Genomic DNA, 72,089 nt, shown 5'->3' on the forward strand with positions numbered 1-72,089 from the left:
AGATAGACCTGATACCTGGATCTACTCCTCCTTGTAGTAGAATTTATGCCCTCACCGAGCCTGAGAACCTTCACCTTCGACAATACCTGGATCAATATCTGGCAAATGGGTTTATTCGTCCTTCCAAGTCCCCTGCTTCTTCAGCTTTGTTCTTCGTTCCAAAAAAGGAAGGAGACCTTAGAACTTGTATAGATTATCGCTCCCTGAACCAGATCACCGTTAAGAATAGATATCTGTTACCTTTGATCCCTGAACTCCTGGACCAAGTCAGAAAAGCATGCATATATACAAAGCTGGATCTTAGAGGAGCTTACCACTTGGTACGAGTAAAAGAGGGCGATGAATGGAAGACGGCCTTCCGCACCAAGTATGGGCTATTTGAATATCAGGTCATGCCCTTCGGACTTTGCAATGCCCCGGCCGCCTTTCAATATTTTATGAACGATGTCCTCAGAGAGCTCATAGATGTGTGTGTTGTTGTTTACATTGACGACATCCTCGTTTATTCTTCATCGGAATCTGAACATCGGAAACACGTGAAAATGGTCCTCAAAAGATTGCGTCAACACAAACTTTTCGCTAAGTTGGAAAAATGTGTTTTCAACGTGACTGAAGTTGAATTCTTGGGATTCATATTATCACCTGGCGGAGTGCTTATGGATTCAAAGAAGGTCGATGCAGTTCTCAAATGGCCATCACCATCCTCCGTAAAAGGTGTGCAAAGCATGTTAGGCTTCGCTAACTTTTACCGCAGGTTTATCCCTGAATTCTCTCGAATAGTCCAGCCCATCACTGCCTTGTTAAAGAAAAACAAACGTTTTGAATGGTCTACCGAGGCGGAACAAGCTTTCCAGGATTTGAAGACTAAATTGATCTCTGCACCAATCTTAAAACACCCTCGCCCCGAACTCCCCTACATCGTGGAAACTGATGCTTCAAGCCTTGCCATGGGGGCAGTTCTATCACAAAAGGACCCGGTAACCAATCAGTTGCATCCCGTGGCATTTTGGTCCCGCAAATTCTCGCCTCCTGAAATCAATTACACGATTACTGACAAGGAACTTCTGGCTATCAAGTCTGCCTTTAAGGCTTGGCGGCATTATCTGCTGGGGGCCCGACACACCGTTACTGTGATTACGGATCACCGAAACCTGCAATATTTGAAAACCGCAAAAGCCCAATCCTCTAGACAACTCCATTGGGCATTATTCTTTGCCGAGTTTGACTTCATAATTACCTATCGACCTGGTACAAAGAACGGTAAAGCTGATGCCCTTTCTCGGAAGGGAGTGGAAGAACACTTGATCAACCCTACACCTGTACCAATCATTCCCGAACAAAGAATTCTGGGTGTAATCGCCACAGAATCCATAGAGGAAGTTAAGGATAAAGCCAGGCAACTTGTAACTCCAGCAGACATACAGAATTGGCATCTGCAGGGAAAGGACTTTGCAGTAAAGGACAACTTATTGTATTTCCAAGAATGATTATACCTACCCAGCACAGATTTACAGAAAAAAGTAATCTCTTGTTATCACGATTCTTTAATGGAAGGACATCCCGGTATGGCCAAGACCTCAGAAAAGATCAAGCGCTACTTCTGGTGGCCGTCTTGGAAAAAAGATATCAGAGACTTTATAATGTCCTGTGGAGTATGCGCCCAAAACAAGAGTCAAAAGGAAAGACCAGCAGGCCTCTTACGCCCTATTGACATCCCACCTCGCCTTTGGCATACGCTTTCTATGGACTTCATCACCGATCTACCTCCATGCTCCGGATATGATACGATTCTAGTAATCGTGGATTTATTCTCCAAGATGGCGCATTTCATTCCGCTCAAAGGCTTGCCAACAGCAGCAACTCTGGCCCGAGAATTTCTCGAAAACATCGTCCGACTGCACGGTTTTCCTTCGGTTCTAATTTCGGATCGAGGTAGTCAATTTATTTCTCATTTTTGGCGAAGTTGCTGTCGGTCGGCTCAAATTGATGTGAGACTATCGACCAGTCACCACCCTCAGACCGACGGACAAACCGAGAGGACCAATCAAACTCTGGAACAGTATTTACGCTGCATGCTGCAACAAACTGAAAAAACTTTGAAAGATATCCTTTGGATAGCCGAATATGCCTACAATAACTCTGTCCATTCGGGAACTGGGAAAACCCCGTTTTTTCTTTTGTACGGCAGTCACCCTCGAACCTCAGAGTTGGATCCCCTCCAAGATCTTGAAACACCAGCAGTAGACTACCTGCATTCTACAATCACCCAAGCCTTTAAGGAAGCTGTTTCTCACCTTCAAAGGGCTAAAGAACAATACAAGAAAGGAGCAGATCCACATCGGAAGGAAGCCCCTCAATATCAAGTAGGGGATCAAGTCTGGTTATCCACCAAATATCTACCTCTAAAAGGGCCACGCACATTCAACCCAAGATACCTTGGTCCCTATTCCATCACTACCATAGTAAACCCAGTAGCGGTCAAGTTGGACTTGCCCCCGCACATGAAGATACATCCGGTCTTCCACGTCTCTCTCTTAAAACCCGTGCAACCTCAAACCCGACTAACTAAATCTCCAAAACCTATCCTAGTTGATGGAGAACTCGAGTTTGAAGTCAAAAGCATTCTGGACTCCAAGATCTCCAAATCTAAACTATTTTACCTAATTGACTGGAAAGGCTACGGCCCCCAAGAGAGATCCTGGGAACCTGCTGAATATGTCCACGCTCCTCGCCTAATCAAAAGATTTCACCGAACATTTCCTGACAAGCCAAAACCCCCGGAGAAGCCCAGTTTGGGAGGGGCCTTGAGGGGGGGTACTGTCATGATCTCTGCTTCCAAAAGGTCAGGGTTTTCCCAACTCCCTTGGAAGCAGATCCATAACCCAGGTTCCGAGTGCCAACCAGTCCCAATTGGGACCTTTTGGACCCAGTCCTGGCGCAGTGGCACCAGGCTCATAAAACATGCCCAGTCCCAGCGCTGGAAGCGCCGGGCTCATAATGCTTGGGTGGACTTACCTGCAGCAGACCATGCTGCTTACTTGCCTGCCAGTTGAGCCTCTGATCCTCTTCTGTTTGGAACTACTTTTCCTGTTGGGTGGGGCAGGAGCCACTCCCTAGATTCAGAACACTGGAACTCTTCTGGAAAGCAGGAACTCTTTTCTTACCTAGGCGTGGCTGTGGAAGGAGACACCTAAGCACCACAGGAGGCTATTTAAACCACACCCGATGGATGAATCTTGCTTTGCGTTATTCTGCATCCTCTGCAGCAGAACGCTCATCGTGTCTTCTGCATCTGATCCTGGGCCTAAGGAAAAAGGCTTACCATCCTGAATCCAGTCTTCAGCAACACCTATAAAGACAAGAAAGAACAGGTTAGCATTACGGTCTTCAGTGACAGCTCTTCACTTACCTGGTCCATCGGCTGTCACCAACGCCTCGCGCTGCATTCCGGCATCTGAAAGACAAAGGCTTACCTACTCTTCGTGCGCTCCGGAGGTCTTCACACTGCATTCCGGCATCTGAAAGACAAAAGCTTACCAACTCTTCGCACACTCCGGAGGCCTTCGGCGCTGCATCCCACATCTGAAAGACAAAACAAGGTGCGTTTAAAGACATTGGGGAACTTTAATACTCACGTGCCATTACTCCTTTCACATCTAACCCAGTGGGTATTCCGGCACCCTGCAGCCGCTCCGAACTTGTACCTGCAAAATAAAAAGACAGTTAGAGCGCATCGTGAAGCAGGCAACTAGCGCTTACTTACGTGCTTCCAGGCGCTTCTATTCATCACACGGGCTCCATCTTCAACTCACTTCAGCCCGTCATCCGCCATCGCCGGAACCCTGCAAAACAAGAAACAACATTACTAAAGACTTTAAAGACATTAGAATTACTCGAAACTTACCGTTCGTGCAGTAAACGACGGACAGCAGTCCTCTGAAGTCAAGAGGCCTGCTCCCCTGGTTACAGCACCCTGCCCCGAGGCAGATGGAGAGCACGGCGTTCACTTACCTAAGGTGAGAGCGTTAACCTTTGGGGTTCTACAGGAGAAGAGAAAGGGAAGAAGAGAGAGAGATTCAATAACCCAGTTCCTTAATCCCATATTTTCTATCTGCAGACATCTTACCCTTCGAGTCAAACATACAGTGCACAGAGGTCCAGCCCAAAGAGCCAGCCGTGTGTTACACATCACCTTTGAAGATACGGTATACGCCCAGTCAAGACCGGCGCCTCTACGGGAATCAGGTGAGCGTTACACGCTGGTTGGCCTCATCCCAAAGATTGTCTATCTCTGTGGAATAAACCCCTGAAACAGGCAGGCAATTTCCCAGGCATGTTAGATTACTAGTGTTACCTGGCGTTATTTGTGCTCATGAGTACAAAACTGCAACCAATATCAGGATTCTTAGGAATCGGGGCACGACTCACCTGATCTCAAACAAAGGAGGTTGGATCAGATTACAAAGGATCCTCGTGGTTGGCGATTTCGGCAAAGAGCCCACTTGATATGGGGACCGTCGTCAAGATGCCCTCTCGAACCGCTTGCTCAACGTCCAGGGATCGGATCGTGCAGTACTGTCGAGGTGTCGCTTCTCATACAAAAGGGACCCCCTTTTTTCACTCTCCGATCCCGGTCCGATAGCCGTGTCTTCTTTTCAGCGAGGTGACATAAATCTTGAGAGTCCCTATTCGGCGCCATCTGAAAGACCAAAGAAATATCGAGGCTTAGTACCACAAAATGAAATACGACAATCATGGGCCGAAAGATACAAGTATCTTTATTTCTGTACAGATTCAAAGCAAAACAGATAGCTATCTGGCTCCCAACACCTCACAGGCTTAGGCCAATATTCATAACAAAAACGGTTTTATAAGGATATGATTTAATATTGCGCATTGTCAACACTTTCTGTGAATGACTGACAAAAATTAAAGCATGCAGTGCATATTAAAAACATATCAACCTCTCAAACAGACAAACATTTTATATGATTTAATAGCAGTGGACAGTCATCCTAGCTATGAAAAGCCTCACTTTTCTCATCACAATGCATCACCCTAGCTCCGGAGGGATCCATTTTAGCTATAGATACAGAAGATGGACTCCATGTACAATCCTAAAACCTGTATAAAGATGGAAGAAGCATTTCCGCTCACATTCAAACTGATAACTGTCCCAACAAATTGCATCTCCCTGTGTGGAACATGGAAAACATCCTCAGTTTTCTCATGGTACTCCTAATACTCAAGCTTCATCTGCATCGACAACTTATTATGCATGAACATGTCTAAATGCATTTTGCATTATAGATATTTCACAACAAGCAGTCCTCAGTCAGACATATTAGTGAATACAGTTCAAAATTATACGTTGCATGCACACTCATGATGAGCGTGCAGGTTGATACGCTGAATAAATCTTCATAACAGTGAAAAACCTAGGTAAGATCATCATGTTTACTATGTGAGCTCTGCCAAAAGGTTTTACATTCAAATCAGCCTTCAGCTTTCATCAATAATTTTATTAAAGTTGAATTTAAAGCTTTGGACTAGTAATCTCAATATCTAAGTAGGTAGGGTCTCTCCAAAGACCCAACTGTGTTTATATGCTCCCCTGCATTTGACATTTGTGCATTCATACTCTATCATGATTTCTCATGTTTTCTTTGCCAATTCTGCTGCATTTTCAGTAATCATGGGCTATACCTTTTCAGGGTTCTGGTTAATTATCATTAGTATAGGAGTTAAACTTTGTAATAATATCGGCATCAATAGAAAATCATGATAGATCAGTTGATATTACTAGACTTTTGGGAAATGGCTTGCAATGAATCCGATGGAGTCATCACTGAATTCCCAGCAGTGACTTCTTCCCATCTGGCCAGGTGACAGCAGCCGCTACCTGATCCTGACCCTGGGGGCGGCTATTTGACAGAGGATCATATGGGGGAAACAACCTCTGGGGAGATGTGATGGCTTCATCAGATTAGACATGGTATCCCCCATTTGCTTTGAAAATAGCCCTCCCATATCCAACACCCTCATGGCTTATACAGTCCTTCTCCCAAGAAGGAAAGGGAAACCACCCTCTTCAATGCCACTCATCAATCATCCAGAACTCATTCACCATCTAAAACTACTAGAAATTGTTATTTAAGTTTTTCAAATCAATTCTCAAAAGTGGACTTCATCTCTCAGAATGACCGAAACACTGGAGAGTATACCGGGCAATTGCAAGTGTATACATACAAAAAGCCCTGGCAGGAGAGGATACCAGGCAATCACAAGTGTGTGTAAAACAAGAAGCCCTGGCAAGAAAGTATACCAGGCAATCACAAGTGTGCAAAAGCAAGAAATCCTGGGAAAAGAATACACCAGGCAAATAAAGCTGTATATAATAAAGAGGTCCTGAGACAAAACATCAGGACTGAAGAAAGGATGGAGTTTACTAAAAAAATCAAAGAGATCCTGAGAGGAAATATCAGGACTTGAAAAGAGATATGTGAACCAGGAGAAGAGATATAGAAGCCTCTTAGAAATGCATGCAAGTGTTCTGGAAATACAATTGTAAAGTCAAATAAGTGTGCGCGTCAATTGGTGTGAGCCTAGAAAGGCACAAAGAACTGTTGTATGTGAAATTTCAGAGAGCCAAGAGAAATCCAGGGGAGGGGAACTACCCTCTGGGACAATAATCTTGATCCTGGAAGAACATTTACGTTGGAACCATTTATTCCTTTTTTGTGAACACTTTTCTAAACCTCCCAAGATTAAAGACATTTTCCATTTAACCGTAGAGATTAGTTTTAGTGTGAGGGTCAGAATAGAACTTTGAACACAGGACATCATTGGCTTTGAGATCATGACACAGACAGCTCCTTAGTTCTGGTTTAGGTAGGCAAATTCCTCATAGAGAAGTGTCAGAGAGGCATTTCCCCAACTCTTTTATTTTCAATAAAAGTATTTAACCAAAAACATGACTAACTTGTGTCCGAGTTTCATTCTCAACTCCTCAAAGGCTCCAATTACAAAAGGGAATAAATGGAGGGGCAATGGGTCAGCACTAACACGTTCCTCTGCTACATGTCCAGATCTCCAGCTATTACTTCGGCCTTTGACTACACAAAGCTTGGGAATTATAGCATTTTTGTGTTGAGTAAAACATTGTTGCAAGTGTAGCCCACAAATATTCCCTGATGGCACTGTCATATGCTTTTTCTTCATTAAGACAATGCAGGGGCAGCTGTGATTGTCTACAAATAGTCACGCAAATGAGTATAGTTATTTATTGTGTAGGCTCAGTGATGTATTGTACTGCATAAAGAAGCCATGTGGCTAGTTTATATCTTGGCAAACAATGTACTATCCACATTGATCAAGAAAATGAGTCCTTACTAAGAGGTGCACTGTGACATCTTATTATTTGTAATAAATATTACACTATTAGTTTCAATACATAAGTCTAGTATAGTCCCAATAAGTGAATGGTACCAGCAATACATGGGAAAAGCCTGACCAAATATTCTTGTATAACTCCACTGGCACTCTGTAAACTCCTGCTGCCTTCCTATCTGTTAGACTCTTAAGAGCACCCAGTAGTCCTACTTTAGTGATGTTCATCTTAGTATTGTCAAAAGTATTTACTATTCATTTGAGAAAATCTGCCGTCCTCATATAAATCTCAAGTCTTTAAGGTTCATTATCCAAATCCTGAGTGTTTAAGTCCTAGTAATATCTGTATAAATATCTGTTTTGTTTGTGTTCATTGCAGTTGGTGTTTAAATGAGTTTTTGATTCTGGGTTGTTTTGTCAATTTTCAAGCCTGCAACAGACATAAATTCCCTGCCTTTTCCCCTTCTCTTTAATACACTGAGTTCCTGGCCACCCAGTTTTAAGAATCAACCATAGTGTTGGTCCACATTGGCGCCCTTCAGATTACGTCTATAGTTGCAGGGGCATTTATCAGATGGTATTTAGTATTGTCATTGGAGCACCATCTTGACCATGCATTCATCTTTTCCTAGAGCTGCAGAATGACCATAGCTATCAGACACCCAGACCACTTCACAATCACAGTTCAATAACCTAATTATCTTTGTTCATAGCCCTCTAATCTGCCTCATGTTTCATAAATCAAATTAACCAAAATCTTCAGAAATCACTAAATGTGTCCTCCTGAGAGCCCGCATCCCAAAACTGCCAAAGACCGCAGCCAGGATGCCCCAATGCAGTGGGTTGCCACAAATACCCCAGATCCTGACAGTACACCTCCTCAACCTCCTCCCAAATGCCTGGTTTGTCAGTAAAATGTTGATGAATACATTAAACCACCAAAGGTGCAAACAAATATGATCAGCCGGCTCCAAAAAACCTATCACTAGCAGGATTACCTTTCCATCCAACCAAAAACTGACATTTCTCAGACACCTCAAATTCCTCATTCCTAACCACCTTAACCGATGGTGGAGATCTTAACATATGTCTAAAAGAGGCTGCCTTGAATGGTTTTACCTAAGAGATGTAGACGGTCAGATGGTTCCTATGGTTGATCCTAACAGCTCTGGTCAGTTTTAAATAAATGGCCACGTGGTTGATAATCACCACAAAAAGGGACCATAAACACAAGCTAAAAGATGCACAGACATACAATTCAGGTAAAACTCTGCACAGCAAACAAACTTCAGCACCCACAGCATATGTCTCCTTTCTCCAAAACGGATCGGCGGACACCCTTGTTGCCCCTTAAACACTCAAAGCTACTTCAGACATCTTCGCACTTCTTGCTTTATCCATATCTTTACCATGGTCTCTCCTTCTTTTCTCATACTTCGTTCCCGACTCTTTTGACTTTATCCATACTTTTTCCAAGGTCTCACTATTTCTCTCAACACTTCACTTTTTCTGTGTCAAGGGACTGGCTCCTTTCCCTGCCTTGGGTTTTGGGTTAGTGGCTTCTTTTCCATCTATACTGCAGATTAGACTTCTCCCACCTCAATCTGGATTCTTGACAGTGGTCTCTACTTCTTAGACCTCCCATGGCTCAGAATTTTCTGGGAAGGGCACTTTCCTCAGGGTTTCCCTCTATGTTTCTGTGGTATTAACTGTATGTTTGTTCCACTAGCTTTACACCACTGGTCCTTCCAATGTGCTCTCTGTCCTGTATCTGGCAGAGCTTCTCCTTAATAACCCACAGCAGATAGTCTACACCAGTCCAAGTAGTGTTCTCCCTATACCCCAAGGGAGCTGCACATCTTCTTCCTCCTGGCTTGCACCCCTCGATGGCTTCAACAGCCCCAATTATACAACTAGGATGGTGGGTGTCTTTGTAAGCCAGTCGAGGATTGGCCGTTGATTGACCCCCTTCTTGACCGGTTCCTTTACAGAGTCTTAATACCAGCACAATTATAGACTAAAGCGTCGGAAGTGGCTGCATACGGACGCTTTGCGTAAACTCAGCAGTGAGGCTTGACGTGTGTCCTGTTCCTGCTGTTGTGCTTCGCAAGCTCTTGGGTCCTTTACTCGAGCTCTAGCAGTAGAATCGGCACCCAGTCACGGGGAGGAGCGGTTACCAGATCGGAGCCAGAGTTGGGGCCTGTGCGGTCGCCTTCCCGTGCCCTTCGTGCCCTTCGTCCTGTGTGGACTTCTAGGTGCGTGGGGGGGTCACTGCGCTGTGCTAGAGGGTGCGGGGCCAGCACCGTTTATATCCGGCCATATCCTTCGAGCCGGTGAAGCAGGAGCAATCGCAGGGAGAGGACAGGGGTGAGTGATCCTTTGCCCAAGGCGGGCTGCTGAGTGAGTTTGCTCCTCCTCCTTGCTCCTCGCTCGTTGGGGCGCTTTAGAGCAATACGTGGACTGGGCTCCCAAAAAAGGGGATAAGGTCTAGTGCTGTGGGGGGTGTGCCTTCCTGACCGTCGACCTATCCAGGCAGTGATTGATTTTATGGACTCTGGATGTCCGATTGAATTTGTGCGCTTTGGCTGCACATTGCTTCCCTTGTTTGGTGCACTGTCAGAGTACACTGTGAGCGACGGTGCATCATTCTATGCCCTCTATTTGAAGGAGATATAAGACTAAGTTCTCCACTGCTTTAAAACCAGTCATTTAGGTGGGGACTGCGGGCTGTGCCTTTGACCCTCGTGGCTGAGAGTGGAGTTTTACTAGATAGAATATCTCTACCTCATTGAGCTACTGTTTATGCTGATTCCACATCCGAGCAGGCAAGAGCGTGGATAGGATTTTTGCCTCTTGTGTCCCTTTTTTGAAAGTTCAACATGCCCCCTAAAAGAAGAACATCGCATACCAATTATAACCTGCGCAAGTGTAATGCTGAGACAGCCATAGATGGCAATTCAGGTGCAGGGGCTAATAACAAATAAAAGCAACAAAAACAGATTAGTAAAGGTACTATACCTACTTTCTCTCCTCCTAACGCCATAGTGGAGCCGATCCCAAATACCTCGGGACAGGAGGCTGTGAATAATCCGTGTTCTAGTAATATATTAGATAGCACTACTGGGATTATGATTGACAACAACTCCTTACTGGAGTTATGCCTTTCAGTACAAAGATCTCTGACCCCGGCTATAACAAATCCGGTGATGGATAAAGGAAAAGGATATACAGCAAAGGAAGCCGCACAACCAACGGCCTGTCAAGAACGATTATCAATGTCACCGAACCTCATGATACATTCTGACATCTCAGAGCCAGAGCGAAATGAAGGTTCACCTGCTGAAAGAACTACTATGGTAGAACTTCAATCTTCAATGGCATCCTTACAATTTGCCCTAAACATTTTGTTAAAGATGTGTGGCCGTATCCTTGAAAATACAATCGACTTGGCCAACGAAGGAAGAGACAAAGAAAGTGATCATAATCTGTCTGAAGCCATACTGATGATTAATGAGCCGACTGTGTCTAATGAAGCAGACTTAAGTGCAGTAAACGACTCAGAGGTCTACTTCTTTCGTAAACAACGAAGAATGGCTAAAAGGGCCCAAACAAAAAAAGAACAAATACGGCTACCCTGCTTCCTGTCTCAGCTAAAACCACAAAAAAACGAAATAAATGAGTAAAAAGGCTGCGAGGGCAAGGAAGAGAAACATGGAAAGAGAAGGACGCCTAACTAGCTGGCTCATCACGGACAAAGATAAAGAAGTATCGGAGGTTGAAGAAGAAGGGTCTCCACCTAGAATTTTACCGAAGGAACAGGCGGTTGGAAATTCTTCATCGACACCAAACAGTGCCAGACAAATGGATCATCTGGAGATGACAAAGATGTCCGTATACAAGGATACTGATCAGCAGCTGGTAATTAATACAAATAAGATTTGTCTAATTAAGAATCTCTACCAAAAGCATGATCAAGATTGGCTACCACGATCAGAATTTTTGATCCAACTGCACTCAATTCCACAGTTAAGAGTCCCTACATCTGACGATTTTGAATATATTGAGCCATTAAAGGTACAAAATACTAATGTCTCAGCTGTCCACTGTAAGTTCCAGGCGACGGCGTACTTGCTTTGTGCACACAAATTAAATCTGTTAGAGGCTGACGTGGAAATTGATGTGGATCCTGGGAAAACAGATTTAGAGTGTCCTAAGAAAGTGGTGGTTAAAGCAGTAAGCAAGATTCACATCCCTCAAATACCGACAAGTAATGTGGTTCAAATGGCCGACGTAGAGAACATTTTAAAATGGTTGGTTGAAGCATTACCTATAGTTCTTAAGAAAGAATGAGGGACATCGATTCTCTCATGGAATAGCAGGGGCTTCAGCCACTTAATTAATCAGAATGGATCACTACCTTACATAAATAATTTTATGTGCATTGGTTTGCAAGAGATGTGGCTGACTACCCCTGTGTTGATAGAGGGATATACAGCGTACCAATCAATGGCCAAAAAGGGGGAACGGGGAAGACCGTTCGGTGGTTTAATAATTGGCATACAACATAACATTAAGTCTTGTCACATCACAGTTAAAAACGAAGACTTTGTGATTGCTATTGAACTTACGTTATATATTAAGAACAAAGCAGAGAATATACTGTTGATCAACCTCTACAACCCCCCGGTGTGGACCCAAACTGAATCTATTCAAGAGGCCTTAGATGACATTATGATCAAATGGACTATGAAGAAGGGAAATAGATCGATCATGATTTTGGGGGATTTTAACTGTCATATGACTGGTGGGGAGGGCATTACGAGTAATCCACATCTAAAACCCGTGAGCATAATGTCCCATAAGAAAGTTGAGTCGGAGGGCCTATACTGGTTGAGTTTCTCTGAACTATGGGACATGAAAATGGTGAATGGAAGAACTAAGAGTGACTGTCCGGGTCAACATACCTGGGAGGGCTGTGGGGCAAAGAGTACACTTGACTATATTTTTGTAACTGAAGACATTGCAACTTGAGTTAGTGACATGAAAGTGACCAATAATACTTGGAGTGATCATGCTGCGCTTGAGCTAACTATATCTGCTGACACTGTTAGCTGTGGTATAAAATGTATGGGAGATTTAAGGATCAATCATGCTGCAACTCGTATCTCCTGGTCTGAACGTAATATAGCAAAGGCGATTACTACCTTATCAACAGATCCCCACAGGGACCTAGATGCATTTCAGACTATGTCAATTGAGGAGATCGAGCAGTGGATTTCCTCCTTTGCATTAACTCATACCTCTACTAGGTCTGGAGGGGTGGTGACCAGTCAGGGCCTGAGAAATCCATACGATTGGGAGGTGAGAGACGCCAAAAGACGATTGAGAGCTGATATTAGGCCACCCAGCTCGCACATGTCATCCAGTCCCTGGTATTCTCCCACGTGGATGGTGGCAATGCCCTGCTGGCAGGTGTCCCAACCACTACCCAGACACCTATTTAAGCTGTACAACAGGCTGAAGCCTGCCTCATCACACACTGAAAAAATGTGGCACATTTCCCCCCCACTCTCAAGGAACCACACCCATTACCCCTTCAAGCTCACATCACCAGCAGGACAGCCTGCCCCGCCTACAAAGCTCTAATATCCAAGATGCAACCATACCAAGCTGAAAGGATCACCATGTCATCAAGCCAACACAGCACCAGTAACGAGGATATTACCAGACTGGAATCCAAGAAGCACAAGAGAAAACAAGAAGACACACATTCTCCTGCTTTCCTCCCAAGCTCTGGAACAAACTTCCTGCTAAAATCAGGCTGCTCCCTCCCTCTTGTGAGTCAGGAACGATGTGAAGACCCTCTGTGTTCCACTTCCTTTATTGTCTAGTGCTCTGTTACTCCCGTCTAGGATCATGCTATATAAATCACCTTCAGACATACATGTTTTCATGAATGCTGATGCCCTCGTTGCATGGACATGACTGGCAAACTAGTTCTGGGTCTTCATATGGTACACAAGTAATCTTTCTGCAAACAATCCTGTGTATCTTTATTCCATTGTAGAGTGGTACAGTCATACTTTTTGACCCTGCAGTCAATGGATTGTTTGGAGCAGCTTTTCTGTTGTACATCATTTACAGCCAGGGTAATTGCGACTTACAGGTATGCTCAAACATTGATGATGCCATGTCAGATGGCATAGAGAGAAACATCATTTCATGGCCTCTTGTAGCAGGCTGTGTAGGCTGCAGGCTTTGTGCTGCAGATTTAAAATGTTAGAAGTATTTAATCAGCTGGTTCGTGGTCTAAAGGGCCTTGACAAAACACCACCCTTGCGGATTTCCGGCAAAGGAAGCTGCACCCACAGAGACAGCCTTTTGTTGCTCGTCTCTTTTTGGGGTTGGGGTGCCCCAACCCCTTTGCCCTGCACCCACCAACCCCTGCTTACCTGTTGTGCTCCAGCACACTCTTCCTGGCTTCTCTTTAGGCCACACCCCGTTCAGATCTACGTATGGGAAGCAGCCTTATTAATGCAGCCTTTCAAGTAGACCTTCAGAATACCGCCAGCAGAGCCTAACAGCTCACCTAATTTAAAAAATAAATAAAAAGAATCGCACGATCTACTTCAGCTTGCATGTTCTTTGAGCTGGGCCCTGTTTTAAGGCCAAAACAAGAGAATTCCTATAAATGTACAATGCAATAGACATCTAACAGTTTAAACTATTGTTTCTGCCAATGCTTGTTTAGTTTATAGGTGGTACAGTGCAGTAGGTTCTAAGAAAGCAACTGTAGCTAATAAGACACGATTGATTAATTACGAATGGTGCATGATAGCAGGTTCTATACCACCATATACCAATGACATTAACTTTCTCAAATATCTCCCATTTGTTTTTCTATGGGACGCGATGTTGAGCCTACATATGGGAAAGTTGTGTATATGTAAACATGTATAAAAAATATATTTGCAACCAATTCTCGGTTTAACTCAAATTCCTGATACTGGACTGAAGTCATGGATCAAACCCAATCTGTACCATGCTTGATGCCAGGGTTCTAAACGTACAGACTACACATGTACCCGCCATAAATAGGGGCATTTGGGAAGGCAAACACTGTAACCTTGTTAAATGAAATACATAGCAGCATGTATAACATTTAAATCCATTAAATAATCACCTTTAAAAAGTCCTGAAATGTTCTTGAACAGATTGGTTAAAATTCCCCTCCATGCCCTTTCTGACCTTTAGTCTATAACCTTACGGGTAACATATAACATTCCCAATTAATTGTGAAGTATCTCTATATATCCTTTAAGACTCTTTCAGATTTCCCTCCATCTCTAATCCGTATGAGTCACCATGTTGCAACAGAAGATGGACAAGATTCATAATTTTTTACTGCATTTGTGTGCTTTCTGGTAAATTCGAAATTAGGTGTGTTTTCTTCAGTGCAACCACCACTTTGTATCTACCATTTGTATCACTTTCTATCTTCTGTTTCCGATCTCTGCTTACCTCATCACATTCGTTTTTAGGCGTGTTTTCATCTGTGCACCCTCCATTTTGTACTGCATTATTGTGTTTTCTGGTAAATTAGGTGTGCTTACATCTGTTTCAGCCTTCTTGCCTCCCTCAGTTGCTAGGTCGCTCGATGAGTTTGCCCGTGCATAGTGCAGCTTCTCAAACTATCCCTCTTTTCCTCCACCTCTATGTCACGTTCCATCTCCCCCATCTATTCTAACTATTACTCTATCACCCATCCCTCCTCTCTCATGAACTCTGGAAGCAAAAAGCTTTAAAAAAATCTCTTGGCCTCTAATCCTGGCCTACCTGTTGCTGACACCTACATTAGTATTACTTCCAGACAGGCCATCATTGATATCCTTTTCTCTGTTCCCTATCCAGACTTATGGACCTCCTATCTGCCCTCTCCCCTTTTTCCTCTTCACCCATTAATGGTGGCACTAGATGGGAAGTACTCTTGGCATACTTCTCATCCTCCAAGTGCATCATTAATGTCTATCACAGTGGCACTGTCATGGCCCATGGCCCAGGGTCCTCAACCCAATCTTCTTCTCTTCGACCGGAACCTGCTGGCCCATATCAACTTCCTACCTAGTTCTGTCACTCTTAATCCCTCGTTTTCTGTACCTCCTTCACCACCCACAAATGACATACCACCTCCCTGTACCTCTCCTTGGAAAACCTTCAAAGGTGGTGACTGGCTTCACTTAGCCACTCTAAATGATTGTTCTGCTGTCCAACATTCTTCTGACCTCTGCCACCTTCTTGAAGACTTCGATCTCAACATCCTCCCTCTCACCGAGATTTGGTTCAATGCCAGCTCAGTCACTGCTTTTGACTCCCTTTTCTCCTGACGGCTTGAAGATCCTCTCAGCCCAACTGACCTGGTCGTGGAGTAGCCCTGATATTCCCTTAGTGGGTCCCTACCTCTCTCCTACCCACCCAGCCCTGCTGTCGTGACCATTATCAGGGACAACAAGCTGTGCCACAAGCAAGCTCCCACAATTACTCTAAGGGCCTCAAGACAGCAAAAAGGCTCCTGGAGCCAGTCCTGGCGCATCTGGCACCAGGCTCATATTCTGTAAGGAGATGCTTACCAGGCTTACTTTCAATTGACTGCATGGGTCTTTAAATCCAACATGGAGGCTCCCACACAGCCTAGTTCTAAGAACCAAGCCATGCGGTCTAGTGTTTTGGGTGTGGCAGGCCTGGAACTACTTTCCCTGGTACTACTTTACCTGGGCTATATAAACCACACCCTGGCTGCAGAACACGCTTCGCATTATTCTGCAACCAGCAGAGTGACACTCACCGTGTCCAGCTCCTGGTCTTTAGCATCTTCCTGTAGTCCTGCAAGAACAAGAACAAGATTAGTCTGTCTTACCTGACAAAACACCATCCAGCACTCAGCATCTCAACCAGGCTGCAATCTGTGGAAACCGAGAGAAGAAAAAACATCACACACCTGTGAGTACTAGCTTAAGGACTTCCGGCAAACCGCTACCACAGCTGCTGCTTGAACATCGCGACCTGCCATAACGAGTAAAGGAAAAACAATATTAGAACGCGCGCACTTCCAAAACATTGAATTCCATCAGTCTTACCTGAATTCCATCGCGCTACGCCGCGCTTCCATCCAGAGCACCACAGCAACATCTGCAAAGGAAAAGAGACATATTCAGGTTCACTTTCAATATTAAACAACCGCACAGCGCTGTACTTACTTTAACGGATTCCGGGGGCCAGTTTTTCATCGCGCTCTCATCCACTTGCAGCACCACAGCGGCCTGTGAGGAGAAGAAGAAGAAAACAGGTTAGCTTTAAAAGCCAATAAAGGCACTGCGCTTTGTGCTTTCTCTTAACTAGAAACGTGCCTCTCCATCCGGCACGCCAGCATCAAGACCTTCGCACCTGAAAAGAAGGAGATAAAGACATTAACGAATTCCCACCATAAACAGAACAAAGACTTATGAATAAACAAACCTACCTGCCTACCAGCAGATTCGGGGTCACAGCAGGCCTCGGCCCAAGGAAGGCGTACTGCACCAGTGAAGCAACTCAGGCAGCTCACCGACAAACGTCAAGCGCCCCTGCACAAGAAACGCAGGATGGATAGCTCACCCTACAAATAACTAAGGTGATAAAAAACCCAGTGGGAAGGGAATCGGTCAGAGGGAGGTGGGAGATTCACCCATTAGAGACAGTTATCACAAATCCTCCCTTCTGTAATTGCAGATTCATTATTCAGCACTGGGCAACTACGCATCCGGGTTCCAGATCTCAGAGCCTTCCAGACGCCCCCGGGGATATTAGGTGAGCGTAACAGAATGCGAAGACTTTAAACCTTATCCACCTGGGCGTCATGGAGACCTCTGAAACTGACCAGTTAGCTCAGCTTTTGGGACAATTACGCACTGAGGTACATGCAGCCCGGCAAGAAACCAACGCCTTAAGATGAGAATTAATAGTCACGAAAGACCGTACTGATGAACTAAGCAAACAGCTACTACAAACACAGACAGGGCAAGCTTTTAATAGACTGGTCGTGGAAGCGGGGTGGCCAGAAGATAAAAGAACCATGTTGTTTCATTGGGGCCTACGAGGAGACCTGAAGGATGTCCTTGCTCAAGTAGTAGACCCCACCTAAAGAATGTGCAGAATTTATCAACCTCGTAGTGCAGTTGGACCACAAATTACAGGATCGAAGAACAGACCAAAGTAGACTCGAAAATTGTGCCATGTACATATCTTCAAAAGACAATGTTCAACGTCCATCAGAAAATACCACAGAACCCATGCAGATTGGAGGAGTACGACCCCCTTTAACCAAGTTTGAAAGAGACAAGAGGAGACAGCTACAGTTATGCCTGTATTGCGGTAAAGCAGGCTACTTCCTCAAAGAATGCCCAGTGAAACCTCCAAGGAAGGTAGCAGGCGCTACAGAGAAAGAAGATGATGGAAAGGAATCGGAAAACTACCAGGCCCGGCAAGCATAGAGGTCCGCCTGTCGCGCGAGAAGGATGAGTCACAGACCTCACATTTCGCCCTACCAGTAATCTTTATCAATCATCAACGACCGTCGCGGTTGCATGCCATAGAGGCATATATAGATAGCGGAGCAGTTGGTAATTACATAGATCGAGATCTGGCAACAGAAATGGGACTTCCCTTATGCACAAAAACAACAGCTGAAAAGGTAACTACTGTTGACGGTGCAGAAATTGCTTCGGGTCCAATAACCCAATGCACAACAGAATTAACCCTTCTATGTCAGGATGGACATCAAGAAGCAATCACGTTTGACCTCATCAAAGCTCCTCAGTTTCGGTTGATGTTAGGGATGCCATGGTTAGTAACTCACAATCCCCACTTAGACTGGCGTGCAAAGAGACTGACTTTTTCCGACGAATGCGCCCACACTTGCTACCCGAAATCTATACCACAGCCAAACCTGAAATCTGTTCAAGGAATAGCATCGGGGATCGTGGAACCAATGGCCACCTTACCAAGAGAATATCAAGATTTTCAAGATGTTTTTCAGAAGGAACAGGCTAACACATTACCGCTACATAGGCCCTATGACTGTCAGATCGGCCTGATGCCTGGCACACAGGTTCATTGTGGTCGAATGTATGCACTTATGGAAACCAAAAATCTCCACTTGAAGTCCTATCTGGATCAATACCTGGCTAATGGGTTTATACGCCTGTCAAAGTCCCCGGCAGCCTCCCCCTTATTCTTCGTACCAAAGAAAGAAGGAGATTTGAGGGCTTGTATCGATTACCGCGCACTTAATCAAATCACAGTAAAAAAACGCTACCCTTTGCCCCTTATCCCGGAACTTTTAGACCAAGTCAAGGGTGCCCGAATCTACACCAAACTAGACCTCAGAGGAGCATACCACCTTGTATGTGTAAAGAAAGGGGATGAATGGAAAACCGCATTCCGCACTAAGTATGGCCTGTACGAATATCAGGTAATGACTTTCAGGCTGTGCAACGCTCCCGCAGAATTCCAATATTTCATGAACAATGTATTACGGGACTTAATCGATGTCTGTGCCCTGGTCTATATTGACGACATCCTGGTGTATTCCCCCTCTGAAAAAGATCATGTTGAACACGTTCATTCAGTCCTTGCAAAACTTCGCCAGCACAAACTGTATGCTAAACTCGAGAAAGGTTCCTTCCACGTCACCGAAGTTGAGTTCCTTGGTTTTGTTCTCTAGCCAAAGGCAATTAAGATGAATACACACCCTTGCCCAGACCTCCCCTATGTAGTGGAAATTGATGCTTCCAGTGTAGCTATGGGAGCAGTTCTCTCTCAAAAAGATCCAGAAACAGCCAATCACACCCCTTGGCCTTTTGGTCATGTAAATTCTCACCACCAGAACTTAACTATGCAATTACAGACAAAGAATTGTTAGCAATAAAATCAGCCTTCAAAGCCTGGCGGCAATATCTATTAGGTGCCAGACACACCATCACAGTAATTACAGATCACCGAAACCTTCAATACCTAAAGTCAGCAAAAGCTCAATCATCACGACAATTGAGGTGGGCTTTATTCTTCGCAGAATACGATTATGCAATAACATACCGACCGGGAGTCCGGAATGGGAAGACTGATGCCTTATCTCGTATGGGTGTTGAAGAAAAAACAAACAGTGCCCTGGACCATGTTTCCATCATTCCAAGTGATACTTACTGGGACTAACTACCACATTGACTCTAAGTGAACTTCAAAATAAGGTTCGATCCTTAATGAACCCGAGATCTTGCAAAAATTGAATTTTCAAACTGAAAATCACACGGTTCTGGATGGATTACCCTACTTCAGGGATCGACTATATCTACCAAATAAAGATCTGCAAGAGTTGGCCATAGCTGGTTATCACGATTCCCTGATCGAAGGCCATCCCGGAATTGCTAAGACTCTAGCCAAGGTTAAGCGGAATTATTGGTGGACAACCTGGTTTAAAGATATTGCTCAATTCGTTATTTCCTGTGGGGTATGTGGACAGAACAAATCACAAAAGCAGAAACCAGCTGGCCTTCTACAACCACTGGATATTCCACCGGCTCCCTGGCATACTCTTTCTCTTGATTTTGTTACAGACTTACCTCCCTGTTAAGGATTTAATACCATCTTGGTGGTTGTGGACCTGTTCTCTAAAATGGCACATTTTATTCCGTTCAAAGGGCTTCCTAACGCTACTGGTCTGGCAAAGGTATTCTTGAACAGATAATAAAACTGCATGGTTTCCCCTCAGTCCTTATCTCAGATCGTGGAAGCGAATTTGTATCAAATTTCTGGAGGAAATGCTGTACAATGGCACAAATCGATGTTCGCTAATCCAATAGCCATCACCCTCAAACGGATGGACAAACGGAAAGAACAAACCCGATATTAGAACAATATCTATGTTGCATGCTGCAACAAGTGGAAGACAACTGGAAAGACTTGTTTTGGATAGCGGAATACGCACAACAACTCCATACACACCAGCACAGTACAAAGCCCGTTCTACACAATATTTGTATTTTATTGAATTTATATAGCCCTTTACTCCAAAGTGCTTTACATGAGAACAAGTAACATGCAGCAAGCATAAGATGACAATTGAACCACAACCTGAAAACAGTATAAAGAACAATTTACAATATTACAGATGTGAGGAGGGTATAGGGAGGGGCTGAGGTTTGCAAGGAAGAAGTAGATGTTAGAGGAGGTAAGAGCAGGGGAAAGAGGGAATGCAAGAATGTGAGGAAAAAGTGAGACTAGAAGAGAGAAGGGGGAAGGGAGGAAGGAGGTCGGTGGGAAAGAGAGCATAAGGAAGAGCAGGAGTAAGAGGTGAGAGTAGAGGGGTAGGGAGGAGGAAAGGAAACGTGGGGTTTTAGGGAGGTGAGTGGAAGAGAAGATTTTAGGGAAGTGCAAAAGGAAGGGTAGGAGGGAGAAGAGCGGACGTGAAGGCGGAGGTGGTTCCAGTGGAAGGGAGAAAGGTGTTGGAAGGAGCGGAAGCAGGAGGGGGCGCAGGGCAGACGAGGAGGAAAGAGTAGGAAAAGATTAGCAGAGCAGAGAGAACGAGAAGGGGTGTAGAAAGAAAGAAGTATATAAAATATATACGGAAGACACCACAAACTAGACTCCCCCACGACCTTGGAAATGCCAGCGGTAAAGACTCTACACACAAGTATAACTCAAGCCTTCAAAAAGGCAACTGAACAATTACAGCAAGCTAAAGACAGGCAGACAAAACATTTTCGGACCAACACCGGAGGAAGGCTCCCGATTACCAGATTGGGGACAAAGTCTGGTTAGCATCAAAACATGTGCCCATTAAAGGAACCCGGACCTTTCGTCCAAGATATGTAGGACCCTATACCATCAAATATGTGATACATCCAGTGGCCGTCAAATTAGCCTTGCCACCGAGCATGCAAATTCATCCGGTATTCCATGTATCACTTATAAAACCTGTCCAACCCGGGACACGAGTCATAACCCCACCAAGGCATGTGCTAGTTGATGGAGAGCCTGAATTTGAAGTTAAGGACATCCTGGATTCAAAATGTACCAGATCTAAATTATACTATTTAGTGGATTGGAAAGGGTACGGGCCTCAAGACAGTACATGGGAAACAAGTGAGCATATCCATGCACCACGCCTGAATAAGAGATTTCACCTGAATAATCCCACCAAACCAGGACTGGACAGGAAGAATACCCTGAGAGGGGCCTTGGGAGGGAGTGCTGTCATGACCACTGTCAGGGGCCACAAGATGTGCTACAAGCAAGCTCCCACAATTACTCTAAGGGCCTCAACACAGCAAAAAGGCTCCTGGAGCCAGTCCTGGCGCATCTGGCACCAGGCTCATATTCTGTAAGGAGATGCTTACCAGGCTTTCTTTCAGTTGACTGCATGGGTCTTTAAATCCAACATGGAGGCACCCACAGAGCCTAGTGCTAAGAACCAAGCCATGCGGTCTAGTGTTTTGGGTGTGGCAGGCCTGGAACTACTTTCCCTTGTACTACTTTACCTGGGCTATATAAACCACACCCTGACTGCAGAACACGCTTTGCATTATTCTGCAACCAGCAGCGTGACGCTCACTGTGTCCAGCTCCTGGTCTTTAGCATCTTCCTGTAGTCCTGCAAGAACAATTATTACAGATTATTCTGTCTTACCTGAAAAAACACCATCCAGCACTCAGCATCTCAACCAGGCTGCAATCTGTGGAAACCAAGAGAAGAAGAAACATCACTCAACTGTGAGTCTATCTTAAGGACTTCCGGCAAACCGCTACCACAGCTGCTGCTCGAACATCGCGACCTGCAATAACGAGAAAAAGGAAAAACAATATTAGAACGCGCGCACTTCCAAAACATCGAATTCCATCAGTCTCACCTGAACTCCATCGCGCTACGCTGCGCTTCCATCCAGAGCACCACAGCAACATTTACAAAGGAAAAGAGACATATTCCGGTTTGCTTTCAATATTAAACAACCGCACAGCACTGTACTTACTTTAACGGATTCCGGGGGCCAGTTTTTCATCGCGCTCTCATCCACTCGCAGCACCACAGCGGCCTGTGAGGAGAAGAAGAAAACACAGGTTAGCTTTAAAAGACAATAAAGGCACCACGCTTTGCGCTTTCTCTTACCTAGAAACGTGCCTCTCCATCCGGCACGCCAGCATCAAGACCTTAGCACCTGAAAAGAAGGAGATAAAGACATTAACGAATTCCCACCATAAGCAGAACAAAGACTTACAATTAACAAACCTACCTGCCTACCAGCAGATTCGGGGTCACAGCAGGCCTGGGCCCAAGGAAGGCGTACTGCACCAGTGAAGCAACTCGGGCAGCTCGCCAACAAATGTCAAGCGCCCCTGCACAAGAAACGCATACCGGATAGCTCACCCTACAAATAACTAAGGTGAGAAAAAACCCAGTGGGAAGGGAATCGGTCAGAGGGAGGTGGGAGATTCACCTATTAGAGACAGTTATCATAAATCCTCCCTTCCGTAATTGCAGATTCATTATTTAGCACTGGGCAACTACGCATCCAGGGTTCCAGATCTCCGAGCCTTCCAGGCGCCTCTGGGGAGATCAGGTGAGCGTAACACCTACTCCTCCTTTGAAAGTCTTGTCTGCAAAGTTGGAGTCTCTCTTACACTCTCTCTCTCTCACCATTGCCACTGTCTACAGCCCCCCTGGCCCTGTGGCTGTCTTCCTTTCAGAATGGGCTGACTTCACCTCCTCTCTTCTGTCTTCTACCCCCAATCTCCTCCTCTTTGGAGACTTCCAACATCCACCTTGACTCCACTGTTTCTGCCTCTTCTCTCTTCCGTGATCTCTGCACCTGTCGCTCCCTCACTATTCTCCCCTCCGACCATACCCACTCTGCTGGACACACTCTAGGTGCCTTCATCCCCGCTGATCTCCTGCACTCCAACCCTCTCACTAGCCTGCTCTCCTGGTCTGATCACTCTCTCCTCTCATCTCCTCTGGCACCTCTCAGCCCCCTGACTGAGCCTCCACCAGCACTGCCAGCCTCCTTCACGGTCATCCGTCCGATGAAACAAGTGCCAGATGTTGAGTTTGCTTCCATCTTCATCCCTCCTCTTTTACCTACTTTTGATTCTTCCACTGACTCTGTCCTTGCCAACCTTCATCTTGCTATCACCAACACTCTTGACATTCTTGCCCCTGTCATGAGGATCCGCTTGAAACCTGCCTCCAAGCATAACAGTTGGTACGACACTGATCGAGTCGCTCTGAAAAGTAAGTGCATAGTTGCTAAATTGAAGTGGCAGACCTGAGGCTCATCCTCTGACAAACTGGCCTGCCGCCTACTCCAAAGGAAATACTGTCTCTCTATCCACTCCAAAAAGAGTGCTCATATCCGAGCTCATATCTCTGGCACCTCCAACAACACAGCTGACCTCTTCAAAATGTGCAAAGAACTAGCCAATCCATCTGCAGTCTCCACCTCACCTATTCCTTCTCAGGCCCTCTGTACTGCACTGTCCACCCATTTCACCTCTAAAACTTAGAACAATTATGAGCTCTCTTTCTTCTTCCCCCTCCTCCATTCCTCCTTCAGGCCCGTGCCTCCCTTCACCTCTCTTCGACCACCTCCTACTCTCCTACTTCTCACCTATTAGAATGGATGAGATCGCTAGAGTAGTCCTCTCTATGTCGGTATCATCTGAGCAGGTGTCTCCCTGTTCTACTAGAACCATTAAGGATAACATTTCCTCCCTCGCTCCGGCTCTTGCTGACTTCTGCAACCACTCCCTAGCATCTGGTCTTCACCCTCTTCTCTCATGCACTCCCTTGTGCATACTCTCCTAAAAAAAGCCTTCAGCCAACCCCCTCTACCGCCCTATCTCTACTAAACACTTCCTTGGGAAACTCCTAGAGAAGTTGGTCATCCCCCAACTGACCCAACACACTGATCTAATTGGATGTCTACATGACCACCAATCTGGATTCCAAGGAAAACTCAACTACCTCTCCTGCTGTCCTCATTCTCCTTGACCTCTATTCCGCCTTTGACACGGTTAAAGCGGCTCCAAGATACTCTTGGTATCTCAGACCGGGCACTGGATTGGTTGACCTCCTTCCTCACCGACAGCCCTTCCCAGGTGATCCTGGGCTCCCTCTTCTCCATTCTCTCTACATGTGGTGTTTCCCAGGGCTCTATCCTCCTTGGCTTTTCAACATCGACCTTGCACCTCTTGCTCACCGGATCTCTGCCTTCTCTCCTCATTTCCAGTGCTACGCCAATGACGCACAACTCTTCTTCAAGCTCCCCTCTTCCTCCTCTATCATCCCTGACTGCTTGTCTGCTATTCAGTCTTGGTGCACCTCCATTGATCTGGTCTTAATGCCAGTAAGACAGAGATCCCTCCTATCAGGACATCTATTCCTCGATTCCCTCCTGCGCTTTGGCCGTCCTCTGTGGGGTCACCTCCCTCTCCTTCCACTGAGACCAGAAACCTTGGACTCCTCCCTTTCCTTTACTCCTCACATCTTGAACCTTGCCAAGAAGTCACACTTTCAACTTCACCTGCTTAGGGGCATTCTCCCTTTCCACACCTTCCTCCGAAAGCTAAATGTCTCTAGCGTTCTGGTCCTCTCCAGGCTAGACTACTCCAACAGCCTCTTCCTAAATATGCCCCTCTCTTCGCGCCGTCCTCTTCAACTAATCCAGAATAGGGCTGCAAGACTCATCCTTGGCCTCGGGCCCTGGGACCATATTTCTCCAGCCCTTTAATCTCTCCCATGGCTCCCGGTTGCTGCAAGGATCAAATTCAAGACCCTTTGCATCATCCACAAGCCTGTCTGGGGCCTCCACCCTATCTGCAACTCTCTCTCACTAGATACTCTCGTTCCAGACCCCCTTCTGGCTCCAATTCTCTGCTGATCACACGCTTCTCCAAGCAGTGAGCTAGGGGCAGATCTCTCTCCTCAGCTGTCTCCCTCCTATGGAACAGACTCCCTCTCTCTGACTTGAAGAGGACCAACTCAAGTTCTGCAAACAACTCAAGCTGTTTCTCTTCTCCTCCTTCCCCCTCCCGTGCTCAACATCCCCTCTGTTGCTGAGATTGGTGGCCTGGTCTCTCAAGAGTCCAATAGGGACCTGACCTTCTACCCAATCGTCCCCAGCACCTGCCCTACCCTGCACTGCCCTCTGTGCCCACACCCGCATGTCGGGTGGTTTGCCTCCACTCTGCACTTAACTGTTGGGTGGTAGAGCTTGCTCTTCATCTGGGATGTCTCTGCCCATGCACTCATCAGTTGCCTCCCCAATGGGCACCTCTGGCACTTCCTCCCCTAGCGGACCCTAATAGCACTAACCCCTGCCCCACACCCCTTTTTTTTCCTTTTCTTTCACTGCACTTGCCCGCTCTGAATGTCACAAGGCCTAGTAGGACCGCTCTCTGTTTCTATATATTAATTATCAATGTCATCGTTACTTTGCTCCCTTGTTCCCTTCCCCTGTGCCGTGTGGCTCTTTGAAACACTGTCTTGCTGTATAAGCGCCTTATAAATATCCAATAAATAAATTAAAAAATTCAAACATACGTAATGCTCAGACTCTGAGGGCAAGATGCTTTTTGGATGAACCTCAACCAAGCAGTCTAGAACTGGCTTCAAACTTGTCAGAAATTATTAATCTCTGTGGTTAGCGAAGTTCATTACTTGCTACAGTGCTGGAAGTGAAAGAGGGGACTTGTGCTTGCTAGACCTCTCGGCTTCCTTCAACACAATTGTCAACCTAACACTTCTCTCCCTCCTAGATAATAGGTTGGACTTCTCTGGAAAATTCCTAAAATGGTTGACGTCCTACCATCTGGAAGACACCAGGATGTACAGAGGGGCTCATTCATATAAAACCGACTCTCAGTCACATGCGGGGTGCCACAAAGTTCCATCCTCTACCCATTCTTCTCCAATCTATACATGAAACCTTTGGACCTCCCCTAAATGACACCAACATAGCCATCCATCAATACACCGATGACACAGAGCTGTACCTGAAGGTCAATGGCCCCAGGACAATGTATGCTTCGGTAAATGCCTAGTTGCCATCCAAACATGGATGTCAAACACCTACCTCAAAATAAACCTCAAGACAAAATTGGTCCTCATCGGTTCCCTCAGCAAAGCACTGGTGCGACAATCGCTGGACAACATGTGCCTGGAAAGATGGTTCTTACACCTCACATATCAAAACTATGAAACCGTTCAAGTCCAAGTTAGCCTGTAAAGAGAAACTTGCAAGAAGCTCTTCTGTTGCTATGGCCCGACCAACTGAAACTCAATCCCAGCAGAGGTTCGAAATGCCCCCACCATCCTCCAGTTCTGTAAAACACTAGAAACATGTCTCTTTCAACAATACCCGCCAGACGAATAAAACCTATGTAGATAGATATAGAAGTGGGGTAGCAGCAAATCCACAACAAGGGTGTTTGGAGAGATGTTGCCAGTGAGGAGGCAGAAGGAGCAAGCCATTGAGGAGGGTGAAGCAGGGAGGGGGAGGAGGTGGCGGGTGGAGAGGCAAGGGGGAAAGTAGTCATTGAAGGAGGGCCTGAGGGGAATGGGGGTGGTTCAACAGAAGGGGAGTTGGTAGAGAGGTCATGAGAGGCGGTTGGAGGAGGGACAGAGTGGAGGAAGAGGTAGATGGAAATCAGAAGTTGCCAAGCTGAGAGGGCCAAGTGCTGGAAGGGGTATGGCAAGACAGAAAGACCAGCTACAGGCCAATTGCAAGAGAGGGGGAGAGCCTTGTGGGCCTGGGCAGGCAGGGAGTGAGTGAGGGAAAGAGGAAGAGAGAGGCCTAGGGGTAGAGTGTGAGAGGGGTATATAGAGAGAGGAGGGTATAGAGGAGGGAGAGGTGTAGCGAGGGGTATAGAGAGAGGGGTAGAGAGGAAAGAGGGGGGAGAGAGAAGAGAGCAACTGGGATGATGAAGAGTATGTTTGTAGATCTTTCACAGGCAGCTCGCCCAAGTCACTGGCATCATCAGTTTATACAAGGATTCATAATGGATAGGTAAGGAGATCTAACGTTCAGCAAAATAGGTACCAGTCATATAGAATGGCATAGTTTGTGAATGTATATCAAATGTTGGCAACAGGTTTGCGAGTGTTGTTCTCTCCAACAATGAAACTGGCAGTGTAATCCAGTTCTCTTGTGTGCAATTAATTTCGATGGAAAAAGGGTATTCGAGGAAATCACTGACTGAACAATTAAATTGATCTGAATCACACTGTCCAACTAAATACTTGGTTCCACAAAAATGTATCCAAGTACAAAACAATAATTGTCAAAGCAATACTTTGCTGGTCACATGCTGGTCACATGTCAAGGGCAGTCTCTAAATGCTCTAATAATCTCGTCCTTTTTTAACCCGATATTCACAATATGGTACGGTAGCACACATGTTCAGATGCTGCTCTCATATACCATAACCTCAAAGGCCCCAATAATGTGCCTTTAACATTTCCCAAATGATAAATACATCTATGTAGGGAATTCTTGCGGCAGTTGAGAGCCACTCCAGTGCTCTTTTCTTAGCTACAACCTTTGAAGAAACTCGCAGTGCAAACCTGCTTTTGAGTTTTTGTTCATAAATCATATCTTTTGCCCTAGCAAGGCAGAAGAGCACGTAAATCTCCTGGTCACACACCAACCAGTGAATCTAGCTGAGAGGGTAATCTGTTTTACAAGGAAGAAGCGCAAGCAAATCTCCTGCACAACCACTGCATGGTCAACAGCGCTGGACTGGCCGAAAGGGACCTCTGGATATTTCCCAGTAGGCTTCTGCACCCTGGGCCTCTTTTGTATGGCATTTCCAAATGTTCCCATAGGAAAAGGGTTGGTCTTGCAGAAAATATGTACTATGGGGCCACTTTGAACATTATTTCCCGGGCCTCTTTGGGTTCCCAGTCCACCATTGACGGTCAACCGAATCAAGACTGTGCTTGCGTCAAGCTCTGACAAGAAGCAGAGTGAAGCTCTTATGCTTTATGGATTTAATTTAATGTGCAGAGTAAAAATAAAGAAGGATCTCTCCATTGATCTGGCCCAAAAGAGTACCATGGTTAATTAAAAGAACCGTTAAGGAGAAGGCCAGAGGTGTGAAGGAGTTCAGAATGCAGAGGTAGCCACACAGGAAGAGGCTAACGGGGATGGAATGGCCGCACCCAAGTACTTCCCTTCCACTGGAACCACACAGAAGCACTTGAGCTCTGGGCATAACTGCCTTCTAGGCAGACTAACTGGATAATCTTCACATAATGCCATAATCCATGCTACAAGCATGCACGATAATGCCTTGGAGTGCAACACAGGGCCGCTAACCACTTGCACATCCATGTGGAGCAGAGTGGAACACCAACTCTGCCTAGCTGGCGCCATCTTGTTTGCCTGTGGCATTCAAACCAAGGCCAACGTTAATAGAGTCCTCACCTGCCACTGCTTGCGAGATCTGGAGCGAGTCTAGGGCTGCAATGGTGGGCAGGAGCAGGCTGCACTGGGGAAGGCGTGCTTCACATCGCTGTCCAGGAGGGCGCAGGCACACTGCTATTTTCCGCTGTCCTGGACTGGCGCAAGAGTGCCTGACATATGTATGGAGCTGCTCTATCAGGCCTAAGCCCTGGTGGCGGAAGGAATGTGTCATTATCGCACCATTGTTTCAAGTTCTGTGTGCTTGCAATGCCACAGTGCTTTGGGGCATCCTAAAGGCAGCACCAGGTTGCTGCTATATGAGCAAGGAGTGAAGAGGGAGGTTGGCGGGGGCAGATGGCAGCAGGTAACGTGTAAATCTCATTGTGCTGTTCACAGGTGCATAGGGAGAGGAAAGGTGACGCAGTGCACAGAGACAGAACACATTTACCACTGAAACTTTCTTCACAGCTGTTCAGATTTACAAAAACATGCATGCGCACTATTGGGTCCAGTTTAAACCAAATAGTCAAGTGGAATTTCTACCAGGAAAACTTGCCCTCCAGTACAAAAAAAAACCACATACGACAGTGGAGGCTGGTTACAATGGGGTGCGATACCTCAAATGGTTTCATGTCAGCTGATTGTAGCACATGCAAGTGGAACTTCCAGTTGAAACCTTAGTGCAAATAATACCAGCTTTAAAAGGGACCTCTGTGCTGTCCCAGCAAAGACTTGGCAAGTGGATAACAGATGTAGATTCTCAAAGCAGGTTAAGCAGGCTTTGCGAGAAACGGTCATGGATGTGGTTTAAAACCAACCGCAAGGCGTATGCACACTGTTATCAGAGGTATGTAGTGATTAAATTAAAAAATAATTAATTTTGTTTAATACACAGCAAGAAACATACTGTAATTCTGATATAAACTTCAGTAACCCTAATATAAATGACTGCCCTAGAAGGGAGCCCTGGCCAATCAGGATGCTCGGAACGCAGGTTGTGCTGTCTGATACAAGCCAACTCTCCCCTTCCCCCGCACCTCTTAGCACACATTTAGTTTCCTACACGCAGTGCCAGTGGATATCTCAGGAGCAACACGTTTGTCCTTGAAGCAAAAGAACACATGTTCGAATCCCAGTCTTGTGCTCAGACTGGTTTCCGCTATTGAGGACATTTGAAAAGGCTGTATTTTTTTTTTAAAGAAATGTACCTTACTGATTTTTTAGGCAGATTTGGTGCAGCCTTTACTATTCAAAATACATCACTGTTCAGCCCCCTAAAAATCGAGGGGTTTCTCCCCTTGAACTCCCTTTAATCCCACACCCCCTCCCCATCATAACCATCCTTACCCCCCACCTCCCGCAGACATTTACACGCACACTGTCCAAGACACAACATACACAGGCACACACTCACCTCAACAGACTTCCATCTTTTTCCAGCCGTTCCCACTGGGCCTGTTAGACCCTGTGCGCACTTGTGTGCAGCAGGGACATGACATTTGATTTAGAAGGACCACTCAGAGGCCTCAGAGTGGTCTTTCTAAATCGGTCTATTTTTCACTTAGTACTGAAGGAACATCCTGGAGGGAAAGAAACAACCATGTGAAAGTAAGTGCACCAGGGAGCCTCACTCCCCAAGAACGGAGCACAAACAGGGCGTGTATGCTGGGCCTCTAGACTGCAGACATGGCCGTCCAGTGCACCTCTGCGCGGAGATAAACACTCTGGGGACCACCTAAAATACCCACTGGGAATAGCAGACAAGGTGGGGTGGTGGTGAGTCAGGGTGCATGGGGGCTCAGCCTCTGTATGGCTGGGTCAGCCTCATTGGGTTTACGTCCCTGAATCCCTGCCTCCACCATCAGAAGGAACTAAAACTGAAGCAGAGAGCAGCGGGAAGAGTGGCAGTTCACAGCCATCCCCGCCCCACATAACCACATTTATCGCCCCAAGAAATGAAGAAAAGAGCAGGAGATATTAGCCCAAGGCGATGAAGGTATAGTGGCAAAAACAAGCTAAGACTTGAAAAGCAGGTGAAACCTATACCGAGAAATTAACAAAGGATTGTCAGATTGCATCAGAAAGGCAGATACGAGGACAGACCTCTCCCACTCCCCTGTGCGCCGTTAAAGGGGAAGTTCACCCAAAAAAGTTATTGTCTCAAAAGATGGGCCATAATAAAAATATAAATAACAAATATTTTTAAAGAAAGTTCCTATGTAAAGTTTTCAGCAAATGAGGCTCAAAGTCAGAAATTTCAAGCACTAGGAGGCATCCATTTTGTTAAATGAATAAGCCCCCTGTGCTTGTGTTAAGCTCTGCTCTTGCAGCAATAATAAAGCAAAAGCCCCCTGCTGGGAGCTTTTGCTTATAACAGCTGGAGAGCAGATTATGTAGTCAGGCTCCTTCCTGCCCTGTGCTGAGCTGTTATAAGCAAAAGCTCCCAGCAGGGGGCTTTTGCTTTATTATTGCTGCAAGAGCAGAGCTTAACACAAGCACAGGGGGCTTATTCATTTAACAAAATGGATGCCTCCTAGTGCTTGAAATTTCTGACTTTGAGCCTCATTTGCTGAAAACTTTACATAGGAACTTTCTTTAAAAATATTTGTTATTTATATTTTTATTATGGCCCATCTTTTGTGTGCTTCTTTGTGCTTTCTTTTCCTGCTTTCCCAGGCTCAGCTGAGCAGGGAAAGGAGGGATGCAATGTCAATGCATTAATGATATTAAAAGGCGATGGTCTAACATGATCAACGCAAAAGTGGTCATGTTATGTGAGATGCGCATATAAAAAAAATACATGACAGCAATGGATCAAGCGTGTGGACAATAGCCACCCTTAATGTTAAAGGTCTTAACTCTCAATTACTCCTGGTAAGAGAATTGAAGAGAAACAACCTTGATCTACTGTTTGTACAAGAATTGCATTATAAAGCACGAGAAGAGAGAAAAATGGTGAACCCTCAAATGTTTGGAGAGCGGGTCCTGAGAAAAGAGGAGGAGTGGGGATAATTCAGTCTTGGAACTTCAAGTGATCAAACCAGAGGTAAGGGTTATGATGGAGGTGCAAGGGCTAAAGGTAAGATGAGGCGAGGTGACAATGTGTTCAGGATATGCCCCTAAACCTGGCCAAGGACATTTCGCCAGACACATAGGACAAGATAACAGAATGGAGTAGATGAATATTGATAATTGCTGGGGACTTTAATCTAGTTGTAGACAAAGATGGATAGACTGGCACCAGTATCCCCAAGGGAGGAAAGAAGAAAGTAGAGGTCCAAGAAAAGAGCCTATACTTTTTTATTCAAACCCACATGGGACATATGAGGCTAGCCTACAAATTTATAGAGAGACAGAGAAAAACCTGGCCCTCCTGGGATCAAGTCAAAAGGCAGGAAGATGGCAATGCAATGAAACCCTAATTACAGAAAAGAGAAAAGAAGAAAAAAAGGTGTGTGGCACATGAGAACAGGCTTGAAGTTCAACAGCAGGGCCTGGAAGCATGACTGTGTAAGATGAAGTTTAACACAGACATCACAGCAGACAGGGTAAGAATGAGGGAGGACTCGCAAGCCGCCCAAATGTGGGAAACGTTAAAGAAATTGAGGTTTATTAAACATTTTATGAGAAAGGAGACAAAGCCCAAACAATGCTAGTGAAGATTCAGAAAGCAGGTGGCAAGTACACAAGTATACTCACTACAATAGTAAGATGGCTAGAGGACTAAAGATCATAAAAACATTGTCGGGGAGTTTGCCAAATTTTACCAAGAACTGTATACACCTCGCTAAAGGTACACAGAAATTAGTGTAAAGGGGGACCCTCCACTTCATCAACTTTTGACATCTGTGGATTCTGACACTGGAGACTGGACAAGGAAAGAAACGGACGCCTGGTTGCAAATTCACAGCCATCTTTTAATACAGGTTCAAAAAGATCCAGTGGACAGCACACTGTGCTGCTACAATCAGCTTGCTTTTATAGGTTTATTTCAATGATGCAACGTTTTCATGCAAACATCAAAAACAGAAGGTTAGCCCAGATCTGTCGGTTAGCCTTAAAGGTGTTATTTGTTAAGCTGTTAGGCCCTGAAGCACGAGATCTCTTACACTTAGTAATGAGGTCTAGCATGGTAGCAATTTCTAAATGGGGATCCCAAGTGGTTCCCTCCTATTGGATCCATTAGTAGTGGGTGGTCACCAATAGGTGGCCCAAATCTTTCCTCATAGAAGTCTACCCATTCTCCCTCCGAGATAGAATTCAGCAGAGAGATTTCAGAGTTATGGTCTTGACCATTAACCAAATGCCAAAAAGCACTCACATCAGAGTTAATTAAAACCCCCAGCATCTTTTCAGCATCACGCTGCAAGAAATAAGATTTCATAGATTTGCAATCATTTTTGTAAGAATGCTTGGTTTTCCTAACAGTTTATCAAATCAATATGGGTACGCTTTATTAGTTTCACTTCTCTCCTCATCACCTTCTTAGCAGCAGCCAGCTCAGCGCTATAACAATGTATGTGCCTAACCAAACCCTTCGCACCAGTCTTACGTCCTTGAGTTAGCCCAACAACCACTAAACCTATGAATCTCTGAAACTCATTAGCATTAAAATTGCTTAACTTCCACTCATAGGTGGACTAAGAGACAAAGTAATCTTGGAGTTCAAATGCCGGATATTCGGATCAGTCCTTGTAAACTTGTAAATGAGGTCGAAATTCTCTCGGGCCAAACAACCAATTAACACCGCTGACAGAATGAAATGGTCACTCCAATCCGTTCTCTGTACTTCAAATGAACTACAGAGGTTTATAAGAAACAGGTCCAGGTATATATAATCAATTAGCGAAGAGCTGTTCTGTTACCTCTATGCCACGTATGCCACTCCCCAACATTAGGATGGTCACTAGCTTTTCCCACGAACGGTTGTAAACCTAATCCCCCCCCTCAAGCCTGTTTGCCACTTTTAGCCAAGAGGTCCCTTCCCCAAGCAGGTATTCAGAATCCCATCAAAATCCCCCACATCGTATTGAGGATTCTGTATTTGAGTCCCCCATAACCATAATTTTCCCATTCAATACACAACTACTATCCCCAGTGTCCAACCACCCCCATTATCCAATTAAATGTAAACCTAACATGCACAACAGGTTAGTTTTTAGCCACTATAAGAATTGAGAGAAATCATTCCTTGAGGGAACCCACCAGCCCATTTTCTCCTGTTCTGTCCACGTGCAACTTTTACTGTATATGTCGTGCTTCCTCCCACCCCACGACACTTCATTGTTTCCCGCTCTCTCCGCATACATATTTTCTTCCATCAGTACATTTTCCGTTGACACCTCTTCCACCCGATTCATCTTGTTTTAGCTTATTCCGCAACCACAGACCTTGTTGACGATCAGTCCATTTTATTTGTCGTTTGAGCTACTTTACAGCAAGTTTTAGAACCCCTTAGCTCTTAGGCCAGTCCATTTGAGTTCATTGTTCATTTAATCACAAAGTACTCACATTATTTCAATCTTCTTTTTTTGTTAAGTCAGATAGTCAATGAGAGGCATTTGATTGTTTTTGAGGAACATAAGGATGGGGGAGTTTCTTTGGGACAATCTTTCACAAACAAAGGTGACTGCAACTGGGCATCTGGCTGGGTCCCTTAATCTTTTCTCTCTGTTCGCAGGATCAGTTGCCGTCAATCACCTGGTGTGTAGGTATCTCCTGTCCATCTGTAATATAAAACTGAATGAGTTTCTTAAAAAACATTGGTGTTTATTTATAGTCAGTACTGCCTCCTCAAAACCAACCCTTTAAACTACTTATATGTTTCTTTTAAACACTCCTGACTCCTAAACAATTTCTACTGCATTTTCTCCTTTTCTAATATAATAGGATGGCTGCTTCTCCTTCTCTTTCCGCATATTCTTATACCACTTTATACTTATTACTGTAACGCTCACCTGACTCCCACGGAGGCGCTGGCCTGGTTCGCGCTGCTGTGACCTCTTCTAAGGTGATGCGCAGGGTTCGGAAGACGGACTGGACCGGGCCCCCAAATCTGGCTTGTCTGGCTCGCAGAAGTATCCTTCTGTAGGCGAAAATAGGGGATTAACTGTCGGTGGGGTAATGCAATCGGCCTCCCACTTTCCCCTCTCACCCTCCTCGAAACCTTTCTGTGATTCCCCGTAGCGTCTCACCTTAGGGTTTGGAAGGACGAGCTCTCCATCCTGCTTCTGATGCAGGGGCGCGTTGGTATCCAGTTACTTCACTGGATTTTCGGATTGGTTAGAACCAAACTTGCTTGGCTTCCAGGTAAGTTTTTTTGATAAGAGGTTCCCCTTGTGTCCATGCATTAATGTACTAATGCTAGTGTCTTTTTCCCCATAGGGTCGGGGTACGGAATGCCGGGGAACAGGCACCGACCCGAGATGAGAGGTGAAATCCTTGTAGAAATCAGGTAAGTCTTTAATGAGCGTTTTTTGGTAATGTCTTTTCATTCGCTCATTAACGCAAATGTCTCTTTTTCCCCTTAGGGGCCGGGGTCTGGAAATGCCAGGATGCGGCGCGGACCCGAAATGAAGAGGGAATGAATCAACAGGTAAGTCTTAACATGGAGATTTAGCTTTCCTTATTCCCTTCTCTCTCTCACCTTTTGTTCTTGTCTTTTTTCTCCCTAGGCGCTGGGGCGTGACTGTGAATCCGGATGATCGCTGCTGAACATGGAGGCGCCCTGTAAAGGTGACTGGAATGCGGCGCTGCAGTGATCGACGCGATGAGCTTTTAAATAAAAGCCTTCCTTTTTCAGGATTGTCGGCGAGATGTCTCCGGGATGCGGATTTAGCAGGTAAGGACTTTTCCTTCTTCTCTTCTCTTCTTCTCTTCCTTTGCAGGTGATCCAGGATTCTGGCAGGCGTGGCAGAAGTCAGGATGCAGGAGCAGACACGGTGAGATTCCAGCTGCTAGATGCAGAACAACGCGAAGCACGTGTGGCTGTTCGGGTGGGGTTTAAATAGCCTTGGAAGAAGTTCCAGGTATGTATCCTTCCTCCAATCAGGTATGTATCCTTCCCCGACCACGCCCGGGTTGGTAAATTAGTCCCACAGGTAAAGTAGTTCCTTTCAGGCCTCAGGGAGGCCGGGATCCTGCAGCATGGTCTGCATCAGGTAAGTGCACCCAAGCACTCCCATAATGAGCCTGGCGCCTATGGCGCCAGGACTGATGTATTTTATGAGCCTGGCGCCATAGGCGCCAGGACACTGTCCAAAGGGCCCCTTTATGGGGTTGCTGAGTCCTTCCTTGGGGACTGGATGTCTGCTTTCGGGGACGCAGGGCTTGAACCGGCTCCCCGGGAGCGGGCATCATGACAATTACATACTGGCTGATACTGGGACCTGGCTTTGATCTGAGACCATAAAATATATGCATGTTTTACTTGTTCTGTATTGCCCTATTTTTCATGGTCTTCTCTCTTTCCAGTAATGTTAAATAGCAAAGGAAACATTTTCCTCTGTGGTTGACATTCTCAAACCAAAGAGTCATGCAGTGTCCTTTTTCATAATAAAATAATAAACAGGACAGACAACATAACAAATTCAAATATCATTTCATTTGAAAAAGGATGCGTTTCTCCAATCGCTCCCCTTCTTTCTTCTTGGTTCCTTCATAGCTGAAGACGATGACGCTGGTATGGGTTCATGCTTCCTGTACAAAACCGAAATAGAGGCACAGTCATGTATTATGTTAGTAAAGCGAACAGTTATTTCCTCAAGGTAAACCTTTGCTCTTTCCTCTCAATCAAAAATGTTTTACTGAGGTCATCTTTTGACCCTTTCAGCCCAATCAAATATAGGCTCACTTTTTGGAAAACATAAAAGAACGTTGATGCACATTTTAATTTCCTTCGAATTTCTCCACGCGTCTAGTAACAGGCCTGTATTTGGTCTTTTATGCTATGCTGAACGTTTTCTCTGTACGTTTGAAGTCATCCTGCTGATGGCGAGAGACCACAGTCTCTTCGTTCTTTGCTGTGTTTATTCTGTTGAAACATAATTGACATATTTTATTGTCCTGCCTACACTAGTCTTGCCTACCCATGTTATTGGGAACCCAGCAGTGCATGCGAGTGTAACGTATAGGCATACATCATTTTGCCTATCCTCAAAGCCTTATTCATTTGTCAAATATACCTAGTTGGCACTTTTCTGTTATCAGAATTACAAAAAGGTAACTTCACCTTCTATCCAAAGTCTTCTTCTTTTTTGCCATTAGATATAGCCATAGTTGTATATCTATGCTATTCTATTCTCACACCTGTTTGCACCTTTCTTGGGAAAATGCTAGCTGGAAGACTATATGTCTTACTGCCTTTGTTCTGTACTCACCTGGGTCCTCTTACTCCTAATAATGATCAATAGTTTGTTCACACACTTGCTGTGTCAACTGGTACTCGCCTTTTTCTTCTCCATTTGTCCACTTAATACTTACCTTTGTCATAATATAATGTTTCTTCCCATCATATTGCTATACGTTGCTAAGGCCATTTAGACATTTCTCCCGTGCTCAAAAATGACAATTTTCATCTGTAAAACATAAATCGACACCATCGTATACATACAAACAATATTTTGTTACTTACTCTCATATGTTCTTTGGTATAGTTCTATAAAAAAAATCTCTTATATTATCAGATCAATCTTGGCTATCCATACCCCTTTGACCCTTCATTAATCACAGTGGGAGTCATTACGAGTGCGGCGGTGAGGGGTTAATGATGCCAGTGCCGTTAACCCCTTACCACTGCATTACGAGGTCCCTTAGCTGATCCCGCAAAGGATGGCTGGTTTTACCAGCCACCCTTAGCGGGAGCCGCTAAGGGGCCAGGGAGCTAATAACAGGGTTATTAGCTCCCTCCCCATTCCCATTGAGCCCTATGGGGGCTTGAATGGGGATGGGTATTTGGAATGGGGACATACCGGGTTCTCCAAGGTTGGAATGACCCGGTAAATCCTCATTCAAGGAACCCGGACACGAGTTTGGAGTCAGCCATGGCGCGAATAGCACCATGGCTACCTCCAAACTCGTAATGACCCCCATTGTCTCTTCATCAAAATACACTACATTACTCAATTGTAACCAGCACCATCCATTGTGCTTATTGTTTACAAACCTGGATATCTTATCCAGACCTTCGTTGATCACCCTTGTCTCACAATGTTACTCGATATATGATATGGCATGGCACAGCATTTATAACGCGCCCATACACAAGTGTTTCAAGGCGCGACGCAGCAAGGGAGGGGGAACAGAGGGAAGACAGAAACAGCATTCCTACTAGGCCAAGTGTCATTCAGATAGCGCAAGTGCAGGAGAAGGGGGAAGAGGAAAAGTGCGTAGTGGGAGGGGGGTGGGGACAGTGCAGTACATGGGAAAATAGAATATATAAAAACAATATGAGAAGTAGGGCCAGCTGGTTGCAAACACTGGTTGGGAACTGTAGGGATACAGAAAACAGTCCCCAAGTTCAGGGGTTGCTAGGGAGGCAGTGCAGGTGTGTAACTGGTGGGTGAGGGGAACCTGGGCCCAAGATCATATTGTGGCCAGGTAACCAGTACAGTTCAGCCAGGAATTCAGCAGGGGAGAGGAGGAGAGAAAGCAGAAGCAAAGAGGAAGGTTTTGAGGTGCTTCCGGAACCAGAGATAGTTCTCAAGTTTCAAGGAGGCTGTTCCAGAGGGAGGCCCCATCCGAGGAAAGAGATCTACCACCAACTGGTTGTTTCGAGATCTACCACCAACTGGTTGTTTCGAGAAGCGAAACCTGACCCTGAGAGAGTTGGAGGCGCATGAGCAAAGAGCTTGAGAAGGAAGATATTTTGGAAGAGATAGTTGAAGTTATTGAGGCCCCAGGCCCCAGAAGGCCTTGAGGACAATGCAGAGGGTTTTGAACTTAATCCTCGCAGCCACTGGCAGCCAGTGAAGAGATTTCAGTCCTGGGCTTAAGGCCAAGGACAAGTCTTGCAGCCCCGCTCTGGATGAGTTGCAGAGGGCACAGAGTAGAAGCAGGCAGAGTTAGAAAGAGGCTGTTGCAATAGTCAAGCCTAGAGAGAACCAGAGCTCTGGAGACAATGAGCTTCTGGGGGAAGGAGAGGGTAGGACGAATACCTCTGAGGAGGTGCAGCTGGTAGTGTGACTTGTTAGAGATGTCTGAGATGTGAGGAGAGAAGGAGAGTGTGGAGTCGAAGATGACCCCAAGGTTTTTAGCCTCGCAGGTGGGAGTAGGGAGGGGGTCAAGAGAGGCTGGCCAGAGAGTGACAGGAAAGGAGGGAGTGGGTGTGCCAATGAGGAGAATCTCTGTCTTACTGGCATTAAGGATTGATCATTGGCAGCACACCACTCCTGGATAGCAGACAGTCAGAGAGGAGAGACGGACAAGAGGTGGCTGAAGGTAGCCTGAAAATGAGCTGAGTGTAATCAGCATAGCACTGAAAGTTGGGGCAGAGAGCGGCAATGCGCTGGGAAAGAAGTGCCAGGGATTGGTTGAACAGCCAGGGAGAGAGGTTAGTCCCCTGGGGGACACCACAGGTAGAGATAGAGGAGAGGAAAGACCAAGTTGGACCTGGGAGGGTCGATCAGAGAGGAAAGAAGTCAGCCATGCCAGGGCCTGACCGGTGATACCCAGGTTATCACAGAGACGGTTGAGCAGGATGGCATGGTTGACTGTGTCAAAGGCAGAAGAGAGGTCAAGTAAGATGAGGACACAAGGGGGTTTTGAGTCAAGGTTTGAGAGCAGGTCTTCACGATTGTTCAGGAGAGCAGTTTCTGTGCTTCTGGCAGCTCTGAAGCATGACTGATGGTCATGAAGACAACCGACAGATTCAGTGTGAAGATTAAGCTGGGAGATGGCCAGCTTTTCCAGGAGTTTTCCCAGGAAGGGAGTAATGGAGATTGGGCTACAGTTAGCCAGGCAGGATGGGTCGGCCGAGGGTTTCCTGAGAAGAGGGTGCACAAGGGATGCTTCAGGAGGGATGGGAAGACTCCAGTGGTGAAGGAGTGGTTGCAGAAGTCGGCCAGAGCAGGAGCCCAGGAGTCAATGTGGTCCTTGATGGTTTTGGGGGAACAGGGATGAACCTGTTTGGATGAGTCTTTCATAGATCAGGCTTGTCTAGAAACCTTGTCTGGGGAGAACAGGTGAAAGGCAGAGAAGGAGGGAGGAGAGGTGGCCAAATAAGGGCCAGAGGAAGAGCAGGGAGTAGAGGGGTGAGGGGGTGAGGAGGATAGAGAGGACAGGATATCCTGAGTTTTAGAGATGAAGTGAGAAGCCAAAACCGTGCAGAGGGCCTGGGAAGTGACAGGAGAGGTAGAGACTGCAGCAGTATTGGCCATTTCCTTGCCGATTTTAAAGAGTTTGTCCGCGTTGTTAGATGCCGCAGAGACACAGGCTTGGATGTGAGCTCCCTTCTTGGTGCAGACTGAGAGCCGGTATTGCCTTTGGAGCAGGTGGCAGGCCAGTTTGTCAGAGGATGTACCAGAACCATGCCATTTCCGCTCAGCCACCCTGCACTTGCGTTTGAGGGTGACAAGGCCTGAGTCATACCAGGAATTGCACTTGGCTTTGGGCTTCAAGCGGATCCTCATGACAGGGGAAAGAACATCTAAAATATCAGATATAGCTGAATGGAGCATGGATAGGGCTGTGTCAGGGTGTGAGTCAGCCAAAGGGGAGGGGGCTGAGAAAGTGGTGGCAAAAGCCTCAACTGCGCTTCATGGGTTGGATAACCGAGAAGGTGGGTGGCAGTGCTGGAATTGGCTTAGCCTGGGGGGAAGAGAGGGTGAGCTGGGAAGAAAGGAGAAAGTGATCACTCCAGGAGAGAGGAGTGGTGAGAGGGATAGAAAGGGCGTGGTCTGAGGAGATCAGAACATCCAGAGTGTGCTCTGCAGAGTGAGTCAGGCCAGAGGGGAGTCTAGAGAGAGAGTCACAGAGGAAAGACAGGAAGCATCCAGGTGGATGTTAATGTCTCCAAGAAGGAGGAGGTGTGTGGTCAAGACCAGGAGGGAAGAGGAAAGATCTGCCCATTCAGAGAAGGAGGAGGAGATCTGACCAGGTGGCCGATAGATAGTAGCCACAGTAAGGGAATGGCTAGGAGAGAGGGAGAGAGCCTGCAGACAAGGCATTCGAAAGAGGAGTAGGCCTACGTAGGAATGACAGGCAGGAATCCACTCGGGGGAAGTTCAGGGCTACACCCCCATCTGGAGCGGTTGGATCTGGGCACAGAGAGGATCTTGTAGCCATCAGGGAGGAGAGTGTCAAAGCTCGTGACAGAACTGGCCATGAACCATGTCTTGGTGAGACCGAGGGTATATAGGGTAGGTCACGCTCAATATGTTTTGTTATCGGGGGGGAAAAGTGTTAAAATAGAGCAAAGGCAATGTATCAAACAAGTATGAAACACGGACTAGCCCTATCGCCTGTCTTCAACTAAGTATAACCCACCTTTGATTCACAAGTTTTGTATTATGTAAAACAAACTATGTGACCATACAGTGCCTAGACTTAGAACTTTTCACGTTATATCAGAAACACATAATAGCACGTTTAATTGTCTTTCACAGTAAAAAACTCAATCACAATAAAAAATATACACAATACATAAATGTAATTCAAAATGGGAGAACAATTTCCCACAATTTTCACTAAATAGTTCTTTCTCTTTAACATTTCGTCAGGATGATATGTCTACGGGTTTCGGCCTATATTTGTGGAATAAACCCCATCCTTAAATAGGTTCTTCCATGTTGTTTTAAGGCCTTAGTCAGGACAGATGGTAGGTTGATTGGGTGTAGCTAAATAGTCTTCTAACCCTTATTTTGTCATGTTTCTTATTTAAGTAGACCTGGACATGGACTGTTTTTCTGCAAATCTCATTGAATGAGGCTGAATATTTCACTTGCTTTAGTCGTCGGGAAACACCCACAACGAGGGCCATCATTGTTCAAAGGACTTCCCTTCAGGTGAAGTACCTGTTTTTCTTCTATTGAGATGATGTCTTAATCCCGTGCTTCTTTCTCGCATAGCGCTCTCTTCAGCTGCTCCCGGACGTGGTATCGCTTACTGGTGAGACCGAGGACATTGAGGTCAAGATCCTCCAGGAGGCAGCAGATGTCAGAGGAATGTTTGACAGCTGAGCCAGAGTTAAGGGTGGCAATATGGATAGGGTTGCCGTCCTGGTGGGGAGACAGGCTGAATTCCAAGCATCACAAAAAGACTTACAAGTATATCTTGCCGCGTCCTAGCCCGTCGGGGCCCTGTCAGGGCTGGAAACGCTGCAGAACTCTCAACGTCGCTAGAGCTGTGTAACGCTCTAGCGTTTAGAACACTGAACTTGAATCACCGCGCAGTGAGAAAAACTGGGGCATCAGAATAGAACATATCTGGACCCGGTCACATGAGGCATGAACAGGGATTTTTCCTTTGTGGATTTATTGATTAGAGACGCAAGACACCCCCATACCTGAATCCTTGATCAGGTATGGGGGTGTCTTGTCTTGAGGTGTAGAGCCATCCATCACCACTGCAGGATTCAGTCCACCGTTGACACGCGTCTCCATTATTTGTGGAGATTGAGGTTTGATGACATCCTCCACCTTTTGACATTCCGGAGTGGTTGCAACAGAACCATCCGTCTCCTGAAGAAGGTTGCTTATATTTACCAGCTTGAATTAGGGGCCTATTGTGACGACCGAGACATATGTTGAGTTATAGCAAATAAGCAGGATGCTATTTGTTTTTTTGTGTTAACACTTACTGTAATCATCAAGAGTTGTTGAAATGTATGTAAATATATAGGTTCTAGGTGGTCTAAGTACCGCAAGTGTGGAATATTGACATGTGCAGTGAGAGTGGGAATGAATGGTGGTGTTTAAATGTGAATGTCAAGAACAATATATTTTTGTGTAAATTACTTATAAAGAAATATATATTGAGTGACAAGATTTGGTATTGTCATTTTGTACAGATATTTTGATCTCATTTCGCCCATGTTCATTTTTTGTTGTGCCGTCCTTGAAAGACTTCTGTGAGGGGTACAAATCAGCGGTACGCCCTGCAGAGGTGTAGAAGAGGAAGGAGGAGAGGGCAAGGTTGCCAAGGAGGAGACAGCAGAGGAAGATTAGGAAGACGTGGTGGGAAGAGAGGGGACAGCAGGAGAAGGAAGGAAATTGGTAGGCGCGGGAAGCAACTATCAAAAAGGAGAAGATGGGCCTAAGGGCTTTGGACCAAGACGGTACCATTCAAGTAAACATTAATGATGACCTTAGAGGAGTGGAAGGAGGCCAGGAGGGCCTCCCGCCGGGTGCCACCATTGATGGGAGAAGAACAGAAAGGAGAAAACCCAGACCATATGCAGAGGCCATAGGTCTGGCGAGGGAACAACAAAGAGGATGTCATTGAAGGTTTTCCTAGAGGCGGCACTGTTATAGGTGTCAGCGATAGGGAGGCCTGGGTTGGAGACCAGGATATCCTTTTTAAACTTCTTCCTACCAGATTTTGTGAGTAGAGCAGGATAGTCAATAGAGAAGCAGTTCGAAAAGATAGGAGAGACAGAGAGCACCATAGCGTAGGTATGGAGAGGAGAGGAAGGGAGTGGGAGGGTTAAGGGAGAACACTAGGGAAGGACACCGGGCGGGGTGCACGCAGACGAGACAGAGAGAGAGAGACGGACCAAGTTGACAATTGGACAAGACAACAGGCACTCAGACAATGGTAGACAGTTGCTAGGTGATTGCTTAGCTAAGAAGTCAACCACAGAATGGCACTACTATCACAGTGAGATTTAGATTCTGTCGAAACACACCTAAGTCTGAGAGTCCTGTAAGGGGGAAAATGGCCTAGGTTTCACAATGCAATTTTAAATACTTTAACAAAGAATTTTGTTTAAACACACCCAAGTCCGAGAGTCCTGTAAGGAGGGTGGGGATGGGTCTATGTTTCACAATGCAATTTTAAATACTTTCACAATGCAATTTTGTTTGAACATACCTAGAAAAACACACCCAGGTCTGAGAGTCCTGTAAGGGGGGGGGGCATAGCTTTGTTCCTTTTGTTTGCACTTCCTAATAAATTCTGCCTTTTGCTGCTTTAATATCCATTCATTCATTCATTCATTCATTCATTCATTTCACTGAATTAACATCAATCTTTTGGTTTGAGCTTCTTCTGTGCTTGTAGCTTTAACTTTTTATTATGAATTTATATTAATTAGTCTTATTACACCACAAACCTCATATGTTTCATGTTATAATCCCTTATATGTGTATATTGTTACTTTGTTCCCCTATTCGTTCCACTAGACCCATGTTATACGAGCCTGTGATTCACAGAACACTTGACACTCTCTCCAAGTCTTCCTGAAAATATGCTGAGTGCTGTCGTATATTTATCATTTGCTATACGATTTGCCCTTCTCTCTATTTTTATCCAGTATGTGGTGCTCATGAAAACACAACTTCATCATTTGTTTAGTCTTCTCTAAATATGTCATCATCAGTGACGTCAATCAACCTAGACCCTTCTTCAAGAGCTATCATTGTCCTCCATTGTCTACTCTCATCTTCCATTCCTTTGAACATTGTCATTTTCTTTCATACTATGGTTGCTTTTAATTCTGTAGGGATAGCCTGCCCCCCTCTTTGTCCATAGTTAGCTGTGATCTTAAACACAAATTCATCAAATATTCTCACAATTTTCTCCACTAGGCCAAATAATCATGTTAATAAAGGCTTTCTGGGGTCTGGGGACAAAATACCTTCAACTATCCCTCCGTAAATACCTCCCCTCTCGAGCCCTTCTCTCCTCTTCTTCTAACTCCCTCATGGTCAGTCGTTTTTCAAAGAAACGAGCTAGGTGTAGATCTCGGTCTTCGGCTGGGGCCTCCCTTTGGAACAGCCTTGCTGCCGCCTTGAAACTTGAGAACCATCTACGGTTCCGGAAGCAGCTCAAGACTTTCCTCTTTGCTTGTGCCTTTGCCCCTCTTCTCCCCTGCTGATCTGCTTTCTCTCTTGGCACCGTGCACCTGGCCACCCTCTGCTCTTCGGCCCAGGTACCTGCTCACCCTGCCTCCCTCCTGTACTGGCTCCGGGCCACCCCCTGCACTGGGGTCTGTATCCGTTCCCATACAGCCCCCCCACCCACTTTTCTGCTGCACTTATCAGATACACCCTATTTGACTAACACAGCACTTTGCCACTTGCTGGCTGCACTACCACTGTTTATCGCCTTTATTTATTTATTTTATTTATTATTATTTATTCTGTTCTCTCCTCTGTTCCGCACTTTCCACTTCTCCCCCTTTCATGCACTTTCCCCCTTTTTCCTTTCCCATGCACTTGCGCGCTCTTAATGTCACTGGGCCTAGTAAGATCGTTGTTTTTGGTCTCACCTGCTCCCCTCCCTTTGCCTGGTCGCATTCCCAAACACTTGTGTATGAGCGCAATATAAATCAAGCATTTAATTTCAATAGAATGCTCACCCCATAAATAGAAAATCCTCCCACTCAACTGAAACATCTCACAGAGCCACTTCCCCTTTGAGTGCCAGTATAAATTAAACCCGCCGCATTTAAATAGTGTATTCCAAGAGCAGAACACATCGTCCTTTGGTCCATAAATAAAATCATAATTTTAAGTTTTGTCATTAAATCCCTTCCCAAAATATTGACCGGTACCTGTCGCAAATATAACAAAGGATCAGTCATGTCACACTCTCCTATTGAGACTGATTATACATCAATAAAAAAGAAACTCAATTTGTGGCTCCAAAGAACCCTCAACTTTCTGACAAATCCCATCATTAGATACCTTTACTCCTGTGTACATGGACGTGTTGCCTTAGTGTCTACCAATCAAGCAAAAGGTTTGCATCCTACCCTCACATTAACCCTTGACTCCTCTTGGGGGTCTAATATCACTGATCATTCTAAGCACATCAAGTCATCCTTTGAGCTATCCCGTTGTGGGTACATGCATACCCCTGTTCCTGTGATAGGATTTCCTCCTACCATAGTGGCACGGCACCTCCTTTTCTGGGTGTCAATACCTGTCCTGTGTTTGCATATTGATGAATCTGCATGGGGGCTCGCACAATTGCCCCTGTAGCGAATTCATTTTGCACTTGTTCTAGATACAGTACCTGTTGCACTCTCAGCGCGTGTGTCTGATAATGTCTGATCCTGGCCAAACCCTTCCCTAGCTTGTGAGCTATATACTGGAGGATAAGCTGCCACCCCTCTTGAAAATTATCCTTTTTATACTTCTGCTTGGCTCCCACATGTGCCCTGTTATTCATATGTCCAATATACAGGAGGAGCCCTTCTGACTAGTCCCCTTTTGTTAAACCCTCCTTGCATATTCAGATTATTCTACTTATTCCGGAAACCGTCTTGGTTATTCTGAAAACCACCCCTTCCTCTGTAGCCTATTCCTCTGCCTCGTGGTACAAACCCATTCTCTCCTTGGCCCATCTGTTGCTGATTATTCGCCTGTGATGTAGCCACTGCTTGCTGTATTCCCAATCCTTCTCCACTTGTCACTAACGCCCCTCCTATGGCATTTTTTGACAAGTTTTTTTTCTTTTTCTGAACTAACTTGGCTTCCTCAATTTTCCTAGCATTGTTTTTATTTTTCTCTCGCAGCAAAAAATATGTCACCTAACGTACACCTTTTACCTTAGAATCAAAGTGCTAGGATCCTAATATTTACAATACTGGAACCATTGATCAGCCTACCATGTTATCTGTATTTGGTTTGAGGGGGGGGGGGGGGGGGAGTCTAGTACCTCTTATACAATAGCCTTAATGAATATCTAGAGGACCTACACCTCCCACTGGCCCCAGCAGAACAGATGGAATGGCTAGATAGTACCATTACTTGTAAAGAGGTTAGAGGTTGTAGGTCAAATGGTCGAATCTAAATGGTCGACAGGACAAATGGTCGACCCCAAAAGTAGACAGGTCAAATGATCAAATTTTTTTTGTTTTTCACTTTTTTTTTTTTTTTTGGGGGGGGAACCCCCCTAACCCCCTTTTTATTGCTAAAACCCCCTTTTTTTCCCTAAACGAAAACCTAAAAAAAATATATAACTAAAATAAATTCAATCATTTGTCCTGTTGGCCAAATTGTGTCGACCATTTGTCTGTCGACCATTTGACTAGACACCGAGGTTAGAGAAGCCATAGCCAGAATGAAACCTGGAAAATCGCTGGAGAATGACTGCTTCACAGCTCACTTTTATAAGAAATGTCAATATAGTGTTGTAGGTTAGAAGAGGAAGACAGACCAATATTTTCCATTTTAAGGGATATTTATTGCAAACAATAGAAAAATTACCAGCTTTCCCATTTTTAAGGGCCTCCTTACATAACACACCTAAACCAGGTTTCTCGTCTTGTCTAAAGTCCAAAGTAAGTTTGTCCTCCGTCCAAAAGTTAATCCTTACTGACCCTACCACTGAGCCTAAATAACTAAAGACCAAGGGAATGTCTCCCCTCTCCTGGGATTGCTTTGCCACAACTATTTCTGGTTCCATGTGTTAATATCCGCACAGAAATTTCGCCATACAAAAATATTGCCATATTTTTGCAGTGATATTAAGGCATGAAACCTGCGGGGGACACCCCTGTAACCCCTGCATTATTTTTAAAGGAGCAGGGGACACCCCCGCTCCCAAATACCACCAGAATTATCCCCCCAAAAATATCACCTATGGCCGTTCCAGACGACCATATATACTGCAATATTTTTGGTGGGGATAATATGTAGTGAAATGTAGTGATTTCTCAGTGCAGGATCTTCAAGTAGCTTTCTGCTATTTCCTGTACCAGTTCGTTCAGTTCTTTCATGGGATTTCTCCATGTTCATTTCTTTAGTCCTGTTTGAGCTCTCTAGTTCCTCTCCCTAGGTGTTCTGGCCTCTGAATATTTATTTACTCTGCTCCTCTCAAGTATTGTTGGAAACTGATCTTTTCCTGACACCAATTCCTCCAATTTAATTTCACCTTGATTATTACTTATTATCCCTTGTGTCCTTGTCTTCACACAGGGATCTGTGCAATGAACCCACTGATCCATTTCACTCCTTTTATAAGCTTGAGGTTGAATTCCTGAACAGTCCTCACTCTTCTTATTATTTATAAAATCACTGGGACGAGTATGCTGCTTCCCTGTGTGGCTGTCTCTCTTCTTTGTAAATAAACACTCACTGGGATGAGCAGGTTGAGTACCCGTATAATTCTCAATCTTCTTAATGTATTCACATTTACTGGGACAAGCAGACTGGCTCCCTTTGCGTTTCTCACTTTTCTTAATGTATTCACACTCACTGGGATGAGTAGGATGAGTAGGATGAGTCCCTTTGCGATTCTCACTCTTTTTAATGTAGTCACCTTCATTAAGACGAGTAGGCGAGTCCCTTGGTGATTCTCGCTCTTCTTAATGTACTCACACTCACTGGGACGAGTAGGCTGAGTCCCTTTGTGATTCTCACTCTTCTTTATGTATTCACACTCACTGGGATGAGTAGGCTTACTAAAATCTTTATATTTTCTTTCATTATTAGTAAGAGAGATATTATTATGCCTCTCCTTATATGTACCTTGTCTCCTACTTTTCTTGTTACCTGTAGTGTAAGCATCACCACGTCGGCACTCGCCATTGGAGTTTCTCCGCAGTCCATCAGAATGGCTGTTGCATTTGCTTTGTTGTAACGCTCACCTGGCTCCCACAGAGGCGCTGGTCTGGTCTGGGTTGCTGTGGCCTCTTCAAGCGTGAAGCGCAGAACTCGGACCACCGATTGAACAGGACCCCAAAATCTTGCTTGCCTGGCTCGTAGGAATATCCTTCTGCAGACGAGAAAGGGATTAACTGTCTGCAGAATAGTGTGCTTGCTCCCCCCTTTCCCCCTTAGTTCTTCTCTGACTTCCTCCAAAACCCCCGTTTTAAGCTCACCTTATGGTTTGGCAGGATGAACTCTCCATCCTGCTTCTGGTGCAGGGGCACGCGTTCGTCCAGTTACTTCACTGGTTTTCAGAATGGCGCTGGCAAATCCACTTGACTTTTCTGAGCGATATGCCGTAAGTATGAATATGCAAAAGTTCAAGTGTGAGCCTCCTTTTATGTTGTTTTCCTAACCTGTGATCTGTCCTTTATTTTAGGTGCAGAACAAAGGCCATGCGTTGAGGGGTTAAACTGCCGATGGTAAAATCAGGTGAGTTAGTGATGAGGGCGACCCCTTTAAATGTCTTTATATTCCCCAGTAATGTCTTTTGTCCTTTCCCCATAGGGGCCGGGGTGCGGTACCTGCCAAAGAAGCGGCGCCGACCCGAGATGTGGAATGGTTCACCAAGAAAATCCGGTAAGTAATATGGCTGAAAATTCGGCTTTCCTCTTGTGTTCCCTTTGCTCACCTTTTGTCTCTTCTTCTCTCCTCTAGGTGCAGAGATGTGGCGACCGGTGCTGAGAGCCGCGATGGAGCCGGGCGGCGTCTCGGGAACAGGTGAGTGAAGCGCGGCGCTGCAGCGAGCAACACGGTGCTTTTAAATGGAAGTCTTTCTTCAGGAATGCTGGCGTGAAGATTCCGGATGCAGGTAAGAAGTTTGAATAAGTTCTTGGTTTTCACCTTTCTCTTCTCTTCTTTCCTTACAGGTGTTCCAGGTTCGAGGCGGGCATGGCTGGAGTCCAGGTGCAGGAGCAGACACGGTGAGCGTTCAGCTGCTGGGATGCAGAACAACGCGAAGCACGTGTGGCTGTCCGGGCGTGGCTTAAATAGCCTTGGAAGAAGTTCCAGGTGAGTATTCTTCCACAGCCCCACCCAAGTAACAAAATAGTCCCTTCAGTAAAATAGTCCCTCCTAAGCCTCATTTGGCTTGGGTTTTCATGCAGCATGGTCTGCTTCAGGTAAGTGCACCAAACACTTCCCCTTATGAGACTGGCGCCTATGGCGCCAGGACTGATGTCCAACATGAGCCTGGCGCCAACGGCGCCAGGATAGAGTCCAAAGAGCCCCTATAAAGGGCCGCTGGGCTTTTACCCGGGGGCATGATGCCTGCTCCCAGGGGTGCTGGGCCTGGCCTGGTGCTCCGGGGGTACGCATCATGACATTTGTATCCTCAATCCAATACACTTTGGTGTCTTTCTCCCTGCGTGGTCTCGGTGTGGAAAGGTGTAGTCTTTTCTTTTCCTTCCCAGGCACCACCTGTAAGTATTCTGTTTCCAGTGGCACAGGCACTTCCCAGCAACAGCTTCTCCCCTCTGTGCTTTTTTCTCGAATTTACCTTCAGGGACCATTACTCATTTGGCAAGCTTCGTCAGACCTGCCCCTTCACAGTGCAACTCGGGTACTACTAGTTCCAGCTGCTCGCCGGCGTAGAGAACAATGTTCTCTCCCGGTTACCAGCTTCCCTCCAGCTGGGTTGAAACATCTGGGTCTCTCTCCCTGGTTCTCTTGCTGCTCCCCTTTTTATAATGATGCTCTGGGGCTTCCCCAGTTTCCAGTAGCCATCCTTTCTTTGTGTTGAGTTGGTTTCAGCATAACTCCTTTGTGTTTCTTCATCCCAGTGTCAGGCAATGCTCTATTCTTTCTTACTCCTAGGTTGTAACTCGTCTCAGTATTAGGCAGATACTTTTCTTCTGCAGAGGTGTTGCAACAACAGGTGTATGAGCTTTCTGGTTTTCTGTCAACTGATATAGCCTTAGTGTATTTCTGAGTGTGATGGAAAGGGAGTTCCTCATCGAAACTGCAGTCCTTGTCCCCAGGAGGGGAAGTCCCTCCCTGTGAGGTCCCACTGACCACCACTCCTAGGGGGAATTTGCATAGCGGGCTCACCTCCCTACCCTCACAAGGAAAGGCTCCTATTATAAAGTGATACTAGAATGAAGACAGAGGCATGCAGTAGTTCATTACGAAGTGTTTTCCAGTAGCCCAGTAGGACTGTGGTCTACTCTCTCCAGGGAATGTTAACTGACCACCTGGAATCTCAATCTCAAGTCATAACAATTCTGCTGGATGTGTCCAGACATCATTGCATTCTACACTCCAAAGCATTGAACCTATTTACAATAAAACATGCAACTATATACAGTGAAAGTAACAAGCATTACAATGCATAAAGTAAATGGGTTTACAACCCACTTGCTCTCCTAGAGCACCAATGCTTTGGTACTCTGCCCTCATGCATATTTTGCAACCTTCTCTTTATTCCACACTTTGCCACCAAACATCCGCATAGCATTCCCATAATCCTTCTCTGCCACTTTTGACAGGTGAAAATTTTGCATCACACTTCCTCCCTCTTCTTCCCAACAACACCTTCACTCTGTCTCATCTTTTCCAAATTTCATGAACTTCCCTAAACTCTTCTCATCATACCTATCTTTTGCCCCCTCACCACACTTCCTTAGGCAATCACTCACTGTCTCAGAGTCAACCCTAACCAATCTGGACTTCCCCAGCCTACCCAGCATGAGGGAAGTGTGGGGTTTCCTATCTCTGAAAAGCTCAAAATTAGTTACCCCTGTCGTACCATGGGGCGAAACCCTTTACTGAAAGGCCCTTTGCACCACGTCCTCTTTACAATTTCCACCATTGGCAACAGCCATCCGCACCCCATTATTATGCTCATGTTGAATCTCTCGACACACCCATTTCTTTGGCGGTGGCACAGTGAGGTCTTCTTGTGCTTTATGCCTAACTCTTTGAGTCAGGATTCAAACTACAGAGATGTAAAAAGGGGCTAACTGACAAGAATGGTGTGAAAACCTTCCCACAAAAACATTCCTTCCCTAACTCAATCCCCTTACCCGTGGTAATCTTTCTCAAGACACCTACCTCTGGCCACTTGGACAGCAAATCTACAGCCACCACCACATATCCATCTCTTACTCCTGGCAGACTAAGCAGCCTCAGCAAATCAATGGCCATCATTTCCCACAGCACTCTTGGCACAACTGGTACTACCATGGGAACTGTCCTGATTTTCAGTAACTTGTCACTCTCTCCACAAATATTGCAATTTTCTAAACCACGTTCAATATCCAAATCCATCTGCAGCCACCAGAACTCTTCTCCAATGAATAATTGGGTACTAGAAATGTGTAAGGAAGGCATGGTATCAACAGTAAGACAGACACAAGTGACCACAGTTCAAGGGTGTTTATTCAACTTCAAAAAAATAGAAATGGGTGTCCCCTATAGCATGGACCTGGGGAACAAAATGCATAAAGACCAAAAAGAAGGAGTCACATGGATAAGTACTGCAATTATTTAAGTACTCATATCGTTTAGTGGATGTGGAGAGAAGGAAAAGGTTCAGTAAAATAATCCATAATAATTTCATATTTTGATTTTAATCAATCCATTATAAAAATACACATACTACATTTGTGTGATATCAACCTTAAAAAACATCAGATTAAACATTAATACATTAAAATGGCCTAATGCACCAAAACAAAACAAAAAGTTCCTTTTCTCTTATACGTACTCCATTCTTGTGATTCACGCTGGATCCCCCTCAGCCGGGCTCAGATCCCTTTTATATCACAATCGTCACTGTGGATCCCCCTCTTCTTGGCTCAGATCCCCTTTTTCACAATGTTCAGAAAATATTATTTCTCAGGTGACTCACGGTTCACCCCGGATCCCCCTCAGCTGGGCTCAGATCCTTTCTCTTACACAATTAGTGTCCCACAGCCGGGCTCGGACCAATCTTAGTTTCCATCAAACTATTGAAGACTTTCCAATGTGCACAGGGATTAGCTTGACCCATCGCAGGACCACTTTGATCTTCAATTTCCCTTCTCACTGTTACCAACCCGTTGGATAATGTTGCGAAGAAGCTAGTGCCTTCCTGCACCCTCCAAGCACTTTAGAATTAGGCAAGACATCTTTTGACTGCTTCTAGGCACTACAAGGGACCAGGGTGGAGGAGGGGCACTCATACAACTATAATCATATACACAGACATGGGCAGGCACTAAAAGAAGGCAGTTATTTAAATATAAGGTGCAATTAACTATTAGCTGAATACATTTGTAAATGTCAAATCCTATGCATTTCTAAAATCTTAGCACGGTAGGAGTCCAAAACTCTCCCTCCCTTCCTGGAAAAAATGCAGCCTCTGCTAAAATTGGACTATTGGCTCTGCAGTGTTTGTGCTAGCACGAGCACATAAAGTGACCAGCTGTCTGCCATCTGTCAAAAGCCCAGGCATGCTAAAATGGGATTTTACATGCTCAATGCATAACATGCAGGATTATGAAAACAAGGTTTAAAATAAATTACAGGACCACATAAAAACATGAGTAGGATGAGTTGAGTATGGATAGAATGACTGAAAATGTGTTGGAGAAATGTTTCGTTTTGCCTGGGGCTAGGCCTCAAGGTTTGTAAAAGTTAGCAGGGCTGCAGTGTGTTTCTATGTAAGGTAGCAATATGTAAAGTAACATGTCCTGACGGAAATCGCTAACAATGAAGAAAGGAAGACTTTGTAGCATCCCTTGTATGGAAGCAGGACAGTTTGGGATGGAGCAATGCCCTTTTCCAGTGACACAAATGCAGCAAGCCAGCAGTATATAAACCTCTGCCTGGCACCGGTTTGGGAGAAGAAAAAACAGAAAGACAGAAGAACGTCCAGGGAGCAGAGTTCTTTGCCCCATCCTCATTTCTGTAAAGAATAAACTTGTTATCCTTGCAAGATAGACTCTTGGCCTTACTTCCCTAGAGGGGTGTAATATACTCTTAGTGTGAGGCTACCCTTACAATACCTAACAGAGACATTTGAATGAGCACCCACCTTGCGCCAGACCACTCTGTCTACAGTATCTTTCTTGGCCTCCAAAGTTCAGTCAGTTTTGTTTTCAATTATATTTGTGCCACTTGTTACATACCTTTAACATACTGTTCACTTTAGATTTCTTCATACAATGTTGCTGCTTGCAACCTTGGTTCTAACACAGGTTGTTTTTTTTTTCGTATCAGTCTATCACCGACTTTGTAGTCTTTATTGGTGCTGCTTTGTTGTAGGTACCACAGCGGCAACCATTCCTCCATGCCTTGGTTACCGACGCAGGAGAGCCCCGGATACCTCCGACACACAATGCAGGTTTCTTCAGCTTTCGTCTCTGGCCTTAGGTTTCTTATTTCCCAAGGTTTGTGAAAGTAATGGTCTGAAAAGGTCAAGGGCACTTCCCTCTTTACAACCCTCTCTCGACTCGCCCTCTTTCTCCTCGTATTAAACTGCCATCTTGGAACCACTGCTTCCTCGTGTGCTTTACCTTGCTCAGAGCGTGCTTTCATGCTCCACCTTTTATCCGTGTGGGGAAGTGTGATGGAAGTCAGGTGTGTGTAATGATCAGCAATTGCCTGACCATTGTACTGGAACATGTCAGATATACAACTCTGGTGTTAGTCAGTTTTCGCTCATGGTGAGCTGTCACGTAAGTTCAGTGGCTGCCTCAGCCCCATCAACACTTTTCCTCTGCCTTCCAAGTCTTCAAGATTGCAATTACCCAATGCTCTATGTGTGACTCTGCCTTCATTCATTGTGACCACTTCACCATCTACTGTATTGGTGTGATGCATTTCCTGTGCCTTTTAAAGTCTGTGTTTGCTTGAAAAATCACTTTTAGCTGTGCCGCCTTCCTGCATTGAAAATGCCTGTTTGGTGTGAAAATCGGTTTTAGCTGTGCCGGTTTGATTCTTTGAAAGTGGGCGTTTGCTTAAAAAAATGGTTTTTAGCTGTGCCTCCATCCTACTGTTTGACCTTGCACCTGTTATCCATTTGGCCTACTGTGCCAAGTGGATCAGGTTCAGAACTGTGCTTTGTGCTTCTTTCTGCTTCAGCTAAAAACTCAAACTTGGCTGTGTGCACTTGCTGCACTGTGTTTCTTTCTGCCTTAGCCAAAATCAAACTTAGCTGTGTACTTGCTATTTACAAACAGCGATTGATGTTGACTACATCCTGCATTAACATCCTGCACGTCCTACCTTGTCCTCAGTGCCCCCCTTCTACCCTCTGCTCCACACCCCCTGTACCTCTGCCCCCCCTCCATTTGCCTCAGTACAGCAGTCTGATAAGTGTCCTCCTCACCATTGCAGCTAGCTATGTCACTATCCATCTAATCTTCGCCATCTGCTTCTCTATTTCCTATCCCTCTTCTATCATTAAATCTGGCCAGAAGAAACTTAAGAAGGACATACTGGGCTCTAGCCTAGGCCTTCCTATTGCAGACACCTATGTCACGGCTTCCACCAGAGAAACCCTCACAGACATCCAGTTTGTCGTTACCTCACCCAACCTATGGACCCTGTACATGGTCACCTTTCTCTACCCGATCGCCTCTTCTCCCATTAATGGTGGCAACCGCTGGGAGGTCCTCCTTGACTTCTGCACCATTTCCAGGTTCATCATTAATGTCTATCTGAATAGAACCATCATGGTTCAGGGTCCTCAGCCGAACCTTCTTCTCTTTGACAGGATCCTACCTCGCCTCTCAAACCTTACCTCTCCCCCTGGACAGGCTCTGTTGCCTGCTGTGCCTTCCTCCTCCTCTGCACAGGCTCCCTTGCCTACTGTGCCTTCCTCCTCCACTGCACTGGCATCTTTGCCTTCCCTCACTGTCCTGGCTCCTTTGTTGGCATTAGCTCCTCCACCATCCTCCACTATCCCTCTGGCTCTCTTGCCACCCTTAGGGGGAGACCACCATCCCCTGCGCCCCCCTACCAGAAAGACCTTCAAAGATGACAAGGTGCTCCATATTGCCACGCTTAACACTCGCTCTGCAGTCAAACACTCATCTGACATCTGCAACCTCCTTGAACGCATGGATCTTGATGTGCTCGCCATCACAGAGGCATGGTTCAAGGTAAGCTCTGTCACATGCTTTGACACACTCCTCCCTGAAGGACACATGATCCTCTCTGTGGCCAGGCCCAAGGGGTCAGGAGGGGGAGTGGCATTGATCTTCCCAGAATAGATACCCGCGTCCATCATCCCCACTCAGGCCTACTCTTCCTTTGAATGCCTAGTCTGCATGCTCTCACTCTCTCCTAAATCTTCAAGGGCTCTGAATGACGGTTGTTTTTTCCCCCTTGTTCCCTCACTCCTTGAGGGCTTTGAAACACTTGCCTTGTTTATAGGTACTTTACAAATAAACATTACCATACCATACCATCAATGTCAAATCTGATACACCCTTTTCAATACTACTCTAAGGCTCTCATCATGCTCCTTCTCATCACCCTCCAAAATCAAAATACCATCTTGATAACATTTTACTCCTTACAGATCACCCAGAGTGATGTGCACTCTTTGGAATACACTCACTGCCAATACCAAGCCAAATAGCATACACACACATCTGAACATACCAACATTTGTAATACAGGCAGTGAGGTCCTTTGATTGTATGTGTAGTGGTAACTGATGATATGCTGATCTTAAATCAAGAAGTAAAAATAGCTTAGCCCCAGATCAATCCAGAATCAATTAATCTATTTTGGACAGGGGAAACTGTTCAAACCTCTCAAATCAATGCAAAATCTCACACACCCATTTGCTTTTCATGCCACAACAATTGGACTTGCCCACTCTGACAATTCCTCTTCCACTTCCATCCTGTGGGCAAAAGAAACAGTCCACATCTTTGCCACTATGGGAATGGCATTTCTCAACCTGATCTTGTGCATGAAATTCTTCAAACATCCTACTTTATTGGAAAATATTCCCGGAACTGATGAGGAAGTCTCTTTATTTGCATTAACACTCATGACCTCATTCTCATGAACTCCTGTTCCACTCTCTCTGCCACGTGCATCCGACCCACAAACAACTGAAGCAAATCCTGGATTCTCAGCATTGGGATCAAGCTTGATTCCTAGTGCAGCTTGACTACTCCACGATAGCAAGTCTCCACCAACATTGGTCACATATACCTTGTTCTAGCACTTTTCCCATGAAACTTGAGTTCAGCATGCAACTCCCCAATTACCTGAATCGGATTCTCCCCATATGCATTGGCTTTGACACTTCTTTTAAAAAACAGCATTTAAACTTTGACTCACAGGTGTTTCTCCCAATAAGATTATTATCAGCACTGCTGTCCATTAGCATCAAAACTTCAACTCCATTGACTGTGACAATTTCTCTGGGTTCTTCAATTTCAATCCCATCACTGCATTGCTATCTTAAATGACTCTCACACCCTAAAAAAGGTGGGGCCCAGACTAGCATCTCCCTCTACCGGAATGGAAATCTGGAAAAAAGAACACGTGTTTCTCGTAACTCTGACCAAACATCCATCATCATCGTTCTCACTCAGTCACACTCCATTCACAATAATTTCTTCCCGCAGGAACATTTCTGTGCTCAATAATTTAATGTACAAAAGTCAATGTTTTTATTGAATAAAAATGTAATAGCACCAAATATCGGTTTATGGTTTTTCCAACAAAGAATTGCCATCGAAGGTAAGTACCATCACATTTTTTCCATCAAATTCCTATACATAAAGTGGAAAGTGTAAATGCATGGAAACCCTTTCATCAAATAGGGTTTGTTACATAAACACTTCATTTTTTTTGCATGGAAATTCAGTGGAACATAACGTTAAAGGGAGCTGTCCAGTACAAAAATGTATATTTTTAACACTGGACAGCTCCCTGTAACTTATGATATTTATTTTTAATTGGGGGGTCTCCCCCGAAACTCCCCTCAACCCAGAGGGTTCCTCCCCATGTAGGCCCCCACACCAAACCCCATTTTCAAAATGTAAGCCTTGTCCAGTGCTGAATTGTTTAATGTATTTCAGCACTGGACAGTTCCTTCTAAATTGTGGTATTTATTTTTAATGGGGGGTCTCCCCCAAAACCACCTCAGCCCCCAAGGGTCCTCACTCTCTCACCCCCCCACACCTACCCCATGTTCAAAATGTAACACTTGTCCAGGGCTGAAATCTTTAATGTATTTCAGCACTGCACATCTCCCTGTTAATTGTTGTATTTCTCTGTGGAGTGCGGGGGGACTTCCTCCAACTCCCCCTCCCCCTAACTCCCCCCCTAACATCCCCTAATGCCAAGGGCACCCCCCCTAGCCCTTGCCCTAGCCCTAATCCTAACCCTAATCCTAACCCTTGCCCTAACCTTAATTCTAACCATTGCCCTACCCCTTACCCTAACCTTAACCCTTGCCCAAAATCCATCGAAATCCATCAAAATTCATTCAATGAATATGCTTTTAGATGGAAAAGCATTTCAATTAATACATTTCGATGGATATGAATTTGTTGGGAATTAATTCGATGGAAAGTCCAGATACTCAAATATCAGTCTCAAATCCACACTTGATGGATATTTTTTTCACAAAAATAGGTGATTGGGTTAGTAAAAGTGACTCAGAAAAACTCAAAGCAGCAATATTACATTTAACAACCAATCCACTTTTCTGAATCCACAGACATCAGCCTGGGGTTAGTTTAGATTATTGTTGCTTGTCGAGTGCTTATACAGCAACTAAATACCGTTTCAAAGCACCCACAGGGAGGGAACATGGGATTGCAGTACAATTAAAATAGACATAAAAAAGAACAATGGGGAGGGGACTCCCAAACCTACTATGCCTTGTAAGTATTCAGAACATGCAAATGCAGCAGGAACAGGGCAGTGAGGTAACTGTTGAGGTGTCAGTGTTCAGGGGTGAGCCACCAATACAGTGCAAGGCATGGTAAGTGCTGTGAGGCCAGGAGCCACATTGGATGGAAAAGTGCAAGTCTCCCGGCAGAGGTGGGAAGAAAGGAAGGAGGAGGCAAAGAGGAAAGTCTTGAGGAGCTTTCAGAACTCAATGCCTTTCCCTCTCACCATGTACAGTGTTCACACCCAATTTCAGTATTTTCTTATGGCCAAATGACAGTGGCAACACCATGACAATCTAAACTAAAAGGTCATGTGTGCCGTCTCAGACTTGCATATATTTTCTTTGATGCACTGTGTAATATAGAAACAAAACAGTGTTGAGAGACGTGTGTTTCGGCCTCTTATGGGGAGGTTCCATCATCACCGCCACTCAATTTTGTCTAGGCCTTCATCAGGATAGATAGCAGGTGACTCCCCATGATTAAACTGAAATGTATATATGGCACAAGTAGACCTTTCACTTCTCAAACCTATACCCTTGGAACTCTCAGTAGCTCTCCATGTTCAATGCAGCGTATGCTGTTCTATATGTGTTATTCAAACGGTGAATCTCATCCAAGGTACAAAGACGTCATGGTCACAATATGTAATGAAGATGTTATGGTCCACAGGCTGTGGCAAGAACGGCACTGGTCCTGCAATGCTAGCCATGACAGCACACTTTTTGAAGCAGGTGTGAAATAAATCAATTGGTACACTCCCAGTACTTTTAGAAATACTGACTGAACACACACAGTTGGGGTCCCCTCCTTATCCCAACTTCATTCTTAATGCAATTTTCCACTTAAATCTTAACTCCCTTCACTGCAACAAAGTCAGAATTGTCAAGGGAGAAAATAAAACTGAACATTCTGTACCGTTGTAATACTGAAATCAGGCAAACAACGCTTGCATCAAGAGAATCACATCATTAGCTGAGTGAAAACAAACACAAAAGGAATAGTTGCGCTTGGTGTGCTCTAATGCACAGTCTTCTTTGTGAGCAGAACACACTGCAATTGACGCAGCAGTGTTTGCCATCTTTGGAAGCAGGGAATTCCGTGGCACACAAGTTGCTAGGCAACGACTTGCTTCGTCAGCGCTTCACGTCAGGCCAACAATGTGTGCTTCTTCCAGCACCAGTGCACCCTGCGTCACACTTTTCTGGGCAACAAACTGACTTCTGTTAGCCCTTCATGTCAGACGCACACACAGGGTGCCTTTCCTCTAGCGCCAATGCGCTCTTGTTTGGCTTTATAGTGGTCACATGTGGAGGTCTTGTACTTACGTTCTCCTGACCCTTGCAAAATTAGTTATTGGGCTCAGATAGGCAAAGAAAGACATATCACACATTAGTTATAGTTATGATAAAGATGGCACGTACAGACCCTTTATTCAATTATAACATACAGAAAGAAAAAATAAACATAAAATAGGTTATATATAAACTAAAGGTAGGGGAATAGGACATGGTTCCAACAAGCACCTGCTGATCCTCCGATGATCCTGTGGAATACAGATGCTTAGAGTCAGCTAGGCAGCATATGTAAGCAAACACAGAAGCATGAAGATATGGGGCACATCACAAACGGAACTCTGAGGTGAAGCGCAGCACGGGCTGTAAACCGTGAGCTGGAGGAATTTGCTGAACCGTAGCTGAGGAAATGGACAAGATGGCGGCTGGTGCAGAACAAAAGAATTAGCCGTGAGGCCGCTATTCTGAAAAGATTGAAAGGAAAAGAGCCGAACAGCAGCCCAACAAGTACGGACCCTGAATGGCACGTATATGGGGATCAGACAGACAATATATCAGATAGCGGCTTTATACAAAGCGGCCCAGCGCAGGAGTCATTGCAGAAGTGGAGAGGTAAGTGGACCAAACGGTGTGAAGTAGCAACGCGCATATGAGCGGCACAGAGGATAACGACAGCACACTCGGGGATCAGACGAGGTGTGCATTGCAGGTGAATAAGGCAGAAGGGCTACGGAAGGACTGCACGACTCTGCAGAGTCACTCGGAGAAGATACTTAATGGCTATACTGCAGGTACAGCGCCAAACGCAATAAAGGAGCTGGCAAGACAGAGACCGGAACGTAAGAGACAGTGCAGAAGCACCCGACGGAACATCTGATGTTCTGCGAAGGCACACAGCCCTGAGATAGAATCTGGCAGTCAGCAAAAAAAACATTGTAACACAGGCTGTGGAAAGTGACACTGTACCAGGCACGGGAAGGCAGTTATCAGGCCGTCCAAAAGTGAAACTGACACGATAGGAAAACATGGAAACTCACATATAACGGAGGAAGAGCGGCTGCACAACACAGTGAGAGGACTGCATGGAGGAGCTACTAAGTGTACTAGGAAGACGCTGAATGCTGGCAGAGGGTCATTATCACCAGAGTGCTAGCGCAACACATACTAAAAGTAAACAATAAGTGGATCAGGGTGCGTGGCGAAAGGAATCAGAAGATCATAGAAGGCTGTAAAGACACAGTGGGTCTCAAGCAATGACAAAGCTATAAATAGTACTGGTGGATTACAGCAGCCACAGAACGAGGCCTGAATGGAGTAAGACTACTAGAGCGCGAAAGCACAAGCCCAACTAATATCCATAGTGCCCCCAGCCGATTCAGGGAACTGCAACAACTATATCAGCAATTGAACAGACACACTGGCAGGGGGCGACTTTCCAGGCTACTGAAGGATATAGAGACATGGGTGAAACATAACTGAGCCGCAAGAGGAGGTGTGCGAACTTTGAGCAGTCGACCCAGCACGGGCCTCCTCTGAAACAGGCCGGGTCAGATCTGACGGAGCACAAACCAGGCAGGGTTAAACACAGAAGGCTGGAAGTCAGCAGTGACGAAAACAGAAGGGGAGTGTGTAGTGATGTGTCTTCCTCCTATATACTTGTAGAATCCAGAGAAGGTGGGTTGGACTGATATGGAATGCTACCTGATGGAATGTATTGATATGACTATGGTTCTAGGAGAGTCAGGTGAGATGTAGCCCACAGAGAGAGAGGATGCTGGTGTTTGCCACTGTGACCTGGAAGTTACGATCTTGTATATATGACTCTAAGAACTGGATGTAATATGCTGGGACTTAGTAAAAGAGTCACTTGTAACTACAATGGAATCAGAGTCATATTACCAGAACCCAGATTTCCACATTGGCGACGAGGATGCTGGCTGTGCTGGGGGACAGCACAGAAGGGACAAATACCACCCCCAACCCAATGAAGACCCTTCTCTATCAGGAAGGGTGAGCGCTTTATGCTGTAGGCGCAGGAGGGAACAGTGCTGGGGCCAGAGGCACAGGGAGCAAGGAGCAGCACTGAGGCCTGGGGCCAGAGAGCTTGTCATCAAGGGGCAAGCAAAAGACTGAGCTGGCAGTTTTAAAAAGTGACCCTGTGGGGGCTTAGAGCCCATTGCAGTGTTTGAATGGGCTTGGAGTCCATGACTGCACCTGAAAGAGCTTGGAACCCGTTGTGGAGTTACTGAAGGGCTTGGAGCCCATGTCAGTTTCCTGAAGCAGCTGTGCGCTCATAAGCGTTAACATAAAGGTGTCAGCCCGTGTCAAATAGCGCATAAGAGTAAGTGAGGGGCTTGGAGCCGTTCCCAGGAGGGGCTGTGTGCCATCTGGTGAGCATTGGCAATAAGCGTTACAGCTCGTTGGCATGTAGCGCATGAGAGGTTGTGGAGCGCTCCTGCAGAGACAGTCTTACCTTGCCAAGATTGGTCTGTCGTGCTGAACTGGAGTTGAGGAGGCGGCTATGAGGCTGAGCGATGCAAGTTATGAGCGGCGGCCCTGAGCGGGGCATGGAAGGGCTCTGTGGTCTGATTTAAGGCTGCACAGGAGACAGTTGCTGGGAACGGGCGCAACTCTAGGAGAAGCATAGTGAAGGTTGCTGTGGCGGTCGGTGCAGTGACAGTTGGGGGCACAGAGATCTGCTCTCCGAGGCTGCTCGGTGAGACTGGTGACATCATGTGTGTTCACTGAGGAGTTGGTGAACCGCTGAGTGTTCTGTAACTCACCTTTGTGACGTGTGGAGTAATCACGTATGGAGAAATTCAAGAGTGAAGCTCGGGAGGAACGTTGTTGACGTTACGTGGTAACGTCATTGAAGCAAGGTCCTTTTTTCTGGCCATAACTCCTGGGGCAGAGGTTCACATCGTAGCGATTATGGCACTAAATCAAAGTATGTTCAAATGTGTATCGGGCATCATAGAGTGCCGAGAGCCCAAGATGGAAGAGGTTTCGTCCGGCGCAAACTTTGAATGTTCTGTCACTGAGGTCGGTAAAAATAAAATAAAAGGGACGCTTAAGAGAGGAAGCTTAGAAGTAAGTCTCTTTAAGACTTGAATGGTCATGAAAAAGGTTAAAAAAGTCAGAAATGAACTGCAAGCCGGCAAGGGAGAGGGGGGGAAATGACAAATGTATTTATCCTCAGACGAAGTACTGTGAAGAGTGTATCGAGACAGTAATGGGGGAAGTGCTGATGGAGGATCTGGCAGATGAGCTAACATTTTGTTTAAAATGTGGTGCCATTCTTGATTTGCCTGGGAACAGTCATCTTTTGTGCCTTCAAGAACTAGATCCTGTTTTTTTAAGATTTTTCAAGGAGATTTCACTAAAGCAAGTGGAAGATTAAGTGTTTTGATAACAAGTTAATTTTAGTGTAGGATTTTGAGTTAATTTGTGTTATTGGATTAGATGTCATGTGAGGCTTGTTATCATTTTGGACATCCCTGTGTGTAGCTGAGTTGGGGTGAATGGAGTGAGAGGGTGTGTCGTAGCCTCTGTCAGCTAAATGTGTGTTGTGAACTTATTGGTATTTAGTAGTATGTTAATTTTGGTGTTAGTGGGGCAGGTTTAACAAATGTTTTTTTACCACAGATGGACTCAAAAGTGAATTAGAGTGTTAACTGGCCAGGATTATAGGAATGTTTTGTACAAAGTTGAGTTTTGATAGTGTCTGCTGCTCTAACAATAATAATTTTGTTTACAGGCGGGACATTTTATATTAAAGTGGGAAACACTGTTGATGAAATGTCCTTACTAAACTAATGCTTTCGTTCACAGGTGGGATTTGTATTCATGCTAGAGTTTGTTAGTAGATTTAAAGGTGTGTGCACTGTTATCCATAATTACAATGTTGGAAACCTTATGTGAATGTGAGGATAGGGTGAGGATGAATGTGTGCACTAGTGGAGTGGATGTATTATAATTCTCCCGAAGTTGAGTTGTTGAGTGAAGGATTACTTTCAACACGGGCACATGAGGGGTGGTGGGGACACCGAGTTTGGTGAAGTAGCTAACCGAGTATCAGATATGGCCTGGTTGGGAGTTGTGTGTTTAGGCACACCTTTGTTTTGTGAAGGAGGGGTGTGAGGGAGTTGAGCGTTTGTTGTATTGTGGTCTGTTGGAGTTTGGATATGGATGAGAGGTCTGGGTGCCTCATTGTGTGCAAAGTTTGTTAATGGTGTTTTTGAGTTTGGTGATGTCCTTTCTTCACTTAGCAGAAAGGGGAAGGGGCATTGTGATAAAGCTTTGTCCCACTGCGGTGAGGACATTTATGGTTTTGAATGTTGGTTGGCAGAGTGTTTAGTTGAGTGAGATGATGTATGCGCATTAATTTGGAGGTATGTGCGTGTGTGTGTGTTTTGTCTTGTTGGGTGTGGTTTTGCTGTTCATAGGGAGGGAGATATGTAGTTATGTTTCTTCCTCCTGCATACTTGTAGAATCCAGAGAAGGTGGGTTTGACTGACATGGAATGCTCCCTAATGGAATGTATTGATATGACTAAGGATCTAGGAGAGTCAGTTGAGATGTAGCCCACAGAGAGAGATGATGCCAGTGTTTGCCACTGTGACCTGGAAGTTACTATCTTCTATATATGACTCTAAGAACTGGATGTAATATGCTGTGACCTAGTAAAAGAGTCACTTGTAACTACAATGGAATCAGAGTCATATTACCAGAACCCAGATTTCCACAAAGTGCCTGTCGGAACAGTGCAAGACACACTGAAATTGCAAGGACATAACGGAAAGGTGCCCAGAGACAATAAAAGACCAACAAATCGGGGAAGGCAGACAGAGCTGTGAACCCACTGTCGGACCTAACTGTGCCCACTGCGAAACTTGGAGATAAAGGAGGAGGCTGGACGCGCGAGAAACACAGAATCATATTAAAAGCCCCAACTGCAATGGTAACCGTGAGGTGATGTCGACGTAAGAGAAAAGCACAAGTGCAGGAGCTAGACCCTACAAGACAATACACTGAATGCGCTTCTAAGCGAACAGCATAAACATCCTGTGATATGTGCACTGGGACAGAAAAGAGCAGTAAAGTACACAGAGGTGACACAATGGCGAATAATTCCAATAAGATCAAAGGGAAACTGTTGTCAATTGACTCATTCGCCAAACCGGCACAGCTGACAGACAGTGCGTAAATGGCAGCGCAAGAGGCACGAGAAGGGGAAGCTCCTCGGCAAACAGATCAACAAATATTGGAAGCCATACAAGAGTTGAAGACATCGCTGGAATTCAAGATTGATGCAATTAGAATAGATGTGAATCTCTTGAGACAGGATGTCAAAGCACTGGCAGAGCGCACAGGGGTGTTGGAGAAAGAAGTGAAAGCGAATACAAGTAGTTGCTATGAAAACTCCCAATAAGTCTCCATACTGAAGCAACAGGTGCAGAATCTTGAAAACAGGGCAGAGGAGGCGGAAGGTCGGGCGCGAAGGAATAATGTTAGGATAATTGGACTCCCAGAGGGTGAAGAAGGCCAAATCCAACCAACTATATAGAAGACATGCTACTGCAGAAAATTGGAGCTGGAACACTCACCCAAGGGTTCACAGAGGAGAGGGCACATAGGGCCCCGACAAGGAAGTCGCCGCCCGGAGCCCCGCCCCAACCAATAATTACCAAGATACTGAATTACAAAGATAGGGAGAGAATCCTGGAATACTTCCAAAAAGGGGACACGATTAGCCGAGCATCAGCGTCCATCACAGCATACACAGAGTATACTTTTTTGGTGCAAAAACAAAGAATGAACTACGGGTCTGTCAAGAGGAGGTTATGTGCCGCCAATCTTATATACATGCTGTTGTATCTGGCGAAGATGAAGATCCTACATAAAGACCATACAGTTTGTTTTGAGACCCTGGAAGATGTAAGCAAGTGGATGGACATGCAGAACATGCTGATGGAAAAACAAGATCAGATGAGAAGAAAGTGACAAGTGACTCTGCTTTTTGTGATTTACGCACTCTTGAGTAGTATTGTGACTAAGATATACAGTTCTGACAAAGATGTTTAAGTAGTTAAGCAAATGTGTTTCATACTGTTAGCTGAACTCAGGAGACACAAGGGCTGCTAAGGTGTAAGCAGCGCTAGAAATCACCCTATCACCCTCATTAGTTAATTTAGTTATTATACTAGTAGTTTGGTATCCTCCTGCTAGGCTCCAAGTACCTGCATTGGACCAAGAAAGGAAGAGATGCAGGAATGCCTGAGATCTAGGGTTGGAGCGGGGCAAACGTTGGGAATAGTTGGGGAAAAGGGAGGGGTGGGAGTTGGGGTAGTTAAAGGGAAGTTGGCCTACAGAGATGCACAGGGAAATAAGGGATAGGGGTGTAAAGGGTGGGAGGGAAGCTAAAACAGTTAAAGAATATGGGGGAAATCAAAATAGCAACCTGGAATGTAAGAGGGTTGAATATCTAAATTAAAAGGAACCGGGTTATGACATATCTGAGACGCCAGAAGATAGACATAGCGCTCCTGCAGGAAACACACCGTACCAAAGATAAACTGGACATGCTAGCACGGAAATAGAGTGGGACGACTCTGGGTTCATCATACTCGGCATATGCTAGAGGAGTCCTGATTTGGGTGGCACCGACTGTCCCATTTAAGGTGCTTCAGACTGTGGTAAACAAAGATGGTAGGATGATCATAATTAGGGGATTGGTTGAATTTAAAGAAATATGTGTTATAAGTATGTATGCCCCAAATCAGGATACAACAACTTATTTCAAATCGTTATATCCTAAGATCAGCCAATATAGAGATTGTGCAGTGATATGGGGAGCAGATTTTAAATGTGCTTTGGACCCAACGAAAGATAGATCAGATGATAAATTTGCTTATCCAACCCCTGCAGCCAATGCACTGAACATGCTGTTGCGCACGTTAAAGTTAGCGGATGTATCGGGAACAATGTACCCACGAGATCGGGTGTACTTGCATTATACTGCCCTCCAGAACTTACATACGAGGCTAGACTATGTATTTGTGGGGAAGGAGGCACTGTACGAGTATAAAGTGAGGGTTGTGTCGGATCATGCCCTTCTGGTTATCATATGGCAGGTGCCCCCCCGGACCAAAATCCTGACCTGGTGGCTCAGGGTTGAAGCACTGAAAGATACAGGGTCCCATGAAGATATGAGGGCCGAGGTGAAGGAATATTTTAAGTACAATACCAGTAGTGTAGGCTCAGCTGGTATGCTTTGGGAGGCCTTTAAAGTGGTAGTAAGAGGAGCGCCGATAGCCAAGTCGAAAGGAATCCAAGAGGTTATACTGCAGTATCTACAAAAGTCAGAAAGTATATTGGAAACTATAATGCGGACTGGTAATAGATCACTAGAAGAGGCCAAGGAAGTGTCCCGCCTACAACAAGATTGTAGAGAACATTGAGGAAGATTAGGTAAACTAAGCACGCAGAGGGAGACAAGCCAGGCAGACTGCTTGACTGGTTGTATAAAAGTGAGACCACACAGCAGACAATCAGAGCAGTGAAGGGGATGGACGGGAAGCTGCAGGAGACCCAAGAAGAAGGAAACAAATGTTTTTATGATTTTTACATGCACCTCTATAGAGAATCCACGGAAGGCGGGGAGGGGGATATACAAGAGGCGCTGACTGAGATCAATCTTCCCAAATTAAGTAAAGAGGAAGTGATAGTTTAGAGATACCTATCACGATTGAAGAACTAGAAAATCTGATAAAAGAACTACTGACTAATAAAGTCCTGGTGGCGGATGGGCACCCCAGCAAAATGTATGAATCATATAGGGCCGATATCCTTCCCCCACTAGTAGCAATGTTAAACAAGGCACTAGAAATTGGTAAATTACCTGGGTCATCAGGAGTTGATAATGATTCCTCTCCTCCAACATAATAAGCCAGATACGGAATGCGGATCGTAAAGGCCCCTGTCGTTACTGAACCAAGATGGGAAGATTCTTACACCAGTTATGGCAATGAGGCCAAGACCAGTCAAAGGTAAGCTCATTCACCCGGATCAGACAGGATGTGCTCCACATAGAAATATTACCAACAACCTGAGAAGATTACATCACATAGTTGATCATACCAGTAGGGAGACACAAGAAGTAGCAGTGGTGTCACTTGATGCAGTGAAGGCGTTCGACTCAGTCAGATGGTCTTGGTTGCTAGCGGTCCTAGAAAACGTCGGCATTCAGCCCACATACATTAAATGAGTGCGGCTATTGCACAAAGCACCGGTAGCAAGAGTCAAAACAGGCTCCACTGTCTTGGAGCAGTGGCAATTGAGTAAAGGCACAAGGCAAGGATATCCATGGTCCCCCAATGCTTTTCATATTAGCATTGGAACCATTAGCGGTCTATTTAAGAAACGAGTATGGAGATGTGGGTATAAATACATTGGGAGGAAGGCATTTCATCTTGCTATATGCAGATGACATGCTCCTATACCTGCAGTACCCAGAAGAGAACTTACAAATGTCCTCGGTGTGATGGCACGATATGCTATACTTTCGGGCATAACGGTTAACCCCTAGAAATCAAGTCTGTATCCCCTAGAAGATTATGGAGGGAAGCCCATACACAAATTACCGGTGTTAACGATTAAGTGGGAGATTGAGACGTTTAGGTAATTGGGGGTGGACATATACCATGACCCCAAGTTGGAACATATATATAAAACAGTAAAGGCGGTCGAGAATTTCAAATAGTGCATATCATTCTGGACGAGGCTACCATTGTCCATGATGGGGCTAGCAGCATTACTGAAGATGGTGGTGCTGCCGAGACTCCTACACTACTTTGCCAATATCCCATTCAGGATACCTAAATCATTTTTTAGGAAGCTGCATAGCATATGCAGGAGCTTCATATGGCATAATGCGAGGAGCAGAGTAGCGTTGTGGAAGCTCCAGAATTCATACGAATAAGGGGGTATAAAACTGCCCCATTTCGAGGTATATTTTGTGACTAGCCAGCTACAATTTGTGGCCAAATGGCTGTCAGATGAACAAACACCGGAGTCAAGGTGACTGAGAGCAGAAAGTACTCCGTTCTTTCTAAACAAAGTTATATGGCTGCCTGATTCATATAGGACCAATGAGCACCTCCTGATGCGTCTTGGGTGCACAATGTGGCGCAGGGCACGTCAGTTGATGGGGAACGCAACACCGTATTCTCTGCAGATACCACTAGTGACGTTGTAAGAATTAGATGAACAGGTTAGGTGGAACGTGAGAAGGAGCTGGGAACCCATGAGAGTAGCGACAGTGGGGGATGTACAAAGGAGGGGAAGCCCAGGGATTTTGAAGAGTTGATTGTAAACACTGGGGTGCACCAAGGGCAGCACATCACTTACTCCCAACTTCTGAGAAGTCTAAGACAGAGATGGCCAGAGACTGAAACGTCCTTACAGCTGGACGATATTATAGAATCATTTTACAATGTGTCGGAAAGAGGACATGAAGTCTTGCATATATATGAACTATTAATGTCCAAGGTTGGAGGGGAGATCGAACAAACGAGGCAGAAATGCAAAGCAGACCTGGGGGGAACAAATGTCAGACGAGATGTGGAGCAGAGCAAGGGGGTATTACAAGAAGATGTCGAGGAATGTGCAACTTCAACAGATTCAATTATATGTGACTCAGAGCATACCTGACCCCGAACAAAATAGACAAGGTTCCCCAAGTAGACATACAGACATGCTCGAAATGCAGGGAGGTGAATGCCGATCTAGTGCATATGTTCTGGGCATGCATGGAGATCGGCAGATTCTGGAGAGAGGTAGCCCAAATATTAGCGAAAGCAGAAATTACCATTGATGTGAGTTCCCCCAAGGCTTGCCTGTTAAGTAGCTTCCCAAGACCCAAACGAGCTAAACATGAGAGTAAGCTCAAAGACTTAGCATATATACTGGCAAAACATAGAATTGCGATAGGGTAGAAAGCACAAGTGAGACCTGTAGTACAAGTATGGTGGAGAGATCTGTTAAAATGGGCCAAAGCGGAGACCTCAGTGTGGCAGGAAGCGGCAGGCAGGAACATGGAACAATGGGACCGAGGGGTGGAGGCGTGGAGACAACTGATCGCTGATTTGGCAGTCTCAGAGCAGAGTACTCAAGACTTGGTAGAGACCTCTGGACATGATGAAACCGCAGCTAAGTGAAGAGAAGCAAGAAAGGCGGGAGGTGGAATGAGTGTGGTGTAGGCCTGGGATTGGTGGGGGAATTCTTGGGGGGTAGGGGATGTAGTCATTTAATGGAATGTGTAATGCGTGATGATTAACAGTTTGTAAATTATGATGTGTAAAAAAAATCAATAAAATATTGTGTGGTTTCTTCATGTGATTTGATGTTATATGAGTAAAAATGCTATTAAACTTGATTTTCAAAAAAACATTTATAAACCAAGAAAAAAGGCTTCACTGTTATGATCGCCACAGAAGACACCTTCATCTTGTCCACTATGACACTGCTTAGTCCCACAGCAGGTAGGCAAAAAGATAGATCATCCTAACGGGATCTGGAGCAGAGCGTCCTCCCTCTCAGTGAGACTGCATCACCCAGGGTCCAAATTCTAACTCTCAATTCGAAGAGGAAAACCCTTGTCTCTTATGGGGCTGTTTTCTATCCCCGCCCCTCATGGGTTACCATGCTGTCCTCGGCTGAAGAGCAGACAATAAGCATGAGGCATAGACAGAGTGGAATATTCCAGTTTTAAGTGGAAAACCCCATCTTCCCTCCTTGCCGTTGTTCCCACTGCCCCTTATCGCTGCACCTGCAGAGAGCTCAGACTCCCTTTCTGGCTTGTCCTTCGGAGGACAATACAATACCTATTCTCCCCGGCTTGGTCATCTGACATAGATATGTGACCTTGTCTTCGCAGCAGAAATACATGTTTACTAGTTGAGCCCAGAGCCCAGGAAAATGTAGGCTTTCATTACTGTTTCACTGCGGAAAAATGAAGTGAATATCCAAGATAGGCGCATATAGGCTCCATTATTTCTGGCTCATTTCGTACACACACTACACTCCATCCCTTGGATATTCAACTACCATAACCCAATGGGCGAAAAGGAGGTTGCCAGAACCTACGAAACAAACGCCACAGATTCGGGATAAAAGAAATACAACAACAAACCAAAACATAAAAATGCCAAAAAAAACAAACTAAAGCCGAACACAAGGCTTCAGGAATCCAAGAAAACATCTTACCCCAACAGTCCCAGTTCTTATCCTGTGTCACTCTGGCAGCTAGATCTTTCAAATCCTTAATATGATCTTCAATCTAACGGGAACGATCGTCCAGGTCAAAACAACGCATCCCTTCCACAGCGCTACAACCCAAATTACGTTTTAAAAACAAATAATCAATGGCTGCTCTATTTTGCAAAATAGCTTTTCTAAAATGTCTATCCTCTAGCAACAACTCAGTTAAAAGCTTGCAAAGTTTCATTAAGCCCCTTAAGTACCAGGCAAGCTAACTTAATCATAGTTTTAGTTCAGTTTATTTGCTTATATAGTGCACCAAACCCGCAGGTATCTGGGTGCTTTCACTTGAATGACGCAACACATGTTACAGACTGGTAGAGACAATACCAGAACAGGTGAACACAAATTATGATGGACAAAGTGCAATGCAGAGTGCAAAAAGGTGACGTGTTACAGATCAAGACGCATAAATTAACCTTGACAAAAGAATAATATAAACAGCTATGTACAGTGTAATGGGCCATGGTATAATGGTCCACCATCTGAACCATTTACACGATGTAGTCAGATTCTCTATGTAGAGAATGAGGAGCACGGCGCCATTAGGTGCGCAGGGTGAAGAGCCAGTATGGTATTTTACTTTGTTTCTGAATAGTGGGAATGATGGTTCAGCTTTAAGAGCTGACGGTAGGAAATTCCAAGTCTTGGCTGCTAGCACAGGGAAGCTGGACCCCCCGGCTTTGTGTAACTTAAATATAGGGATGTTCAGGCAGTGCAGGTAGGTGGCTCCGGTGGGTCTAGAGAAGAGCTTTCTGGAGAATTTATCAACTAGATATTTAGGGGGCCAGTTAGAAAGACATTTGTGGGTAATTATGAGCGTTCTGAAGGTAATCTTATCTTGTATAGGGAGCAGTTGACATTTCGTTTGATTTGTGAGATATGGTTGGAGCGGGGCAAGTTCAAGGCCGACCTAAGGGCATTGTTTTGA

The sequence above is a fragment of the Ambystoma mexicanum genome, chromosome 5p, assembly GCF_040938575.1.
Source record: "Ambystoma mexicanum isolate Mex_15411 chromosome 5p, UKY_AmexF1_1, whole genome shotgun sequence".
Lineage (NCBI taxonomy): Eukaryota > Metazoa > Chordata > Amphibia > Caudata > Ambystomatidae > Ambystoma > Ambystoma mexicanum.